The sequence below is a fragment of the Mytilus edulis genome, chromosome 11 (genome assembly GCF_963676685.1).
Source record: "Mytilus edulis chromosome 11, xbMytEdul2.2, whole genome shotgun sequence".
NCBI lineage: Eukaryota > Metazoa > Mollusca > Bivalvia > Mytilida > Mytilidae > Mytilus > Mytilus edulis.
This window is the reverse complement of record NC_092354.1, coordinates 62,433,731-62,505,819: the sequence shown is the minus strand read 5'-3', so window position 1 is coordinate 62,505,819 and position 72,089 is coordinate 62,433,731. Positions and strand designations below refer to the sequence as shown.

The window sequence follows — 72,089 nt, the reverse complement described above, 5'->3', positions numbered from 1 at the left end:
GGGTGTTAACAAACAAAATAAATAATGGTTTTGATAAACCAACAAAAATAATAGTCTTGGCTTTTTATTGTAGGGATACCCGTTTCTGAGAAATGAAATTGTACAAATCTCGGGCTATTTAATAACATTTTTACCTACCTAATAAAATGAAAAAATATTAGGGGGAAATGGCCCTACCTCTTTAGGAAGTACAAAACACTACTTGTATACGTCATATCACAAATATTGCCGACTCTGTATGATTTCAGAGGAGTTGCGACTCAATGATATCGATTATTTACTTTAGAAGTAAAGGGGCTCTTACTTTGTGCATTTGAATTCATATAAACGTTGTTCGTTGGTATGGGTGTTTGTAAATATATTAGCCTAGTAAAAGAGTGGCTTACAAATGAATGCGGGCATAAGTCAAAACAGCGGTTGCTGTAATGAATTTAAACCGAAGGTGTTTTCATTTTGAGACACTTTTTTGATGTACCATATCATTCTGAAAATGTTGATTGTTCCGGTTTTTTTTATATGAAACAGGAGAAAGTCTCTTATTAAAAAAAATGAATGTTTGACCTAATTGCTCTGTACCCTTTGTTTTTAAGTCATTTGCAACTGATTATTACAATTTGGTCTAAAGTTGTGATGTTGTTATACCACTGTCGAATCGTCGGACGGTTCAGTGTTCGTTAACAAGTATATTCCCGTTTATGTGTATGTGTTTGGTCAATTTCAGAAACCTGTAATTCAGTAATTTGAGTTTTTTCATGCCTGTCATTTTCTGTTTCGTTCATTTAAATGGTCAAATTAAACCAACAGTTTTATCGTATGAACTGTTCCCCATTTTTCAAGTCTGGCCTTTCTATAGTTTACTGTGAACGGACTGATCTAACATTCAAGTAAAAGTGACGTTTTCCGGATACCTTTTTACTTAATGCTAGCGCAGCAACGAAATACCAAATAAACCCAGGTTCTTTACATAAACAATGAAGACCAGTTCTGCCCTGGACACCTTGTCACACTAGGGGACAAGTGTCTACAACAACCGACATAACGGACAATTCTCTGGGAGGACAAAGCTAATACTTGACCGGATAATGATTTGGGCAAGTATAAGCCAGCATTCTAGGAAAAGAAGTCTTAAAGAAATAATACCTCAATAATCATATTTATTTCATACCAAAATACACAATAGATATTCTAATATTATGGCAGTTAGTTGTACAACAATACAGACGTTAAATAAAGTGGGGAAATGTCTTACTTTAAGTAGGGATTTTAAACTGTATCATTTAAACCATTTTTTACCCAAGTCCTAAAGTTTAAACCCAAAATGAAACCAAAACATTTAAGAGACGAATTGGTCCAGAACAGTAATAGTAAACAGCATGGCTGTAATGACTACTGATAGTTACCTTCGAGGAAAGTATGAATTCTGGACAATGTATTAAATGTGAATTCAGTATATAATTAATAACAAAATGACTTAACAAATGGTACTTTCTTGAAATAAGATTTGCAATTTAACCAACACAATCTTACCTTTAACTATTAATAACCGGTTTAGAAAAGGAGTAAAGTTATTGTGTACATAAACACAGGTGAAAGTTTTCATGTAAACAATAGTAATTATATAAAATGTAAATATGCTTAAACTTAAAAGGGAGCTAATAAATAACTCTTAATTCCAATATTGCCACATTCCTCCCCACTTAAAGATCAAATGTCATCATTTTATCTAACAAAAATAATGAAGAAATATGTAAACGTAATGTAACATGTATATAAAAAAATATATCAAAATGTTCAAGAAATATGTATACAAAAGTTCAATAAATATGTATCAAAATATTAAAAAAATATGTATCAAAATATTCCATAAAGATATATACGGAATGTAAACAAAAATTGTTCACCTAATGTCAATGTTTTTTCGCTTTTATTATTGTCCTTGTCAGAGTATTCTTCGCAAAATTAAACTTCAAATGTTCGTCCCTCGAATTATAGTATTTGTCCTCTAATTTTGGTTTTTTCCCCTTCTCAACATATTGTTTACGGGTTTCTTGAGCCTCTTCCTTGGCTTTTCGCTTCCTTTCCTCAACTTTCTCCCTCAATTGTTTTGCTTCTTCCCTTTCCTTTACGTCTCCCACTCGATAAGGCAAAACATCCTTCGGGTCAATGAAATTTTTATTGGCAACCTCTATACATCTATATCTATCTTCAGAGCATTTATGGTCCTTAACGAGATGTTTCTTCAGTACCTGTAATTTCCTTCTTGACAAATCACATATCTGGCAGGTATATAAGGTCAACTTTTCTTTATGTACACCTCCAAAGTGTGACTTGTACTCGTTAAATGAGCGGAAGAATTGTTTTTTTCCACATTCTTCTATGTTACAATATGCTCCCACAGCTGGCCATAAATCTCTCAAGTGATCATTTTGAAAACTTTTATACTCATTATCACATACATGTAATTGTAACTCCATTCTGAAAATACATAATTAATAAACATATAAATTTGTCTATTATCAATAAATCTTTTCACAGTAATATATATATCAATCTGCAAAAATCTACAGTAAAGAAAAAATATTCATTATTCCTGTATATATTATATACAAACACAAAAATTATGTATATATGCATACCTTCTAACAATACCATTTATGATGCCGTGTGGGCCCTTTCACAACATCACAAACAGTAATGTAGACAAGTACTAAAAGTAAATGAGCGAAACAATAAAACAAAATTATAGAGTAAATATTTGTCTTGGTTTAATAACACGACCAAAGCGAGTTGTCACTGGTGGAGTTAACGTTTGTACATTTTCGTGTGGTGTAACGATATGCTCTTGTATAGTTGGAGTATGTGCAGCTTGGTATGGTTTCAAATGATCTACATGTACGACTAATTGTTTAGTACTTGTGTCTTTTTGTATTCTGTATGTCAAATCAGTGATTTTCTTAATAACTTTGTATGGACCGGTCCAGCCTAATCCAAGTTTCTTATTTGCTTCTGGAGGATACCATCTCCAAACAAATGAGTTTTCCTCAAAACTTCTTATTTTCAAGTTTTTATCATAATTTTCTTTTTGTCTATTTGCACTTAAACCAGATTGTGTATGTGCTAACTGAAATGCATTTCTAAGAGCTTCTTGAACCCACTCAACATATGCAATTGGACAAGGTATACTTTTATATCCTTGAGGTAAGCCAAACATAACATCAATTGGACATCTTAATTCATGTCCAAACATCAAGAGATTTGGAGAACATTTTGTGCTTGCATGTTGAGTGGCTCTGTATGCCATATTAATGAATGGAATGTGATCGTCCCAATCATTTCTATGTTCATTAACAAATAAACGTAGAATAGATTGTAAAGTTTGATTGAAACGTTCAACCATTCCGTCAGACTGGGGTCTGTATGGACATGTTCGAGTTTTGTCAATTCCTAATTTGTCACATATGGCGGCAAATAGGCCAGATTCAAATTCTCGGCCTTGATCTGTATGAATTTGGAATGGACAGCCAAATCTGCAAATGAATTCTGTAACAAGTTTATCAGCTACTGTAAGAGCTTGGTGATTTGGTATTGCATAAGATTCTGTCCATTTAGTGAAATAATCTTCCACTACCATAATGTATTCATTTCCACCCGTAGTAATGGGCAAAGGACCTATGATGTCAATTGCTATTCTGTCTAAAGGATATGTAGAAACACTGGATTTCAAATGTGATTTACCTTTCCCTTGTCCAGGTTTCCCTTTAGCACAAATATCACAACTATTTATCCATAACTTTATAGAATCTGACATATTTGGCCAATAAAATCTTTTCTTTATGAGATCTAAAGTTTTGTCTCTTCCAAAATGAGCTGAATATTTTGTACAATGTAACTGTTGAAAAATGAAATTTCGTATCTGTTCCGGAGCTACAAATTGATAAACCAGCCCCTGATTTTCTCTTTCAAAAAATTTACATAACAGGTTATTCTGAATGGTCAAGGATTCCCATAACCCATAAAGAATTTTTGTTTCTTTTGATTTGTTTTGAATTTCGGACTTTTTGGGTTTTTCATCAGATTGTAACAAATTGTTCAATATAAAACTGATATTTTGGTCATTCTCTTGCATTTCTCTTAATTGCGAATTCGACCAATAACTGAGCCAGTTTGATTTTATGTCAAAACTAAGTTCTTCTGTATTGACATTGACCGGTCTGATAGCTAAATGGGTCGCAAGACAACCTCTGACGCTATCAGTGTCGCCGTCAGTATCCGTGTCATTGATAACTGATTGAACACTTAAGCAGGAGGCATGGCCGTCCTTGACGGTATTCAGGTCATCAATACAATCCGTAGTTTTGACATTTTCAAAATATTCTATATCTGTTTTCATTTCGGTACATTCTGGACAATTGATTCGTTTACATTTCCGTTTTGGTGTGCGCGATAAACCATCTGCGTTTGTATGCAATGAACCCTTGCGGTGTTGAATTTCCATGTCGTATGTGTCTATGATAGAAATCCATCTCGCGATCATACCTTCCGGGTTTTTGAAATTTTTTAGCCACTTGAGCGACGCATGATCTGTACGTTAAGTAAATTTTTGGCCATATAAATAATGTCTGAATTGGCACAAGAAAATAATGACCGCTAGCAGTTCACGTTTTGTGGTACAATACTGTTTTTGCGCTCTGTTTAAAGTTCGACTGGAATATGCAATGACATGTTCCTCACCATTCTGGATTTGCGAAAGAACAGCTCCGACTCCTGTTTGACTAGCATCTGTATCTAGTATGTAAGCGCCATCTTCACTTGGAAATGATAATGTCGGTGCAGTTGTTAAGCATTCTTTTAACGTCTCAAACGCGATTTTACATTTATCATCCCAAATAAATGATTTATTCTTTTGAGTTAACTGTGTCAGAGGATGAGCGATAGTTGCAAAATCTGGTATGAAACGGCGGTAATAACCCGCGAAGCCTAAAAAACTTCGTAACTCTTTGACATTTGATGGTGTATGCCAATTCTGAACCGATTGAATTTTTTCTGAATCGCATTTAATGCCTTCTGCAGAGACAATGTGTCCCAAAAATTTGACTTCTGTTTGAAAAAACGAGCATTTACTTGGTTCCAGTTTAAGATTTGCTTCTCTAAAACACTGAAATACGGTTTTCAAATTATCAAAAGCTGTTTCAAAGTCTTTTCCATAAATTATGACGTCATCCAGATAGCAAAGACAACGATGCCATTGCAAACCACCCAAAACCTGATTCATGAGCCGGCTAAATGTCGCGGGAGAGTTGCATAAACCCATCGGCAATACAAGAAACTGATATAAGCCTTTATGTGTCGAAAAGGCAGTTTTGTATTTGTCTTCTTCGGCAACCTCTACCTGAAAATAACCACTGGCTAAATCAACGCATGAAAACCACTTTCCGCCGCTCAAGGTATCAAGAGTGTCATCAATACGCGGTAAAGGGTAGGCGTCTTTTACTGTTCTTTCATTTAATTTTCTAAAGTCCACACAGAATCGAATAGACCCATCCCTTTTCTTTACAAGGCACACTGGTGCTGCCCATGGACTACAACTGGGTTCAATTAAATTTTTGTCAATCATTTTTTTCAATTCTTCTTCAAGAACATCCCTCTGTTTCAAAGCTACTCTTCGTGGAGATATCTTTACAGGTTTTGCATCACCAGTATCTATGTAGTGTTTTACTCTATCAGTTCGCCCAAGAGAACCATCAGGACCAACGAATATATCTTTATACTCGTGTATAAGTGAAGATAGTTTTTGCTTCTCTTCATCTTTTAAGTCTGATGATACTTTATATAACATAGATTTTAAATGCTCGGGCATGTCAACATCTTTCACAGTATTAACTTGTTCTGATATGTCATTATATTTTGAATCTGTTTGTGACTCAACATTATCCTCATCAAAAACTTGTTCAATTGTCATCAAGTGTGCAATCTGTTCACCTTGTGTAAGTTTAACTGATTTTGAATTCAAGTTCATGATAGCTAGGTAAATTGTATTTTCTGTATCAACTAGGCTTTTTGCCACTAAAAGACCTTTACTTTTCACCCATTCTAATGGTTCAATAATGCCAATACCATCTACAAATGAATCTCTTTTAGAAGCTTCAATAATCATTTCACTATTTGCAGGAATTGAAACTTGCCTAGCTATCTGAATTCTTGAACACTGGGAACTATTTTCTTTAAAAAGAGGAATACTCTGACCATTGATACTTAAGCATTGGCTTTTAATTTGAATATCAATTTCATTTTGTTCAAAAAAATTCATACCTAAGATCCCAGATGACCCTTTTATATCAGCTACAATAACTTCTTGTTTAACTAATAAAGGACCTATTGCTATATTCAAAATACATTTGCCTTTAACACTTAAAGCATTGCCATTGGCAGTTGTTAAAATACTATCTAGGCTAATCAACTGGGAACTCAGTTTTAATTTCTCAAAAGTATCAAAAGAAATCAGAGAAACTGGTGATCCAGTATCAACAAGAAATTTAACATCAATTTCATCAATTTTACAAAAAGCAAAAAGACAATTTTGATCCACTAAATTTATTTGAACTCTCTTAATTGGATCTGATATCAAACTTTCAATTTTGGTTTGTGGCCTTTCTAAATTTTTAACAGCTGAAGTATTGGCCTCTAAATCAGCTTTTAATCGTTTCCCTGATTGTTCAATGGACAATAGTACTGAATGTGTCCTATCTCATTACATTTATAGCAGACTCTGTCAGTCGTGCTGTTTTGATTCCTATAATACCTTCCTCTGCCCCTATTATTAAACCTAGGAGGCCTATTTTGATAATATCCGTTCCTATTTTCGGTTTCTGTATTAACATGTTTAAGTTGACTTAATTTTTCATCAATTAGTTTAGCAACTTGATCAAGAGTTAATAACTCTGTACTTTCCTTTTTATTATCCTTAATTGCTTGAATGGGGACTTCATTGCTAGTTAGCATTGGCTTTCTCATATTATTTTGAGGATTGATAAATGCTTCATATTCAATTGCGTATGAAATTGCAGAATCCAACGTGTTTGCACGTTGAAACTGGACATGCTTTTGTAAATCCAAGTTATTTAATCCTCTAATGAATTTATTTATAAGAACTTTTTCCATCATTTCAGAATCTTGTTTTTCATTTGGAAAAGCCAAGTAACCTAACCTTCTTAAAGCTTGACCATACTCAGAAACAGTTTCGTCTTTAGAATGTCTTCTTGCTTCAAATTCGCAAACATATGCGGCTTCTCTTTCTCTAGGATTAAATCTATTATTTAAACTTTCTTTAATTTTATTATAATTTCCAAGGTCTTGTTTACTTAAAGTACTCAAAATTTTCTGAGCAGGACCTCTTAGACTCATAACAATTTGTTTAGCTCTTTCTAAATCATTCCATTCATTCCATTCTGCAACTTGTTCAAAATGAACCAAATAGTCTTGCCAGTCAATAGTTTTGCCATCAAATGATTGAGGCTCTTTTTCTCTTCTTACTATACGTTTTTCATGTAAGGTAACAGGTTTTGGCCAGTTATCAAGAGAAGATGTGTGCTTAACCCCTTCATGCCTATTTAAATCATAACTGGGGTATTTTTCAGTTGAATACCTATTTAAGGATTGATAGTCCTTTGAAAATGTATCCTTATCAACATATCTCTTGTTTGGGGGATAATCTGATCCTTGGTTCTTATTTAATCTATCCCTATCATCATACAATTCATAACTTGGTCTCCTACTAAAATGTGGTTCTTGGTATCTTTTTGGAGTAAATTTTCTATCTACTTTATAATCTGGATGTTTCAATATAGATTTATCCCTTACAGAATCATCATAGGTTTCAGATAAAGTAACAAATGATTTTAATGGAGTACTAAAATTGAAATCTTTATGTCTATACTTAACTTCATCTTTATCAGAAAATCTATCAGAATGCTCCATTTTTGCTTTATCATGCTGGCTTATACCGCTTGCATAATCCATTGAATATGCCATCTTACAAAATAACAGAAATGTTAAGGGCAATTTGTATGGTCACGGCACCAAAATGTGAACGGACTGATCTAACATTCAAGTAAAAGTGACGTTTTCCGGATACCTTTTTACTTAATGCTAGCGCAGCAACGAAATACCAAATAAACCCAGGTTCTTTACATAAACAATGAAGACCAGTTCTGCCCTGGACACCTTGTCACACTAGGGGACAAGTGTCTACAACAACCGACATAACGGACAATTCTCTGGGAGGACAAAGCTAATACTTGACCGGATAATGATTTGGGCAAGTATAAGCCAGCATTCTAGGAAAAGAAGTCTTAAAGAAATAATACCTCAATAATCATATTTATTTCATACCAAAATACACAATAGATATTCTAATATTATGGCAGTTAGTTGTACAACAATACAGACGTTAAATAAAGTGGGGAAATGTCTTACTTTAAGTAGGGATTTTAAACTGTATCATTTAAACCATTTTTTACCCAAGTCCTAAAGTTTAAACCCAAAATGAAACCAAAACATTTAAGAGACGAATTGGTCCAGAACAGTAATAGTAAACAGCATGGCTGTAATGACTACTGATAGTTACCTTCGAGGAAAGTATGAATTCTGGACAATGTATTAAATGTGAATTCAGTATATAATTAATAACAAAATGACTTAACAAATGGTACTTTCTTGAAATAAGATTTGCAATTTAACCAACACAATCTTACCTTTAACTATTAATAACCGGTTTAGAAAAGGAGTAAAGTTATTGTGTACATAAACACAGGTGAAAGTTTTCATGTAAACAATAGTAATTATATAAAATGTAAATATGCTTAAACTTAAAAGGGAGCTAATAAATAACTCTTAATTCCAATATTGCCACAGTTTACTATATACATGTATATGGTATGAGGTTCCTCATTGTCGAAGGTTGTATGATCATACGATTGTTTATATCCACGTTTTAGAACTCTGGTGGATAGTTGTGTCAATTGACCATTGAATTTTATCGTTACCGTGCAAAAAAAAAATGATAAGACCTGATGTAATAGGCAATACTAGGAAAAAGTTGCTAAAATAAAAGTATACTCTAGAATCACTATAGTCTGCGCGTGCATGAGCGCAAGGTACATTAATCGATTGTTTGTTTGAGTTATGATTATTTTATTAGACAAACATATGTCGTTTTAATATGGGACCACAACAAGTACCACTTTAAAAAAAAAAAAAAACAATTGTCTGTTGAAATATCATTTAACCAAATTGAACCAATATTTTATCAGCTTCAACACTGAAGGTGAACATCATCGCTTACCCTCAGATTATATGCATGTACGAGTCAGGAACCTCTAGCCTGTATAAGTCTGGTGTATTTTAGGTTCATTTTTATTGTTTGAAGTTAAGTCCATCGTCTACTTATTCATAACTCTTTCTAAATAATATCAAATAATATCGGAATAATTATGGCAAACAGGCAAGCAACAGTTACCATTTGGAAACATCTAACAAGTTATTATTATTGTTTTGGGTCCAGCTGTTGATCTCTTCAGAGCGACTTACTTGCTGCGTTGAAGACCTATTGGTGACCTTATACGATTTTTGTTCCGGTTGTTGTCTCTTTAACAAATGCATTGCTGCATTTCTCTATTCAATGCTCTTAGGCAAAGTTGACCTTAGACAAAAGTTTAAGTTAGTGTTAGTTTTTTTCTTCTTCTTCATTTGTTTCCTTTTTCCAGAAAATATATTTATTCATTTATTCACTGAGTATGCTGAGTATCTTTTGCAAGCCTTATTTTCATATATTTTTAGTGACTTATAAGCTTCAAGGATATTTACATGCCTCATTTTATATGAAGAATTTGATGATTAATTGCCTACACACTTGAATATTCTATACTTTTAGTGATGCTCACTGCGGGTATATATTTGTGTGTAGTCTTAAAGACCGTATTTTCCACTATATTATATGATTTTAGACGCAGTTGCAATACTTTATTTTTACTTTGTACAAGCAATATATAGAAATATTTATAGTCTGTTCCTGTAGCTCGATCTTTTTCATATCTTTTAAATGAACAAAATATGTTTAGAAACAAACTTTTTTATATTGTATAAGGTGGCCTTTGGTAATATAACTTTTTATGAGGTAGTCTTGTTCATTCTTGTATTTCGAATTTTTGGTTTGAGTGGTCGTCATCAAGATTAATATATATAAGTCAAAGTTATATTTAATTTATTTATTTTTTAATTCATGATTGTATATTTCTGTAAAAGTCAAAGTAACAGTTATTTTTAATTATTATTTTTTTTTTAATTCATTTCAATCATATTCTTTTATTGACTATTTTACTGAGAGGGTTTTAATAAAACAAGATTACTTCGTTTTATTCTTCGCAATCTGTTTGTATAACCTCTTTAAAATATATTCTTTTATCACATATCATTTATTTATTTTTTACGTCATACTTAATTTTGTCATATCTATTTTTAAAAGATATGTTTTTTGGTTTGTTTTTTTGGGTTTTTCTTTTTACTACTTATGTTAATATTTTTTTTATGATGTGTAATATCCGGATAATTTTAAACATTTTTAACATTTTATTATGTTTTTATTTTGTATTTGTTAAATAGATATATATTTGTATATATAGTGTCTCATAAGCCTTTCTAGGCTGGGTATTTGTCTTATTTTATTATTGTGCAATGTATATTATATAAACTGTATAAACAATCTGTAGACAAGTATGTGACACTTTAATAAAATAAATTATTATTATTATATATATATATAAACGCTCTGGACATGAAAATTAAATTTTTTAATTTCATTTCCTGGCACACAGTTAAGTCAACAAGGGTGACATTATTTCAGGGAGAAGCGTATATCTACTGGCATTATTTATAACAGACTTAACTATTCCGTTAATTTAAATCACAGATTAATAAGAAACTATGGTTCAGATTTGATGAGACAATGTTTACCTAAGTTGCATGAATATGGTTTTTGTTGCCCGTTCGTGGTCATATAGATATTCATGAGTAAAGGTGTTATGGATCCTTATTTTTCATTGCTGATGAAAACAAACTCAAACAGTCTCACCAAATATACACAATTCTTAAGGTTATTTTAATTTAATACATTATTCGTTAAATATGACTTTTTATTTTTATTTAATTTAGACCAATATGATTCCAATAACTTGAACACTAGTGTATGTTGTAACACACATGCTTTGAATATAAATACATATAGACAGCGTATCTACACTTTATGACATGGACAACTAATCTAATGGAATATCAACATGATAAGATGATGGAACTTTTATATCAACAACATATTTTGCGCCGTATCTTTTAAGTAGATTAAACATATCGATGTCATTGTTTAATGATGCTAAATTTAGTAAAAGAGATCCGGGAGCCATGCCTCTAATCACTGGTCGAAAAAACTCAGGGACAGTTTCTATATTTACGATATCAATATGAGTTGGCAAACATGCACCATTTTTAAGCAACAGTTCTACAATAGACTTGTGCTTAAATATACATGCAATCAGTAGTGGCGAAATTTCTGCTTTTTCGGAAAAGTCTATAATTTGTTTTGCTTTTGAAGGTGGTTGATATTGGATATATCTATCAAGTGCATATATGAAGTGTCCCCAGTTAGCTGTTTTATTGACATCTGCTTTGTTGTCAATTAACACTTTAACCGTATGGATATCCCCATGTACACAGGCAGCATGGAGGGCGGAAAAACCAACTACACCATAGAAATTAACATCGACGTATGCTGCTAGCATCTGAACCATATCAGCCCAAGCTCTATTACTGGCAATTTGAATAGGTAACAAAGGTAAAGTGCCGTCGGTCTTAGCAGCATATTTTGTGTTCAAAATTTGCGCTATTCGCGTGTTGTCCCCTGAATTTTCACTTTTGATAAATTGTATAAATTTCTGTCTGAATTGCCAGTTATTCATGCCGTGGTAATTAAAAGCTTTGAATATCTGTCGTTCTTTCATTACATCTAGCATTCTTTGAAAGAATAGATTTTCATTCACATGACTAACCGGAATAAGTATGTCAGAAACACACAAATCAATGGAAGTAAAATGTGCATGACTAAATAACAAATCACTATTCAAATGTTGAATAATAGTTTGTTGTGAAACACGTGCAGAAAATTTCAATAGCATATAAAAGATACGGTTGTTTATAGGCAAGAACATAGCCCCGCCCTTTCTTATATATGTACCTGTGAGATTCTCAAGACACCTGTAAAAGGTATCTTTCTTTATGTCAAGGTATTCTGTCAAAAAATTTAATTTAACTTCCTGCCTGCCAATGATTTCTTTTTTAAAATTATCAATCTGGCTTACTTTTCCATTCAGTAAAACAAATATTAGAATGGTTTTGTAGGAATGCTCGTCATGTTTATTTAAAGAGTCGAGAAATTCTTCATGAATGCGCCTTCTGTTACAGAAAAAGTAATAAACGCCTAACTTCAAACTCAGTGTGCTTCTATAAGTATTATACATAGCACACAACAGAGGGAAGTGTTCAGCTATGTCTTCATCAGAAAGGGCTAATATTGAGTCTATCTCTGATTGTTCTAAAGATTGAATATGCATATTTAGCAGATCCCGCTTTTGTACTTTTGTTAACGGAAATTTGTTCATGTATATGGGGTCCTTAAATATGTTATTTTGACATTTTGAATTAGCATCATTAAAGATATGGAGTGCACTAGAGGCAATAACTTTAGTTCGACCAAGACTTAAAATACTTTTTAGAAATTTTGCATAGTCCTGCCAGGATTCCAACTTGGTTGTCATCAAATATCTTTCACCAAATACGTCATCTACAATAAAGATTTGTTTTTTCTCTTTCTCGTACCACAATTTGATTTCCATTGGGTTTCGACATGGAATTATGACATATCCTTCTTCATCTCGCAACCTCAATGCTACGTGTTGAATAAGGGATGATTTTCCTTGTCCAAAAGAACCTATGACGGGTACACAATTGCAATTTCCAATCTGAAGAGCATGCACTATTGCATCGACAGCGTCTGTTTTCACAAATGTGTGGTTATCCTCCTCCCATATTCCTATTTCTAATATATGCGAATCTGTAAAAAAAAACATTTCTTTTCTAATAATATCTTTTGAAAGTTAACACGAGTAATTTGCAAGTTTTGACACATGATTTTCTTAATCTTTAATAAACTCTTACCCAACGAAAATGTCGATATAATGGGATGTATCATTTTAAATTCATAAAATGAGTTTGATATCAGGTAAACATTGTTTAGCGTGTAGAACTACACAATTATATGTAGTGATTTAAGACAATGAATTCAACTGTTGAGAAAAATCGTATCACATTAATAGAAAAAGCGTACAAACATATTTCAAATATGGAAATTTAAAGACTAAGCATGTTGAGTGTGGTCCATAATTTAGTTTGACAACTTCGGAAATACTACGGAATGACCTTTCAAACTGAACCAAATTACTCCTTTATATAGAATTCATCTTTGTGTAACATTGATTTCAGCCCCCTCTAAATATTTCATGCATAATGTATAAAAAATCAATCCGGAAAGTGTATTAAAATTTATTTCAAGTTATACGAAAGATATTTAATACTGTCTCAGTTCCTGCACTGTTATACACTAAGTACCATATAGTTATACATCCCATCATTGTGTTATTGTGATAAGGTAAACGTGTCTATTTGTTTGTTTGTGTGCTGTGTTTTTTATGCTTAATTGTGTTTCTTTGTCACTTCTTTGTTCTTTTTTTAATAATAACTATGATTACAACATAATGTCGACGGCTGTACCCCTATTTTGACGTTTTTGCCTTTTATGTCTGCTTGTTTTGCGTAAACATTGTTTTATATAATGGAATTTTATGCGATTGTTAATACGTTAAAGGCTTAGCTAGCTCTAACAACAGGTTTAATCTATCATTTTCTACATTTTTTTATTTCACTTTTTGTAAACAAGGAAAAAAACCAGGACAATACTTGTTTCATCTGGTCTAATAGGATAGAAAGACTTGACCAATTCTAATGAAACTTGGCATGACCTACGCCGAGGAAATTATATCACAGTTCGCTACCTTTTAAGGCTGTGCAATATATATCTTAGACATTATGACCATTATAATACTTAACTTTAGATATTAATTTTGTACGTTTAAATCTAACTTTTTTCATTATCAAGAGTTGAACATTGAATGCCTTAATACAATAATAATTCTGTATCAAAAGCAAGTTGAAGGTTCATGACAACGTGTCAAAGTCAGAATTATGATAGCCTGTGCCTGTTAATAGAGATTTTGGGTCAATACATAACCACGTATATATATTGATATTCTTTCGTTTGGTGTGTTTGACTTTTTTTAATTGCTATTTGATTACGAATTTGTCGTTTGAATTTTCAATCAAAGTTGGTTTTTTTTTTCGAGTTGTTATGTTATTTATTACACATGAGATTGGCTCAAGTTTATACTAATATGTCATTATACAAGAAGTCTGAATATTGTGTTGCACTTCTCAAAGGACAACTTGCATTGAATCTTATTCGAATTGCTCAAAGTGTATATAATATTGCAAAGTTTTAGTGGAACACTTATAATCGACGTCAACTTTTATGCTGTTATCTTTGTACATGCATCACACAGGCCTTTCATTAAATGTTTTACTATAAAGATATGTACAAATTCCATATATCGCTTTGTTTCTGTCACTCACGAGGTTTTAAGTCATGAAATTTCAAATTTGAACTTGAATTTCTAGGTTATACTATAAAACAAGACAACTCTTCATTTTATCTAAATCTTCAAAATAAATTACATATACTGCTATTGCATGCGTGTGTTCCCGTACAATAATGTGCTGATATTTTTACGTAATCAGTTACGTTACCTACGAGACCTTTCGTAAAAATTTGCGTGATGAATAAAATTAACAAACATTACAGGTCAATTGAACAGTATGTGGGTTATTCAAAGTTTCCTTTTCTATAGAAGACTTTTTGTCTGTACTCTTTTAATACTTTGTTCGATATGCGAATGTACTGATGATATGGAAGTCTTTTAGCTTGTATTAATGTGTTTTCGTAGGTTGTATAAATTGTCTTTTTAGTTACCCACCCGAGCTGTCTTCTCGATATGTTTTGTTGAAACAATCACGATTGTCTCTTTTAAGAGAATAAACAAAAATGATATAGTTCGCGTTAAAATGATTTAAGTTTTCATGTTTTGACCGTTGATTATCTTGCGGATACGTCTTTGCCCGTTTGAAATAAGTTTGAAAATCAACTTTGATGTGTTTGATATCGATGTGCACAATTAATTTTAGTTTAGTATTTGATGAATATTATTTAGCATTTTGACTTGTTGTTCAAAGTCCATTTATATATTTATATATTCAAATATACATGTATTTGTAATTTTGATTATTGGCCTTCTCTTGGTGTTCCTTGATCATGACAATTTTCCTTCATACTGATTTTGTATCAGTACTTTTACTTATTTAAAAAAAAAGATATAACAAGCAATTGTAATATGACGTGCTTCTTTCGCTTTGTGAATAAAACCTGCTCTAAATTCAATAAAATGTGTTTGCACATGCGTATATTGACTACTGCAGAATAATGAATTTTATCAAAGTGGCATGCATTTAATATATTTCGTTAACTTAAAACATTTAAATAATGCACATGTTGTTACTAATTCATTTATCATGACTATAATGTGTTGCAATTCGAAATTGAATTATTTGACCTAGATACGACAACCGTTCACGCTGGCTGTTCAAAACTCCTCCCTCTGAAAATCACGCTGCCAGTTGTTTGCATTGCTGGCCCGAGAACACAGTTATTTCGTAGTGTATTTCGTTTAGACAATAAATTCAAATTAAAAAAATCGCACCTGCTTTTTCACAAAAAGATTTTTACAGTGTAATGTACTACCAGTGAGACAAATAACATCAAAATTATAGAATCTTTTACCAGCTCTAACACAAAGTATTGACAATTCTGTGTTAAGAGGGTGTAAAAAATCAGTTTGACAGCTTCAGACGTTATAAAATTTGACCTTTTTTAACTGGAGCAAATCACTATTTATCATAAAGATTCAGCTTTCAATTTTTTTTAACATGTAATTACATCCCCCTACTTAATATTTCATGCATTTAATATCAAGAAATAAATTGGGAAAGTGTATTAAATAAAACATACAAGTTATACACTGTTTACGCTAGGGACTATATTCGTAGACAACATGTTATTTTAGACCTCATTATCTGTCGGGCAAACATAATCACGAATGTAATGCCTGCCCATGTTAAAACTACAATTAAGTATCGCTTGCATCAGTTATTTCTTGAGTAAAAGAAGCAGAATGAATAAGTGTTATTCTTAAAAAAAAAAAAAAAAAAAAAAAAAAAAGCTCTACATTAATCAGCAACCAAATGTTTTAGTGTATTTGTGTATATGAATTAAATGTCAGTGTGGATATATTATTTCACTGATTAAGTAGCTAATTTTGTCCTCTTTGTGTAGGAGGGGATAAGAGATTTTGGAACAATAGTTTAAATTTCCAAAAACAATTACTGTTGATTTATCTATTTTCGTGGGTACCAATTCCGTGGATTGAGGAAAACTGAAATATTCGTGGATATTCAAATTCGTGGTTTTGGAAAGTTTGTTTACATTCATTTAGATTTTATTTCATTGAACATTAAAATTCGTGGTTCCCCTGTTCCCATTAAACCACAAAAATTGGTGTAAAACGAATATTAATGAATCCAAAGTATGGTCATTATATAAAAAAAGAGTGCTGTCAACTTCTGAGTATTTAATGGCTCTCTACATACATTTATAACATTTTTTTTCTTTATACAAAATTAACTCGCTGTGTAAATGTACTGACTTTACCGAACAGTGATATTGCACATATCTTAAGAAATTAAAAAAAAATCTGTACATAATTGATAATTAAATGCATATACCCAAGACAATACAACTAATGAAAGATGAAAAGAGGTAGAGATGTATCATTGCAAATTAAAATTTAATTCCTCGCCTCTTCAATAATCCATAACAGGAGAACATAATGCAGAATAATCATTTGATAATAGAAAAAAGTGTAATTTGAAAATGCATAATGAACAAACAACTGTTACAACACCTTGCGTATTCTTTTATCTATTTTCTATGCATACCTCTTCCAGGAATTTGCAGCTCGTTAAAATATTCAATCATATCAGCCTTTAAACTTTTAATTTCTTCCCGCACTTCACTGATGTTATCTAATCTCATTGTTTCAAGTTGAATGCATCTTTGATCAAGACGTGCTCCACTTAGTCTAGATATTGCCTTGAAAAAAAAAATATTACATTTACAATCAACATTTTATTTATAATGTCATCCCAAACGAAAGACAGGTAACATATTGCTCTCATATTTTTCTATATTTGATTTGATTTTCTATTGTGTTATCATGTCACCCGTAAGACAATTTCGGGAGACGTTTATTTCATTGTTTTTGTCGATACTACAATTTTAATTAATGTTATTATTATCATGTCACTCTCAGCAAAGTCGGATGACATATTCTTATTGTTCGATCCATTTTTGATTATTATTTTACTTCACATTTTTGTGTCCAATAGCAGACATTTTTCATTCTGCGAAATCTTTAAAACGAATGACATCACCCTGAAAACGAGTTGATGAGGGTGTCACCCGTTATTTTCAGCAATAAAAGATCTAAATATGTCACCCTAACGGAGGTCGGATGACATATTGTTATTGTTCCTTTCTTTTTTTAATATTTTTCATAATTATCATTCTTCTATACTTTCTGTCCAAACTATTTCTCGGAATAGATTCTACCCCAATATAAAAAAGAAAATTAGAAATTCATAAACCAATGAATTCATGTACAATCGTTGAGCACATTGTTCTGTCCACACAAGGCAATTGATATAATCTATTTAAAGATGGAAAAATTCATTGGTACAGCATATATATCTTCAAATAAACTAAATTAACTTAAATATAACGTTCATTTTTTGTTCAAAGTAGAGAGAGACATGAATAGTATGCAATACTTATATTCCACTGAGACAATTTTATCTTACCTCTTTAATGTTTTTCCAGTGAGACTTGAAGGAAGCAGTATCTAACACATCATCCCCAGAATGTGCCATTTCATTCCTAAGAAATTTAATCCTTACCAAATCGTCCCCTTTTTTTATGTCTTTAGGGTCTGGTAGGCTCTCCCAATCTTTGTTTGTTGGATAAACTACATGTCCAATTGTTCTAACAAAATTTCGTATCAAACCAATCAATAAAGTAATGTCAAACTCCTTAGATGTTACTTTACCTACAAATACCACGTACGATCTCATTAAAATACCTTAAGATACATAGGACATGATATAAATTATGAACACTATAAAAAATCTGAATAATAAAGCTTCGCATCGAAATCGTAACTTGGTATAAACTTTATTTGGTTACGTAAATGAATGCGTATAATTTCGTGTTCTTTATCTAAGTGTAAAAAGAAATACAAACAATTGTGAAGAGATCTTTCGAAATTAGCCGATTTTTATACATGTTAATGAAACATCTAATATGTTGTGAAATAAAAGACACAAGTTTGAGCTTTCTAAAAAGCTATGGACTGCTTCTCTCTGTCCTAATTTTAGGTAATATGTGTGCGTGTGTTTGCTGAATTAGTATTGAACATGTGTTTTTTTAGATATAAAATTAATATACTTTAAGAGTGTGCTTTATAAACGCATGTTTTTCAGTAAAAAAAATAAATAGATTGAAGTGTGCCTAGATTGTCAGAAGTTATAAAATACAGATAATGCATATTTGTAAACATTGTATAAGAACATTGTTAAGCAAAGCAAATCGTGAAAATTACAGAGTGACAAAGCAAAAAAACTCGTATTAATAAACAAAAAGCTCTGCGCCGTGATGCAAAGCAATACCTCTTTGTTGATATATTCGATAATGAATTAACCAGTGAATCACAGCAATCTCTGTTGCTTAGTAAACTATTAAAAATTAATTTGTTAGTTCCTTACCAACTGCCGGAAACATCAAGTCAAGCTGCTTCCCTGTAAGTCTCCAGCTTTTAGCATTTCGTCTGATATTACTCTCTTCCCTGCGCAATATAATATCTAATGTATTGTTAGGAAAAAAACTGTCAAAAAATATTCTAACTGCTTCCGTACCGGGACCATTCACCAGCTTAAAAAATCTGAGGAAATTATCCTCTTCCTCATTAATTGACGATGTCATGCTGGTATCAAAGATTCAATCTGCAATAACAGAACATGTGTAAAGAAGTAATAGTAATGTTAGCACATGAAACAAAAGAATCGTTTACTTGTACTATTTAGTTTTCGTGCTTTCTGAATATCTAAAAATCTAACAAATTTGCAGGGAAATCACGTTGCATTTTGGTTGCTTTTTCACCATATGTCCTGTTTCACCATATGTTCTGTTAGGATATTGGTCCTTAATGCTTTGCAACTTCGTACTTTATTTGGCCTTTTGAACTTTTTTGGATTCGAGCGTCACTGATGAGTCTTTTGTAGACGACACGCGCGTCTGGCGTATATACAAAATATGGTCCTGGTATCTATGATGAGTTTATTTACAACCACTGGGTCGATGCCACTGGTGGTGGTGATTTATTTTCCCGAGGGTAATACCAGCCTATTAGTCAGCAGTTTTTGTGCTGACACGAATTATCATTGATATGGTTATATTTATAAATTCACTGCCCTTCAACTTCGTACTTTATTTGACCTTTTGAACTCTTTTGGATTCGAGCGTCACTGATGAGTCTTTTGAAGACGAAACGCGCGTCTGGCGTATATACAAAATTTGGTCCTGGTATCTATGATGAGTTTATTGGTTTATTGTCGTTGATTTATACGTGAATAACACACTTATTTGCGATTTGATGTTTCATAGTGTGAACCTACACGTGACAATTGTACTGCACCTTTTCGCATTTTATATACTTTAGCTCATTTAAAGAAATCAATTTACATCTTTAGAAGAAGTAACATGCATACAAGAGGGTAACCCAAGATAATAAATAAAACAAACACAAACAAGGCCATGACCTATTTAATCCGGTCATACAACTTTGTTTTAAAATTGAACGACTAAATCAATATGTTAATTATGATTTAAATAATGACACATGTGAAAATTAATAAAATTTGTATAAATCACATAAAAAAATGTGGAAAAAATGAAATGCATGTTATTAAATGAGTTATGTTGTTTACTCACTTAGTTTTTTCTTTATTTTTATTGCAAATAATTATAAGATTTTTGCCTCATGTATATACAGTTTTTTGTCCATGTTCTGGACCATAGAAACATTTGGACTGTATGCGTACCCTCAAACGGTCCGTTCATACGCGTATGGTCGGGCCATTTGAGTAATATACTTGTATAGTTAATTATTAACAGACCGGACCGTATTTGCTCTTTAACTTTGCACTTGTTTGGCGTTATTTATATTTGTGTTCTGATCGTAATTGATAAGTCGTATGGTGACAAAACGCGTGTCTAGTGCATTAAATTATAACCCCGGTACCTTTAATATTTAATTAGCCAAAATATGTACTTAATAAATAATTAAAATGTCTTTTGAAGGAACACTCAGGTCATTATCAAAACAAAAAATGAAACACAATTTACTTTCTGAATTATTCAACCTTTAACATATTATCTAAAACGTAAATAAAACCACATTTGTTAGATGCAAGGATTTCGTAGCACTAATGCATGATCCTTAATTTATTGTAACTAAATTAAAGTCAAAATCTCACTCAGTATCTTTGTTTCGTCGATGTTGTATTAATTGAGAAATATTTGTCATGATGTCGTTAAGTTGCTTTTTAACAAATGTCAACATGGTCAACATGTAATATCAAGATGAAATATTTAAAAAAAACGGTAATTGCATTTATGACTCATTGAAGTGTTAACACTTACATACAAAAAATATATTAAAAACTACAAAATAAAGTTTATTAGAAAGGTATTTATTAAAAATGTCATCTTCATACCAGTAAATTTACGCATATTAAACTCAACCCTTTAACTTTATACTGTAAGGCAAAGAGTGACATATATAAATATATCTAAAATGCGTTTTGTATTTCATGAAAACTGATTTCTTTCCCTTCGTTATAATACAGTATTTAATGAAATTCAAAATCACCTGATATGGGCCCATTATATCTTTAAATACACATATTTGTAAGGATCAAAGAAAACTAATGTATAGAGAAAACGGTCATAGCTTTAAACAACTTTTTGATCATACTTAATGCATGTCTAACAAAAAACAACAATGTTCAGACAAAGTGTACATATGCATTTTACATAAGATATATAGGTAGCTTGATTCGTACTTGTGACATCATATAAAGGGTACTATAATGAAAAATCCGGTATTATTTATATTAAATTTTACTTACTTATTTACAGTTTTTAGTACTTACTTGAAATCATAATGCTACAAACATGACAAACTACAAACGCATGTTAATTGTATTAGTACTAATCACGACCAGGTAGAAATTGCTCGCATTGATCTGCGATAATTCAGAATGGTAACTGCCTTATTTACATCATATAACATGAAAAGGTCTAACATACAAGATAAGATTTCATCACTGTTCTATCAAAATCGATCATTTACTTACATTATTTTTGTACTATGTATCCGTATTATTTTAAGCTAATATCGAATGACATATACTCCCAGATTTCCGTTTGAATAATATACCTGATGTTGTTGTCAAAAACGCAAAGGAAGATACTTTCTTCTTGAAATTTCCGTTTAGTTCACTTTGGATTACAAATGTGTCTAATTTTTTTTATTGGATAACAACACATAGATGTCAATATAAATAAACCAGGGTTTATAACCATCGGAACTTTAATTACTTAAATATAACAAACGTTTCTATGTGACGTAGTTAAAATTTATAAAGGACATTTAAAGAATGCCAAGGGCTCACAAAGGGTAACAAATATTGTTTTAGTATCCGTGACGAATATAGTTTTAATTCAAAAGTATGGGAATGACACCGCAAATATTCAATTAATGAAATAACAAAAGTTACACATGTTACAGCAATGCTACAGCAATGTATAGCAACACTACAAAATGTGCAGAGTCTGAAAAGACCATTCTTTCATTGTTGTGAGAAAATTGTTTTTAAAGATTTTTCTATTTTAAGAAATGTGTGTCTGTTTGCTGGCTATTACTAGTTGTTCCATTAATAAAACTTCCGCCTTCTTCTCTATTCACTTACATATTATCGTCCATTGTCGTCCATTGTCGTCCATTTGAATTATTTATTTATACGGATTTATTCATTTACACACGATAACACTTAATTTACACACAATTTGAAAGGTTGAAGCTAAAAACAAGTGGAATTACACTGTAATTAATATGTTTAGTAAGACATAATTTGTTCAGAATTTTATGTACTTTTGTTCGACAGTATGTTTTTTTTAATTTTTTAGACATGGCGTTTTTGACTTATGAGTTAGACTAAGCCTCTGGTACTTTCACGCCTCTTTCATCCTTTTTCGCATGCAACCGGATGTGAAGCCCTATGATTTGGTGGTATTATAAAAACCCCGTTCTAGTAGTATTTTGTTGAATTACGATTAGGACATAACAGGCAACAATCTTCGTCAATTTTTATGTCACAGAACATTATAAGTGAGCATGTGATTTAGAAGTAGTTTTTCTGACATTGCTGGGCCGTAAAATTCGAATTTCATTTTGAGCGTTAGCGAGGGATAAAATTTACGAAGATCACGGTCGAGGCCATGTGTAAATTTCCAACCATCTATGGCTTCCATGAATTATTTCGATTCTAATAGGACAAATACGGTCATTAAAATACTGAAGCGACGGTTGGTTTGGTGTGTGTGTGGCTGATCTTTTTTACTCCCTCTTAGATAAAGCTCAAATATCTTAATAAATCCTTAGTTTGCATGGGTTATTTCATGAATAACCGTTAGAAACAAAAGTTTAATTCTTTTAATTTTCAAACCCAACTTTTGCCATTTTCAAATTTCATGATTTTCTCGTAAGCTTCCGTCAAATCCAAAGTTGACATTTCGTAACTAAGGAGTCGCCATGTTGACTTGCTGAAATTAGTAAATATTCAAATAATGCAATAGAATAGAAAATAAAACAAAACCTTCCTCAAAAATCAGTTTTAAAACAATATCATACGAAATTCTATGGTTCACGTAACAGAAAACTTTCAACGTTAGCGGTTTCATGTGTATGATGCTTGTTGACGTCATGTTTTGAAATGATTTAAATGCGCCAAAAATTTAATAGACTTTTGCGGAATTTTATTTTATTTTTATTTTGTTGATTTCTCCGAGCTCTTGGCATTACTTCGTTTTATTATGCATCCGAATTGTCTTTTTTTAATTGCACTTTTTAAAAGAATAAAATCGGCAAAGGGTCTGCAAATAGGTTCCAATACATGTAGATTAACGAGGGAAGTATATTGTAACAGCCATTACTATGTATATCTCTGAGTCTACGCTAAGTATAGATATATCGAGAATTTTATCACAGTGTTGTTTACAAAGCGAAAGAGGCATGTTATATTAGAAAATTTATAATTTCATTCTTTTAAACGGGCAGTGCATTAGAATGAAATTAATTTCTCCTGGGTGTTTCATCATATGTAGCATAGAGGGCGTAATATTGTCCCGCTTCAAAATTATTTTCGCGGTATTTTATTGAGTAGTATGTAATCATTCAGCACGACATCGTCGATCTAAGCAGTCAAATTTTCTTGGTACGCTGCCTATCTTGATTTTGACAATGGACCCAGATTCTCCAACATTACTTGAGGAATCTCCTGCATGGTGTTTCATAACAGGACATTTTCAGCACTAGTAAACAACAATTAAAATTTCAACAGCAGCCCTTTCGAGAACCTCATCCCGGTTGGTATGCCGTTTCCCGTTATATTGCAACATGTCCAACACGAGCGGAAGTCAGTCTAAGTTTCAGGAAGGAGCCTGCCATGGTTGTGGATAACCAATATTTGAGGAATAGATGCCTTTTCAACCCGAAAGCAGTCGATAGGCCAAATACGGAATTATTTATATAAGATGAGTATTTAAATATTTCTATTGGTAGTCAATCGAGTACATACTTTTTCACACACGACTTTTTTGAATATGAACAAGGTCAGTCTAAAATTATCGTCAAAGGTAGATTAAAGAGACATATTGATATTTTGTATAACATTGGTTGTCATGATTTCATTACCAATACCATTTTACACGCTTATAAAAATACATTTTCTTTTACTACACGGCTGTCCGTTTGTTTACAAAACATTGTTCTGCTATTACATACAGTGATTTTGTTTTAGAAGTTATTTGGAGGGATTATTTTTGAATGTACTGATGATAAACCATTGGTTTGCTAATTCACTTGCTAATCTATCACTTGCTACTTCTGTTCTAAACAATGGTAATGAAAGTTTATTTTAGATTTTTACTGGACATATGACAAGGTATAAAAGTTGAGACTACAAATCCTTGGATGAAAGTTCATCATATTTTTATTCTCGTTCCCCCTTTTTTTGATAAAGTTCTGCGTATTATATATTTACTTAAGTTACTTGACCACTAATGAGGTAAATAAAAAGATATTTTCATGTATTAAGATTATGAATTTGGCACCGATTCTGATATTAGCGTGTGTACAGATATTGCCACATGAGTTAACAAGACCTTATTTATCAAAGGAGCTGTGTCCATATGCTCTCCAAGTTATACATTAATATATTTTGTTCTTTCATTGATACAGACAAAGCTATCCTAAGCATACCAGTTGAGAGACTTTCATAACTGTTTGATACCATAATACAAGTTACACTATCTTCAGAATATTTAGGTTAATTTTATGGGAGAACTGTAGCTTCCGTTGGTCAGATTATATCCATGTCGTATAGATGTCGATTTTTCGTGTCACACTATGTTTATAGTGATACCAGTGCACCTTGATATGGTGAATGTTCAGTAGAAAATCATAAGAATATTGCTCATGGTATGAGTCATGAATACGATGTACACCATAGGTCTACTTGGAAAGAACTTACGGCTGTTAAATGTATATTGCGTCTTCGACAGATTTTATGAGAGATAAACGCACTAATGGTTTACGGATAACCAAAACGTCGTTTCCATTGTTCATATAAATGCAGTGGGAAGCCTTATTTGCAAGATATTTCATATGCTATTTTGTGTCTTGTTTGAAGCATACTTGTTCTTAGAGGTTGAATGGATACCTAGGGCAAAGAATGAAATTGCAGACTATATAAGTCGTATCATAAATACTGATGACTGCCGTTATGCAGTACATATTTTTGAATATTTGGATTCCCTGTTTGGGTCCTCATGAAATTAATTGGTTTGTTAGTGATTATAACCATCGATTACCTGTATTTTACTCCAGGTATTGGAATGTACATTCAATGTGTATTGATGCGTTCACTGTCAATTGGCAAGGTTTAAATGGGTGGTAGGTTCCCCCAGTTTGTCTAATATTTTTAAGTCCTTATGTATACATGCAGCAATGTAAGGCATATTTTACTATTATTTTACCTTTGTGGAGATCAGCGTATTATTAGCCGTTTTTATATACCAAAGGAGACAGAAGGTATAAATGGGTGGTATGTTAGTTTGCCTATTATTGAAAGTCCTTGTGTATACATGGACAAGGCATATGGCACTATTATTTTACCTTTGTGGAGATCGGCGTTTTACTGGCCGTTTTTGTGTCCCAAAGGAGATATATTTATTGATCAGGTGTTGGGTTTACATTACCTACCTACTAACAAAGCTAACTTTTTACCTGGTAGAGGGAAAACATCGGCTTTTGGTATATATTGATTTACCATTTATGGTGTTGGCTATTAGAATGGAGTTTAGGGTGACATTAAATTAACTAGTATTAACTTGGTGATAATTTTCATGTATCGGGGACATTTTTATTGCATGTACTATACTATAGAATTTTTATATATTTTTTTCTCATTTAATTGGTATATTATGTATTTTATTAATGAACTATGTAAAAACTTGGAAGGAACCACATATTAATTTAAAATTATGTAAAATATGTTTTTTTCCAGGTGTTCAGAAACGATATTGCTTTGTTCTAGTCCTGTATGTGATGCATACTATAGTATAAAGGGGCGCACTCGATTATTGTTGAAGATTCTCCAACAGATTCTCAATTAGTGAAATATGTTTTTGAGGATGTTAAAAAGAAATTAGGCTCAAAAATCTGGCAGGAAGAGCCGATGAGTTATTACAGGATGCGTGTAATAAGTTATTTTGTGCATATAATCGTTTTACACAACGTACCATTTGTGCGTATATATTGGGATATCTAGGTTTTATGCGTGTATCAAAATTGCTGAATTTGCGTTATTATGATTTTAATTGCAAGTCAACACGCATTTCAGTTTTTATAAAAACACGGATATTTACAGAGATGGAAACTGGTTTATTATTGTGAAGAACGTCACAACTTTGCGTCCAGTCCTAATTTGGAATTATATATGCATGGAGTGGCATTTAATCTGATTCAAATTTGTATTTATTCAGGAGTTTGTCACAAGTGAAAGAAAATTTTGTTTTTCGTTTAACAAATAAGCCTTTAAGCTATATAAGGATGAGGGAACTTTCTTTGATGCCATTTCTCCATTTGTTCCCGATATGAAAGCATACGGATTATATAGTTTACAATCTTGTAGTGCTATTACCGCTGCAAGGTTTGGTTTTTCAGATAGACTTTTTAAACGTCATGGACGTTGGAAGTCGGGCACTTCAAAGGATGGCTATGTGAAAGACGATTTATCAGAACGTAGGATTGTTTTTCAGAATTTGGGAAATGAATATCTTTTTTGTTTTATTTACATTTTGGACTATATAATTTTCCATATATAGTAATAAATAGCTTCCCGTTCTTTGGGTTCAGCATCGGCGTTGTCGTGCGACTATCCACTTTACAAAGTCTTTGGTATTTATTATAGCCTTTTATGGCGTGTATATTCAGAGTGTTTATGTATACTTGGATATTTGGTACAAGTATTGGTTATACTTGGATATTTGGTACAAGTATTGATTATACTTGGTTGTTTGGTGCAAGTATTGGTTTTATGTCTACATTGATGGGTGGTTTATATGGGGACGGAGTCCCCTATTACAGTAGAAAATTCAATGAAAAAAAATTCGGAAAAATTTCCCGAATTTTTCATTGTACTAATGAACTCAAAATCGTTCAATTTGTTTTTGTTGCGTTTTTGAATTTCCGGATCGGCACAGAAATCTACTTCCGTTTCCGGTCTTGTTTACATGAGACTTTGAATAAAATGTATATTTATCAGTCTAAGAAAGGAACTAATATTAATTCATTTAAAAAAAAATGTTTGTTATTAAAAAAACGTTACCTGAGACAGCGTTTCTTTGTTTACATTGAATATGACGTCATAACTTAAATAACGTCACACCTAAAATCCCTAACAACAGAACCAAAATCGGAAACGTTACGGTATTTCCGTTTCTCTTTTTAACATTGTTGATCATTGTTGATCAACAAAAAATCATAGACTTCGTCCCCATTCACAGGTAATGCCTGCCTCATATTACCAGGAGAATCTTTGACAGTCACGTATAACTAACCATTGACGAGGAATTAATGATAATTTTTTTTGACAGACTTGTGTTTTATTGGAGACCATGGACGGGGAATAATATACAATTATGGCCTGTTGCGGAAGTGTATATCCAAAATTGCCAACCCGAATAAGGGTTATTCCAAAAGGGCTGTAGGGGATGAACTACCAAGGCTTGTTTGGTTTTTTTCTGTGTAACTTGAAAGACTTCTAACATGTAGCCGTAGTCATATTTGTTTTTTTTTTATTATCTGACGTTGAATGAAGTCATTCTGTCAAGGGAGTTAACTTGTAATAATTGAGATACGATCAGGGGTTATTCACATGGGGAATTATAAGGTTGTTCGATGGACATGATGGAGGCATCAATTTGTTAGGGTTATTCATCGGTCTGTCAATTTTTGAAAAAAAAACCATCGAAATAAACTATGACACGTCATAGACAATCAAATTATTACTTTATAATTTAAGGTATAATACCAATAGTTGTTCTCTGACAGTCGAGAGTCTTATTGGCTACCATGTACGGGAATTTAACGATATGTGTTCTGGGACAGTCACGGGATGTTTTCTAAGACTATGAACGGCCAGATTTAACGACATGTGTTCTATGACAGTTAAGTGCTTGTTTTTGTTAGACAAAGGATGGGAAATTTTCCTCTAACAGATTAAAGTTTTACTGGTTACCATTGACGGGGAATATACGAATTACGTTCTCAGACAGACTCAATTTTTACTGGAAACCATGGATGGGGCACCATTTGTTTGGCATGTCAGGCAATCAAAGCAAAATGTTCTGATCTTCATTTGTCATCATGTTCGTTTGACCATTCAATTTTAATGGAGTACTAGTATTGAAAATTTAAACAAATTTACACCTTTGGGATACAACACATCTTTTACAATTTACAAAAAAGGAAAACCACGATAAAAACACTCTGCAAGGAAAATATAAAACAGAAAGTCCCTACTCCAATGACAAAATAAAAAGCTCAATTACAGCAAACGAATGGATAACAGCTGCCATATTTCTGACTTGTTACATACATTTCTCATGTAGAAAATGCTGAATTGAACTTGATTTTATAGCTATCTTAACCTCTTGCTTGTAAGAGAATATAAACAGAACAATCGTTCATTCTGTGTAAAAGTGTGTGTTATGAAGTATAGATAACAATATTATACCGCCATTCCGATTTACCACTGACTGATAAAATAGATGGTATCACAAGCCAAGTTGGCAGTTATTCGGTAATGACATGAATGAATGATTTTGTGGTATTTAATATTTTTTGCTGTTAGAAAATTTTGGAAATTATTCGAAATTAAGGAATGTGTCTCATACAAAACTCTGATTGCTTTCCCGGCTTTTGCTATACTGTTTTGGTCCTTTTTGTTTAACCTCTAAAAATAGGTATTCTTTGATATATGATTGCCTCGAGCAAAACTGTAGATACATTGATTGTCGGAAAACTCATTTGATGAAGAAGCATTTGTACCTTTAATTTATTGGTTTATAGATACAGTTTATTTGTCATGTGTTGAGAGATTTATTTTTTATATTTTATTAAAGGAAATTAATGGCAGTAAGACAAATCTAAATTGTGGAGTTGTCCAATTTCTTTTAATATCCATTGTCTCATTTATGATATATTATTTTACTGCATCCCGGATTAGGAGTATTAGTAATTCTCCACATACATGTACGGCTATTGCATTGATCGTTGTCACATTTATCACATACACCATAGTTCTGGAGACAGGATATGTTGTCGGTCTGATAATTTACTTTACATCCAATTTCCTCATCGCCAGCGTAAGGACTCAATACCTGCAAGACAAGTTTAAACAGAATAATTTTCTCTTTGGTTTTATTTGACTCGTGCATGTTCCTTACATGTGTACGGTACATGATAGTTTATATTTATAAAAATACTTTTATTTAAAAGAATATTAAAAATCGATAGTATAAACATTACAAAAAACAAGGAGAACAACAAATACATGTATCTATTGAGAGTTTTTTTTTGAATAAAAAGAAAAGGGATTTGATTACAATTCAAAATTAGCCTTTGTAAACAATACGTATTCAAATTATTAAAAGAAAAAAATAATGTGTTAGTGGGTTCTTATTTACATTATAAAAATAAAACAGTATGATTCCAAATATCTTACAAAAAAAAAAAAAAAACAAAGCGTAGTAAACATCCTTAAATGCATCACATATCAAAGATACCTTTTTTTTTACATTTATTTATCTGCTTTTGCACTTACCTTGCAGTTATATTTGCAACCCTCTTCGTAACCGCTCAAAAGTCCACTCAACTGAACATCAGTCATTGCCCTACATCTCCTTTGAAAACCACAGGTATTGATACGATATCGTAATGGAGAACCTTTTTCAAATGTACCTACAAAGATATACACATAAGCTGAATGATGTATATATCATATCGATAACTATCTCTTATAGATTTAGTTGGATATGATTGGTTAAATGACTTCACGTGGTGACTTTATTTATTTTATATAGGGTGTCCTAAAAATAGGGGATTAGTTATCATATTAGGTTAATTACCATATGGTGTTAGAAAGGAGTTACTTTTAATGGAATATCACATTCTAATGTTACAGGGCGTGTTGTTTACTGAACCCGGATATAAAGTAGAAACGAGCCATGTAAATATTAATTTGTCGTTTTTTTTTAATAAAGTTAGCACATGTTGCTCAAGATCATGCTTTTCTCTGACTGTTAATAACGTTTACTAATAAATCCAATGGATATAAATTAGAATGAAATTCGAAATTGTTTTAAAAAGACAACAACCCTATCAAATAGGGAAAACAGCAGAATGTTACCAATTGGTCTTCAAGGTAGAGAGACGGGTTTCAGCTGGTCTCCAAAAGACAGAAATGTGTCTTGATAAAAACAAAATGGATGTCATGATAGACTTCAAAAATATAAAGAACTTAAATTATTAAAAAAATAAACTAATAAAGAACATAAGCTCCTTACTTGAGACCGTACAACGTGTAAACTGATTGACATTTTAGTCTTCGATGTATTATACATTTTATAAGTTGTATTTGGCTTTGAACTAGCTGTTAGTTCTGTAACATAAGCCTCCATTGGCTCATATTGTTTGCCATTTATAAATGTAATCTGATATTCTTTTTTATATATATCATAAATGTGGTTCGTCATTGATAGTAACAAACAAATGATCCATTATAAACGTCGAAAGCAAACTATTGGTGTCTACCTATAATTGTTTACTTTTATCATTTGTTTATAAATTTAAATCTGAATGAAGAGCATCTATAACACATCTTCTTATATATATAGTTTGACTCACATGAGGCATGCGCATGACAAGAACTTATTATTAACCCGAATCAAAGAGACGGTTGATATTTATTTTACCTGACACAACGTAACATGAGTCATCTGGAAGGGAAACACCGCAAAATGTGCTGTACTCTGCTGTTGTCAAAACTATCCGGTCTCCTTCGACGTTATTCTGTTAAAAACATAAATGTATTATTACCTTTGCTATCATTGAAAAAAAGTAACACCAAAGTAGTTACTAATACAAAAAGAAGATGTGGTATGATTGCCAATGAGACAACTGTCCACAAGAGACCAACTTGACAAAGAAATTATTACCTATAGGTCACCATACGCCTTTCAACAATGAGCAAAACCCATACCGCATAGTCAGCTATAAAGGCCCCGAAATGACAAAGTAAAACAATTCAAACGAGAAAACTAACGGCCTCATTTATGAAAAAAAAAATGAACGAAAAACAAATATGTAACACATAAACAAACACAGTGCTAGTGACCTAATACGATATACATGGGGTCAGTAAATATCATATAGGGTGAGAGCTTAATATCTTTGCATGATTTGAAACAAGAGCAAGATTGTGTATCGTCGACGCTGTGTCTTTGGCATTTGCTTATTTTAGATAGAATATTATATGGATCGTTGTTTATTTGGAAACAAAGTATACTTCAAGCAAGGGAAATGTATGTTATACCACAGTGGAATGGTTAAGAACGAAAATAAACTACACTAATCATACCTTCGTAAATCTAAATCGTTATCTATGGAACGCCATGACTGCCTTATGTTAATGATCAGCATTATATGCAGTGCTCACAACATTTTATGCAGTGCTCACACCATTATATGCAGTGCTCACATCATTATATGCAGTGCTCACAACATTATATTAAGTGCTAACAACATTATACGCAGTGGTCCAAACATTATATGCAGTGGTCACAACATTATATGAAGTAGTCACAACATTATATGAAGTGGTTACAACATTATATGACACATAATAGGTTTCTGACACAGAATAACTGTAGTCCAAGAACTTAAAATTGGTTACATAATTTGAATTCATACATAATTTTTTGCTTTTGCACTATGCTGTTGCGAATTGCCCCACCCCCTCCAAAAATTAAAAAAATATCCTCCTTTTTTTGTTGATTTAGTGATTTTAGGTCTTGAAAGGGTAAATTTTTCTTATGAAAATTTATGTCTCTATATAAGACTGCTGATCATATTTAGAAGACAAACTACTTGGCGTGCTAAAAAGCTTGTAAAAAAAGGGATGTAAAGTTATGTTAAACACCTACAATGAAATGCTTTAAACTGCATTTTCCATATCTGTTCGATACTAATTCATGTAAAAATGCCAAATTCTGAAAATCGATGGCAAAAATGACTCTATCATGACATATATAAGCTAGCGTAATATGGCACTTAGGTATTATAGAAATCTGACTATTTTATTTAAACGGTAATTAAGCTTTTTAAAACTGAGTACGGACTATAAAGTGGCACCTTGCTAAAGTTCTTCAGTAGGAAATGAACTCGAGGAATATATCATACAAATTTTCCTTCGATATTTCATAAAATAAACTTTTTAATATGTAACTAACATTTTGCCATTCGCATTTCTTACGACGAACAGAACTAGTTCATTCATTCACCTCTTAGTTTCATCTTTTCCTTACTTATTTCAATTACTTTTAAAAATTGTATACTGCCTTAATGATAACATGACTTTAATTGTTAGCTGTGCATTACCAATTATGGATTCGGTAATTTCCGCTAAAAAACGAAGTTTACCGAATGATCTCATCATACATCAATCTCACCATACATCAAACATCATCATCACCATCACCGATCATCACCTTCATCAACAAAAAACGTATAATGTTGTGACCACTTTATATAATGTGTTGACCACTTCATATAATGTTGTGACCACTGCATATAATGTTTGGACCACTGCGTATAATGTTGTGAGCACTTAATATAATGTTGTGAACACTTAATGTAATGTTGTCAGCATTGCATATAATGGTGTGAACACTGCATATAATAGTGTGAGCACTGCATATAATGTTGTGAGCACTGCATATAATGCTGATCATTAACATAAGGCAGTCATGGCGTTCCATAGTTATCTGTGTGAAAGCACTCGAACACACGTGCACACAAGTACACGAAAACAAAACAAAAACCTAAATACAATGTAGTTCACGTACCTTGAAATCTTGTAGTACATCAACAGTTATCTCCTTTACGTTATAGTTTCCTGTTTTAGCTGGAACAACAGCTGAACTCACAACATGAGCTTTGATTACTACAAAATACGTGTAGTCAGATTGATTGATTTGCAAAACTTTTTATTTAAGATTGTTCCTATCAAATGATTGGATTTGAAAACTTTGCTTATAATTTACTATTATTGTAATTGTAAACAATACTAGTATACTGTTTCCTTACCAAGCGATGTCTTGTTTTTTAATGTTACATCGGTCTGACTCATTCACATTTAAGTATGATTTTTTTTCCAAATTAATCTTTTGTGTTTATGCTACTTTTATTTCAAGTTTAGTTTTCTTTTTTATAAATAAAACAACTTTGCAATATTTTGTAATCTTCAATGTAAAAACAGCACATTAAAAGGACTATTTAATATACATGTAACGAAACGATATGCTTATTTTTATCGGTTTCTACTTTAATTGTCCGTAACAAATGTAGATAATTTAATTTCAAGACAAACACCACAGTTTGTATACCCCAATCCACGTTGACTAATGTATGCAGAATGTAGTGTAGTATTCTGGCACTTCGACTTCAGGATAAACGTAAAAATCATTATGGTACATGCTTAGCTGAATTCTGTTTGAAAACATTCAATATAATAAGGTATTTTAGTGTTCAAATGCTATATCAGACTATTCACATATAGAAAAGACAAAATACCTATACTCACCGAAAGATTTTGGATCACAAACAAAGTTTTGTAAATGACCTCTCATACAAAAGCATGCTTGTGTATAGGTTATATAACAGGTCACGAAGAGTACAACGAAAGCAGTATAGTTCGTCATCCCTTTTTAATCTAAAATGAAAACAAAATTAATGTATATTATTTTAGCTATTTGAATTCATTGCTATTAGTCACTAGTGTTGCAGATGAAAAATATTTTCTCTTCTGACAAGCCCCCACTTTTACGGATTATCTACATGTACCTACTTTAAAGAACTACTACCAGTATTTGTATAAAATTCTAACTGTTGTGATTATCAATATGCATGAAATATTTGCAAATAATATCAAATTAGAAACAACTAATTAATAAAAGTATGGACTCTTTGACACTTTTTCTATTTAAATTTTGTTATAGAAAGATATCGTCTGACATAAAACTGAATCATTTTGTTTTGTTTTGTAGTTGATATATGTCTCATCGTCATTAAAACACTGTTTCTTGATATTTTAAAGACAACTGACAATCTACAATTAAAGAAAATTAACTTGCAGAGGGTCAAATTAAATTCGGTTACTTTTTTTATTTGATATAGTCAAAAATAGACGAAAATAAAAAAAACAACATTTAAACTCATCAACAATTAAAATCATTCCTTGTTTTTCAAAATTCAAAGAGAAGACAGAGAAGAAAAATAGGGGTAAACCGAAAAACGACAAAAAAACTTAACTAAAAAAACCCAGCTATATTTATTATTTAAATTAATGTAATTTTATTAATTGGTTGATGTATATCTCATCAATTCACATGCTTTATAATATGTTTGTGGTATCGGCTAGTATATTGTTAAGATGGAGATAGACCTTCAACTAGATTTAAACGCTAAGGTAGTTCAAAACTAGTATATAAAATATATCAATATTTGAGGTTTTTAAAATCCATTTGATCTACTCAATCGATAAGCAGAAACAACATGTATTTTTTCTTATTTGAATGTGTTAAATTGTAAGTATTAGTTAAAATAAACTTTTTAAGAAAGCTTGATTTTCACGATCAAATCTTCAACTTCCCAGTCCTACTCTAATTTGCATTTCAATTTATTAGGGTGTAAATAGGGTTAACAAAAGCAAATTATACCCCAAAAATTGAAAATTAGAGAAAAACGATACATAAAATACAGAAGAGAGAATATTGGGGAATACACGAATATAGAAGCATTGTGGACTAGCTGTTACAGTAATATAACTGATTACAGAGACGAATTATGTACAAAGTAAAGACATCATATAAATACAGATAATACATCAATGATGGGTCTTTTACTTGATAATTATACAAAATAAGCGTTACTGTTAAAGTTTTAGGACAAATGCCCCAAAAGTCTTAGAAAAACAGTAACGAAGACCAGAAAGAATTAAAAAGTCCTCATAAACTGCGTTTTCTTACAATTTCGTACATCAGGAGCACAAGAAAGAGGAATAAATTAATGCCAGGTGATTATAGAAACAGTTAGAGAGCTAAGAGACTAAATCGAACAAATTATGCTCCAACTCTTGATACTTTCAAATTTTAATTCTGCTTTCGCTAAATCTATTTACGATAAAAAAAAAAAAAAAAAAAAAAAAAGACTATTGGTAGACCCTCTTCTTTCTTTATTGTGTTTAATTTTTATAACTCACCTATTTTTTTACAGAAGCCAAAGATGGAATATAATTAACCCTTACAAAATCTTGATGCGAGATCTTGACTCAAGAAAGGGATAAAAGATTTGAAACGTTATACAGTTTGGTATAATGATTTCTAGCGTTACTGAGTCATCAAAATATTAAATAGTCCAGTCGAAATGACAATGACTATATTATAAACTTGATATGATAAATGCAGTGTGTGTAGCTCAAATCAACAGAAAGTATTAAAAGATTTAATACTAATTCAAATACAAAAAAAAAAGGAAAATAGAAGTAAATAAAAACAAATACATTTACCTTTTTGCTAATTTCTTCTGTGTTGTTGTCTTTCAGAAACAGTAACTGATAGTTGTGTTTTGTAACGACACATATGACATATTTATATATAATTCATTTATTAAATGATATCATCTCAACTTAGATTAACCCACAAAAACACCGCAAACACCACGTCATTATTTTATGTTGAAACAACATATGTTTTCATAAAAAAAGTCTACTAGGAAAAAAAGGAAATGTTCTTGAACATTTGAACTCGTGTGTGAATAAATGTTTACATCTTTTAATACAAAACTTTATACACCAAGTTGCAGTTGCTTTTACGAATATGTTACACCGGTTAACCTGAGCTATATTGAGGTAAACGACGCCATTGAACAACCCGTTTTTAATGTTACGTATATGTTATAACATAAACATTCTGACATGGGAAATTTAATAGAAAGGTCTAGAAAGTGCAAGCATTTGAAAGTCTGATATATGTTAAACACGATACAAATGGGTCTATTTCTGTAAGGATCAGCTTGTGCCCGTTCACAGTTACTATTTTTGACTTTATCTTGAGAGATTTATTTTACTAGTAAGTACGTGGTCTTTCGATTATTCTTACAGCTACTGTTGTATAAAATAAAATTGAGAAAGGAAATGGTGAATATGTCAAAGCGACAACCACCCGACCATAGAGCAAACAACAGCCAAAGGCAACCAATGGGTCTTCAATGTAGCGAGAATTCCCGCACCCGTAGGTGTCCTTCAGCTGGCCCCTAAAATATGCATAATAGTACAGTGATAATGGACGTCATACTAAACTCCGAATTATACACATGAAACTAAAATTTAAAATCATACAAGACTAACAAAGGCCAGAGGCTCCTGACTTGGGACAGGCGCAAAATTGCGGCGGGGTTAAACATGTTTATGAGATCTCAACCCTCCCCTATACCTCTAGCCAATGTAGAAAAGTAAAAGAATAACAATACGCACATTAAAATTCAGTTCAAGAGAAGTCCAAGTCCGATGTCAAAAGATGTAACAAAAGAAAATAAATAAAATGACAATAATACATAAATAACAACAGACTACTAGCAGTTAACTGACATGCCAGCTCCAGACCTCAATTAAACTGATTGAAAGATTATGTCTTCATCATATGAATATCAGGTACAATCCCTCCCGTTAGGGGTTTAGTATCATACTATCATAAAATATATGAGAAGAACATAACCCGTGTCATGTCAACAACTGTTTTTTTAGAAATAAATGTGTTTAGTTCCGATGCAAAGACCCTATCAGTGAATCAATGTTAAAGCCAAAATATGCAATCTTTAATGACCTGACAACAGTATCGTAACTATATCCCCTTTTAATAAGTCTATTTAAAGGTTTTGTTAGTTTCTGAGGAGAATACTGACATTTTTGTGCTTTATAAAGAATATTTCCATAAAATTTTGGATGTGAAATACCTGAACGTATAAGATGTCTGCATGTTGAGTTATATTTACGAATTATTTCCTTATACCGGTGATAAAATTTAGTAAATGTTTTGACCAGTTTGTGATATCGAAAACCCTGGTGTAATAATTTTTCAGTAATACATAAATTTCTCTCGCTAAAATCTAATACATTGTTACATACACGAGCGAATCGTACAAGTTGAGATATATAAACACCATAAGATGGTGACAAGGGAACGTCACCATCTAAAAATGGATAATTAACGATAGGAAATGAAAAATCATCTCTTTTATCATAAATTTTTGTATTAAGCTTCCCGTTTATGATATAGATATCAAGATCGAGGAAAGGGCAGTGGTCATTGTTATCATTAGCTGTATTTAAAGTAAGTTCTACAGGATAAATTTCTTTAGTATACATACTGAAGTCGTCATTATTTAGAGCCAATATATCATCCAAATATCTAAAAGTATTGTTAAATTTTTGTATCAAATGTTGTTTTGATGGGTCTTTGCTAATTTTAGTCATAAATTGTAACTCATAACAATACAAAAACAGGTCCGCAATAAGTGGTGCACAGTTAGTCCCCATTGGAATTCCAATAACTTGACGATATACGGAATCTCCAAAGCGAACAAAAATGTTATCAAGTAAAAATTCAAGTGCATAAATAGTATCAAAGCATATCTTTTGTTGTATGCTGTGGGCGTGTTAAATATATAATTCAGATGACTTTTAACATTCAAAGAATAAAGGCAACCATAGTATACTGCTGTTTGCAAGTCATAATTTGACTTGAGAAAAAAACAAATTCGGGTAACATAATTAAACCGAGTGAAACAAATAAACTTGTAGAAAAAAGAACGAAACAAAAGACACCCTAAAGGGCAACAAATAAAACAAACGACAATGCAACACACACAAAAACGAACTATAAGATAACAATTCAAAACGATTTATTAACATATAGTTTGTGGTTTAAAATAACATATGCGTGACTGCATCTTTTTACAATTTTTTTTTTAAATATCAAATATAAATAAAAATGTATCACTAAAAATAGTATGCAATTACAATTTTATATTTTGCAGTTGAAGTTCTCAAAAACAGAAAAAAAAAACAGTTAGTACCAAGTTTGAGAAAATAATTAAATTTTAAATCTTATAAGTTACTTTTCTATCCTTTGCATTTAGACAGAAATTTTTTCCAGGTTTTACGAACATACAAATCAAGTACGAATATCGATGCAAAATGGAAGTAACGATTTCTACATTAAAAATTAAAAAATCCATAAAAACTCCACATAGAAAATTGATTATTGAACAACCCAAAGCTTCTTTTTATTTTTAGCCATGTTGTTGTCAGTTTATTTCAATATGAGTTTGACTGACCCTCTGGTATCTTTTGTTACTCTTTTGAAACATACGAGTGTGTTATCACGTTCTTTTTGAACTTATATATGTTTTTGCAGTCTTTGGTAGAATAAAAACTGTGTTAAAAATTGAAATTTTAAACTCATTATTAACATGTACAATATTTAGAATATTTTTATTTGCTTTCTTTAGAGCTCAAATCAACAACAACTATTCCCGATATCTTTGAATAGTACCTTTCCAACAGTTATTTATTAAAATTCACATAGATGTAAGAGAAAGAAAAAAGCTAGAAGTGAATAAAAAACAACGTCAATTTGCCCTTCAACTATTGTTTTCTTACCTTTTTTTATTGTTTTAGCACCACAACTCTTTATCAATAATCGACTGTAATGACACATCGATTAATTAAGCATTACGTTTTTTACATAAATATACATTTTCATCTTAATTTGACATAAAATTTTATAATGAAAAAAACACGTACAAAAGGTGTTGTAACATTTCATCTGATTGGAATTTTCTTACTCAAGCAAACAAATTACTGACACTTTCGTTTTCGTAGGTGTGTTCTAAAAATGCTAAGTTACAAAGTTTGATATGATAAACTCTACGCTGACCGAAAATGGCTCAGAACTAATTGTTTTGAACTTTGGTGAATAGTTTCTAATTCGGAAGCATACCACACTTTTCAAATAAAACATATAAAAAGCATTGATTATTTATTACATATTCAATTTCTTTGTCCTTCATTTTAATGTTCGTTTCACTGTTAGTTGTATACACATATGCAATATTAAATGTATTCGACATTATAATGCTTGCGAATACTTGAATGATTTTCAAAGACCATATATAATTGTTTGTACAAAACACGTGTTTAAAAAGATTTCTGTTCATACTTTTGGGTTGGACTTTTGAGGCTTAGTTTTTAGTTTTCTGTTATATGTATGTCTTGTATACTATTACTTGTTTGTTTGTCGTTTTCTTTTTTAGTCGTGGTATCGTCAGTTTATTTTAGATCTATGTGTTTGAATGTCCCTATTGTATCCTTCGGCCCTCTGTTGTTATATATTGTTTAATACGTTTGCATCTATGATTTTGCAATTCGAATAGAGACTTTTCGTCAAAAAACTTTAAAGATTTTATTATTTTGTTTTATCTTACTTGTTGGTCGAATAAAGGCAATAGTTGTATACTGCTGTTGGAAAGTCATAAATCGATTGAGAGAAAACAAATCCGGGCTACAAACTAAAACTGAGGTAAACTAATCAACTATAAGAGGAAAAACTGTGTTTTGTGGTATAATATTTTGAAAGAAAGGATGGTTCAAAAGGTACCAACTGTACACCACTAATAGCTGAATAGTAGTTATTTTTACGATACGAAGAATCCATTCAAAATCTTTCCAGACATAATGCAAAAACATCTAGCATAATTGTTCTTTTTTACTTTTTATACGCCCGTAAAAATTTTGACGGGACGAATTATGGTATACAAATGTCCAGTGTCCGTCCGTCTGTCTGTCCGTCTGTCCGTCCGACGTAAACATGTCGCACTGTAACTTGAGAACGACTTAACCAAATTTTATGAAACAGTATATATCTCCCAATTGATACGATATTCCCCTATCATGATTTTCTTGATAGAGGGTTGCTGCTCACAAGGAAGCTATTAAACCAAGAGTTCCAAATGGTGAAGTTGAAATCATCCCTTCGTAAATTTTACGAACGCCATCACGAGTTGGTTGACCGTTATGGAATAACCGTATCACAAATGATATCGGATATGTTCCTTACGTCGTAACTACAATCCTCTTCCCTTTCCTGAATGTTACCTACCGAATTAGACTAGTTACCGGATTTGTTATCACATAAGCAACACGACGGGTGCCGCATGTGGAGCAGGATCTGCTTACTCTTCCGGAGCACCTGAGATCACCCCTAGTTTTTTGGTGGGGTTCGTGTTGTTTATTCTGTAGTTTTCTATGTTGTGTCCTGTGTGCTGTTATTTGTTTGTCTTTTTCATTTTTAGCCATGGCGTTGTCAGTTTGTTTTAGATTTATGAGTTTGACTGTCCCTTTGGTATCTTTCGTCCCTCTTCTTTAATATAGTTGTTTCTTATGATGGTCAAATGATCTGTATACTTTTTGGTGAAAGTAAAATTAAAACTTTTTGAGTTACAGCACTTTGTAACTAAAACAGTTTTTTTTTTCACATGTCGCACTGTATCTCCAAAACGATTTTTGATTATTGCTTAAGACTTTACACACTTCTTAGTTATATTAATCTTAAGATCTGTTTACTTTTTGGTGATGATTCAAAATTTAACTTTTTGAGTTATTGAGTATTTTTTTAAAAAGGGGGAGTTTTTTTTTACATGTCGCGCCGTATCTCAAAAACAATTTATGATGATTGCTTTAAACTTTACACACTTTTTTGTTCTATTAATCTTAAGATCTGTATAATTTTTAGTTTTGATTCAAAATTTTATTTAAGTGATATTTAGTTTTTTGTAAAAAAAAAAAAGAGGGGGGGTTCACATGTCACGCCGTATCTCAAAAACAATATATTCTTATTGCTTAAAACTTCATCAGAAACTATTAATGATTATTGCATTAAACTTTCACACCAGACGTAGGGCGTATCATGTGCTCATGGCGCAGCTGTTTATTGATATAATAATGATGTTCTGAAAAATAACAATTAAGAGTCTTTGTTTTTTCCGGTAAACAGAATGCTTTTCTAAATCGAATTTATCTTTCAAAAATAAGCATATCGAAAGTAATACACGCTTTTAATATAAGAAAACAAAGAAAAATAGAGTCCAATACACTTACGTCCGATACGTTATTTACGTAAACCACGAGTACACACATTTTCGTGGGAATAGTTTAAGCACGAGTTTCACGATTAAAATTTAAATGGCATTATTGAAGTACATAAGTTTCAATTTAACGGCAAGATTCACATTTGTTTTTATTTTTTATAGTACACTACATGTATCAGTAAATTGTCAACGTGGAATTTCGAGATTTGCAAAACAATGATGCTACAATGTTTTGAAAAAGGTATGTGAAATAAATCTAGAAAAAAAGATTTTGTGATATCTTAAATGTTAAAAAAGGTAATGTTATTTTGAATATTGGGGGAAGGGGGGTTGAAACACATTTTTTTTTTAGTTTTGAGGGGTATGTTTTTCTTCTGACTACCCTGTATTTAGGATATTTTAAAGAGTTATCTCTTTCCACCTGGTGGTATTGTACTGTAGCCTGTAGCCGCCTTTCATACGTCCCGAAATCCTATATATCTCAAGAAAAAAATCTTATTTAATAAGTGTCGATGCATGTAGGGTAATGGTTCCATGGCTTTAATTTAAACGTGTCAAAATAAAGGATCCCTAAAACGAGTCTTACGTATGATTCGTCAAGCGTACGTACCTTTCGTCAATTTGTAAGAAAGCTCTATAACCACGATAAGAATGTTCCCGACCGATTAGTGACATATACATTTCGAAAAACGTTTTTCGCCTAAATAAAGTTTGATCAACAAAAATAATCAATTCATACATAGTTTAAAAGCGTAATATTAAAATCATAACTGATAGTGATATTTTATGATTTATTTACACACAATTTATTTACACATACGTTGAACCACAAACGTAAAAATTCGTCGGTGTTAACATGGATATCAATAATGTGGAATTTTGGATCCTCAATGCTCTACAACTTTGTACTCGTTTGGCTTTATAAATATTTTGATATGAGCGTCACTGATGAGTCTTATGTAGACGAAACGCGCGGCTTGCGTAAAATCCTGGTACCATTGATAACTATTATTTAATCGCGTAGTGGGATGAACTATTTGTGGATTAATATAAATTCTATATAACTTTTGGACTATTTAAAATCTCGGTTTATTTCTTGAATTAATTCTTACATACTTTTGATTTTTTAACCCTGTATGCTAACATTGCCTATGTGAAATTTTTCAATAGTTTTAATACATTGAACGACAAATATATGTGACGTATAAAGTTTTCTGACGTCAGACACGCGAATCAATGAATGTGTTTGTAGATAGATGTTTTTGTGTTCTGTTCAATTGTTCCTTTTTAAATTATTACACGATGATGACTGCTGTACCCATATTTTGACTATTTTATTTATTATGTCTGTTTAGTTCATGCATCATTGTAAATATAACGGAATTTGATGAGACTGTCGTCACAGTGAGAAGGTGAGCGCTTTAAAACCAGATTTAATCCACTATTTTCTACATTTGAAAATGCCTGTACCAAGTCAGGAATATGACAGTTCTTGTTCATTTATTTTTTATGTGTTTTGTTATTTGATTTTGCCATGTGATTATGGACTTTCCGATTAGATTTTCCTCTAAGTTCAGTATTTTGTGATTTTACTTTTTAATTCACCTTGATCATTGTTTTGTTCATTAATGATAGTTTAAGTGAATCAATTTAAAGAAAAAAAAACACAAATGTTCAGGTGTTTTTTTCATTAATCAGCTTCCCTTTTTTATAATCAGGTTATAATATGTGTTCAAATATTTTTTTCAGTGGTGTAACAATTGACATTCCATTCGAAAAAGCAATAGCCATCCCGAGGCAACCAGAATGAGGACACTTGCCGTTCTTGTCCGAAAGTTTGCACTTTTCATTTGCGTTTGAATATGGACAGTTTCTGATATAGATACATGTACCAGAATCACCAGGAACTAGTGGAATATTTAAGCATAATTGATTGTACATTCGGAATGTTGTAGTGGCAGGAAGTGAACCCTGGGACATCTGGAAATGAGCTGGTTGCGCAATCATTACCGGAAAAGTTGGATTACCATTTGCAACAGCGACAGCCTGGCCCAAACTTTTCAACTCAACTTCAATCATTCTTTCTGGTTCAAATTCTGTTTTACAGTTTTCAACTGTCGTCACCTGTCCAAATGCCATAGTCTGTACCTCAGAATGTGTTAATGTCAGAAGTTCATAATCTATGCAATTGTCATTCAAGTATTCGTTTGACATACCTACAGCGACAAATGAAATTCATATTTGGTAATTTAGTTGCGATACGACAAGTGTATATTATCAATATACATATCATGTTAATTGGTAGTATGTCGACGATTATGTTGTACTTTATATTGTTATAGTGGAAGTGTTTTAACAATTGGATACCTATTTCCGTAGTATCAAGTCAAATTGAAAGCGGATATGTTATGGGTCTGTGCGTTTTCCTATCTAGATATGTTGTCCAAAATGACAATTTGCTCTTAAACTTTGTACTTGTTTGGCTTTATAAAGATTTTGAGATGAGCGTCACTGATGAGTCTTATGTAGACGAAACGAGCGTCTGGCGTACTTAAATAAAATTGATAACTATTTAATGCGATACATAAATTCAGACTTATTTATGACTTCTGATTGAATCGTTTACATTTCACCCCGGGTCCTGATTGAATTTCGTTCTTTTTTCCCAGGAAACCTATAATTTGACAGTACGTTGTTTGTTATTATTTAATGAGCAAAGAAAAATATTATTTTCATACCTTCTAGTCCATGAGTAAACTAAGTAAGACGTACAATACATAATTCAGTTTGACATTGTCAGCACATCGTTTTTTAAACTTGCAAACATTCAAAGAAAAAGCCAAAAAGAAAAGTTATGTTAGGCATCATTGCTATCATTAATTGCTATACAATCTATTAAGCGTTTTCTCACCATGTTTAGCGTCCGTTTAAATCAAACATACAAATCATACATGATTCCTAAGAGAATATAAACAAGATTTGAAGATATGGCTAATATTATTATCCTGTTACAATTAACTATTCATACAATAAAATAATACACACCTAGGTAAATATGAGAATGTGGATTTTTTGCTTTATCTAAAACCATGGAATTTGGATTCACTGTACACTGAGCATTCATTTCAATAATTGCAACATCAATGCCCGGTTTTGTGTCGGAACCTGCTTCAAAATCACATCGCAAGGCATTCCCACATTCAATTCTCTGTCCGTGTTCATCTTTTACAAATACACGAAGATCTTTCTTATGAATTGGATTGGTTTTTCTTGAAATCATGCTTTGTTCATCTAACAAAACGTGGGCGCAAGTAATGAAACAACTTCTGTTATAGTAAATCAAAACTCCGCCAAGAGTACCACTCATTGTAGAACTCTCAATGGGATTCCCAACCATTAAATTGGAAAAGTTAATGTTTCCTTCAATTATGTCTGTTGGAATAGTTCCCTCGTCCAACGATTCCACTGCAAATGGAAAATGTCTTTCCCCTATAGGAATAAAACCTTTCAATCTACAGGTAAACGTGACGCATCTTTCTGTTGTAACTTGATGCATGTTTGTTTTAAAATGCTTTGACCTAACAAAAGAAGGAACAATCGAAACAAGATTTGAATGGTTATTGAAACACTGATGGGCAAATTGAGACGAAACCCCATGTGATAAGGACACGGAACACGACTGAGCTTGTAATGAATTTTCTTGCCGAAGCTTGATACATTCTCCTTCAGTACAAATATCATCAGTATATTTTTGATAGATTTGAATGCCTTTGTAGTTGATTGGTAAACTTGGAATATACTTGGCTACCTCCACCACTATACATAAAACGTCAGAACAGAAATAATCTGTAGCAGCTTTGGTCCCACAAACACATTTAAAAGTCGGATATATATATTTGAATCTACGTTGATCATCTTGATTCTTATAAAACGCTCGAGTTATTTGCCACGCTATTGCTTTAGCTGTGTCTACGTGTCCAGCTTTTAAAGTTTCAACTTCAGTTTTCATAGACAAAGTAATTGATTTCTTAACGGCCCTAACCAAACCATGTTTTGAACGAATAAATGGATTGCACATCATAAGAAACCTACAACACAGGCCATATCCATTACGCACACAATGTTTAAAGATTTTTTCGGCGTTTTCATAAAACCTTTTGTTATGCATTTGTTTAATTAGTTCTGCGAGTTTTCCTCGTTCATTCATAATTTTTCGGCTATCTTTGTCTTCTGAAAAAAACAATCTATTGATTTGAAGAAAATGCATCATTTATGTCATTATTTTTATTCTATAAATATAAGTAAGAAAGGTTGACAGGGATATTTGAATTTGTATTTACAATTCAATTTCTTTCTTTCAACATGATATTTTCATTTGACATGTAAACTGTAAGGTTAAAAAAACACTTTGAATTAGAGGAATATCAAAATACAATAAGAAGTTTGGTAACGTGATATTCCTTCCGATCTTACAAGTATTGAATACAAAAATTGGAAACCTAAGACTAGAGTTATTTTCATGAATTTTATATGTTATTGGTCATTGGCTTGTAATAAAGCCGAGTTCTTTGCGTAGCCCTCATTGTGCAATCATATGTTGGTTTGGTGAATGATTAAGCTATTGGTTTCTTAAATGCACATATTTTTAACAGTTGACTAGCTCGACAGTTAATCAAAAGCCGAGGGGTATTCTTTTATTTCGACTTTTTCAAATAACGGAAATATTGATGTAAAGAGCACATGTTGTCATTAGCACGTACATGTATGTACCCCGTGCTGTTGTATCCCAAGTTTTAATGAACCTCTCCTTTTTGTATTGACCTTAATTGAAGTACAGTACTATTGTTGTAATTCTTTTCAAGCTGCTTTTAAAAGAGTGTTCGTTTTTATCATTTCATTGTTTAATTAGGACATTCAATCTAGACAGTAAGAATTGCATGTGTAAACTCAGATTATAAGTATGTGTATCGTGTGTTATTCATTGTTGGTTGTCATTGCTAGCATGAGTGGTATTTCTTGAAGGAGTAAATACTCAAATGGTGTTGTTTGAAAATATATTATGATGTACTGTGTGATTTCTGTATTAAGTTTCAATTAAACTATTTTAAAACTTGATTTACAAAATTACCAACCGTCTATTATAAAAGACTGCATGTTATAAAAAAAAAGAAGATGTGATATGATTGCCAATGAGACAACTCTCAACAAGAGACCAAAATGACGCAGAAAGTAACAACTACAGATCACCGTACGGCCTTCAACAATGAACAAATCGTTACCATATATTTGTTTTGCGGTTGAATGTTGTTTGATAATAACACATGGACTTATTGACTCTTCGACTTTTAAATCATCGGACCCTTTTTTACGTCTTTGTAAAAGTGTTAACACTGGTTTAACATTGATCCTCCTGGCACTTATTTTATCATGTCGAAGTCAGTTGCAGACTGTTTGTAAAATGATTCGTCGCAATTATTGTAGTTCAACTCCATTTATCTTGTACCATCGTAAAAGTTTGCTCTGGTGAACATGCCTTCCAACTAACTTCTTTGTGAAGCAATCCTTACTAGCTAGGTGACGATTTTTTCGTTAAGCAGGGTCAAACCTTGGCATGACAACATTTAACAGTTATGTTAAATTAAATCATCAATCTCGGTCTTTTATACGCTACAGTTTCACAATTGAGTTGCCGAAGTATTCATGAGATTTGGGGAAAATTTTGAAGCGACTGATAAAGATTATATACACATACGACGAGTAGCCGAGCATATGCGACAACGAGACTTTTTAAATTTAAAACTTATTTGTACAAATATAAAAATGCAATAGGCCGTTTATTAAACCGCAGCTATTAGGTACACATTTTGCAACATAATTATGCTTTTTTGTTTATCGATCAGTATAAAATAAGAGTATTTTAAAATCCTACCAGCTACATCTTCCCTGATGGTTGTTGTAAAGAGTCTTCTGTCATTCTTACAATGTAGAGTGTAACCGTCGCATTTGATGAGCACATCATCCCTTCCTATGTATTCTAATATAATGATAATCAGTTGTGTTTAACAATAGGTATTTAAACATTGCAAACGAAGTAGATACAGTTTAAGTCTGTTTCATATCTTGACTTAACTTGACTATATCTAGAAAAACAACAATGAGGGTCGGTTGAAAACAAAACATTACGACAAAAAGGTTGATTTTAGCTTCCCAATTGTGACCGTCCTATTTCTATGTAGCAACATTTCAGCAGCACCTGCACACGAAGCATACATCTGCCAATTGATACGATATTCCCGGGCATGCATTTCCGATCATGATTAACAAGATATAGTGTTGCTACTCACAAGAAAGCTATACAACAAAGAGTTCCAAATTATGAAGTTAAAAAAATCATCCCTTCGTAAACTGTACGGACGCCATCATAATTTGGTTGACAATTGTGAAATAATCGTTTCACAGATGAAATCGGATATGTTCTGTATGTGGTAACTACAATTCCATTCCTTTTTCACGAATATGCTCTACCGAATTAGACTATTACCGGGTTTGTAATAACATGAGCAAAACAACGGGTGACACATGTGGAGCAAGATCTGCTTACGCTTTCGAAGCACCTCAAATCACGCCAGTTTTTGGTTGGGTTAGTTCTGCTAAGTCTTTAGTTTTCTATATTGTGTATAGTGTATTTTTATTTGTCTGTTTGTCTGTTTCTTTGTTAGCCATGCATGCTGTTGTCAGTTTATTTTTGATCTGTTGATTTGACTGTCCATTCGGTATCGCTCGCACCTCTCTTAACTTCAATTATCACTTATCATAATGTTTATTTTTTAATTGATTAATATTATTTCCATCCGCCGTTTACACATATTGCCTTATATTCGACTCGTTTCAATTAGATACATCATGTTCTCCAAATCATGGGTTTAAATCATTCTATCGTTTTTTCTTGCTAACTATATCGTAGACCGTAGAGGGATTATGATAAAAAGTTGTTTAATGGTAATTGTCAAACAAATATAATTGTACAATTTTCTATACAAGCAGATCAGTTTTATGAATAGTATTTTTATGTCATTTCAGATAAACGGTCGTGGATAATGTTTAAGAAATGCACACTGTGGTCTGTTTTGTAACAAGAAATGTGAAATAATAATAAGAATTAAAATCATTTCAGCTTTCTCTGTATCATAGAGTCCTTTTGAAAGTCTTGTATCATTTAAACAATGGATGATGTGGCCGACGCAAGGAACCAACACATCAGCACTTCCTCCTTGAACTTTTTTTAATTAATAACTTTATATTGTATACAAACAAGTACAATGTGTGTGTATTGTTTAAAGATATACACAGTCTATGGAAGAAGCGAGACGATATAAACTTTTCTTATATCAACGAGCGATATTGTCTCATATCCACGAGTTGCATTGTAGGAAATTTCAGACGAATGTTAATATTTGTATTAATAACGAAGAAAGACAGATTTCTGGGTAAAATGTATTGACTCTTTTTTTAAAACAGAGTGACATTTAACACGACATACGTCTGTTGTATAATTTCAATGAATTATTTTATGCACTAACAAGCAAGATGAATTTAAACGAGAAAATTGAATTGTTGAATAAATGAAACATAAATGCACGATTTGTCATTTGTAGATGTACACATTCAATAAATGTTATGTAGCAAATTCAGTGGAATGCAATTGAGATGAATTCAATTGTTTTCTAAGCCAAAATCACCTATAAGTCAAAGATACTGCTATATTTTATTATATCAATGCGATTTTTGTCTAATATTATAGCGATGTTGTTTTAATATCACACATTTATGAATGCGATACTTTTCTAATATAACTGCTATAGTTATCTTATATGAAATGAATACGATGACACGTCACAATAAAAGTCAATAAAACCGCAAACATACATGTAATTCACAAACTTAGCTCATGACCGGCTTAATGTTTGAGGATCAATATCACTAAAATTTCGTATCTGTAACAAAATTAACGCTTACATGAACTTATCATTTCGAAAATGTTGCTTGACCCTATTGGTAGTTGAAAGTGTTACCAACCTGTCCAGTCTATTGTTTTCAATCACATGGTTTAAGCGACTAATTCTATTTGAAGTGATGATGCAATGGCGGAATTTAAATGCGGTTGTAAATAGTCTACAAACCTATTAGATTCTAATATAGGTCCCGTGGCCGATCAATCTATTTGAACGGGGACTAATAATTGGAATCCCACCTTTATCATGTTTATCCTGGGTTTGGAACCCCCTTTTGAAAACGTCTGGATTCGCCCTTGAGGTCACACTGCTATAGCCTATCCACATGGGTAATGTCGAAATTGAACCAGTTCATCATCTACTGATTATTGTAATTTATAGAAATAGAATTGCATCCGGAAACATTTAAATTTTATATTATTCTTAACATTTTCGAGTAAGCGTATATGCATTTTTTTCCTATTTGTTTGTACACTAGTTTGAACATTAAAATCATCAGTGTTCTGTGATGAATTTTTGATTTTACCAGGTAGAATGGACCCTTTTGAATGGATCCTGGAGTATATTGTTTTGTAATACTATTTTCAAGTGAATATATAAAGAATATAAATATTTTCTATCGATACCGTAGACGTGAATAAAGGAGGCTGAAAGTTTAGTAAAAAATATAAGTACCACGGAATATGATTAAAAAAATATTGCATATAATAACACATTAAAAACTTAATAAAACATTTAGTAAAAAGAATGACTTAGGCTACTTGATAATGTTTATATAAAAAGGTGTACTATTTTGATGTGTTTTGTTTGTAAGACTATTTATTGACATTCGGATAAACGTTTTTTTTAATTCTAAAATCAAAAGTAGAGTCATAAATCGTACCTATTTTCCCTGCCTCACAAACTGTTTTAGAGAGTCTTCGATCAGTCAAACAATGGATAATGTAACCAGCACTGTGTACTAATTCACTGTCATCTCCTGGTAAATGAAATTTTATTTAGTAAGATATTCATTCCAAATAAAGGCAACAGTAGTATACCGCTGTTCAAAACTCATAAATTCATGGAAAAAAAACAAACTCGAGGTAACAAACTAAAACTGAGGGAAAAGCATCAAATATAAGAGGAGAACAACGAAACAACATTAAAATGTAACACACAAAGAAACGGAACATTAAAATGTAAAAAGTCAAAAAATTCCAAAAATCGTTGAAAACATATATAGATCATTAAAAAAAGAAGTGGAGATTTAACTTGCAATGAACCAATGAACATCTTATAAAACAATACAAACAGTTGCGTAACAATAATAACTAGGTGTTCAAATACATTTAAGAAGTAAAAAGAACAACAAAAAAAACTCCAACAACACCAAAACCTTAGGTTCTATTTGATGTGTTGTTTTGCAATACTATTGATTGATATCAATATTATATTTACGTTTGATAGTTCTGTGCCGTTTTCTTCAACGCAAAATTAAGCAAACAATAGCACAAATAGATTCACCTTTAGTAGAACTTTAAAGATACAAAAAAAAAAGACATGGTATGATTGCCAATGTGGCAATAGAGCGCATTTAAAATAATAAAATGGCAACTGCAGTTAATTCAGTACTGTTCAGAAAACTAGCTTGCAGTCACTTATGATCCTTACAGTCTATGTTTGAACTATTCAGAAGTTGTTATTAACCCTTTTCCCTAATAACACCACTGAATAGTCTTAAACGCTACTGAACAGCGCATATGTTAGAACAGTAATGAGTTTATGACAATGGATAAGGAAGACAAATAACTTCAAATCAGATTTATAGAATAACTAATCAAAAAATCAAAATATAGAAAAATATTCAACTCGTGACCGAACAACACATTAATTCACGAATGCGCGTAGTGCATGAATTAATTATCAGTGTTGTTCGGTCACGAGTTGAATATTTTTCAATACTTTATTTTTTTAATTAGTTATTCTTTTGATAATATTGTCAAAATGCTTTTTTTAAAGAAATTAATGTAAAACACTTAAGAACTATATCTTTTTTCTACGGATTCACAATTTGTTTTGATCCGCCGTTATCGACGTCTTGACAACGCCTATTGTTGTATGATGTCGGAGAGTGAAATAACCACGTTTATTTAACGTGAAATTATCGGTTTTTATTTAACTGGGAAATCAATGTAATTCATTGCAACCATGTGATAAAATGAATAATCGTTCAGTCTCAACATATTTTGTTAAGATCAACATAAGTGTTTAAGACTGAATCCATGAACGATTAACGATATGTAGAGATTAGTTTTATTACTGCTAATTAACTTGTATTTGACGATTTGAAAGATAAAGTCATTACGTTTTTCATATATTCTAGCTCGAAATCGTTCATCGTTGTTCTTATCAATGAGAATGTCATCGGATAAAGTAGACCTTGTATTGAAAATATCTTAAATCTCAAGTTTATTGGGATATATGGAAATCAAACAATAACTCAAATATTTGTCGTGTTATGAAATCATCAACATCTCTAAAAAGTAAAATCACAAAAATACTGAACTCAGAGGAAAATCAATTCGGAAAGTCCATAATCACATAATCCATAAAAGGCACACTGAACATGAGAAAAAGGAGTTTGTCATTTCTTCTTGTTTTGTATGAATTTCGATTCATATGAGTACAAATATATGTCGGACAGTAAGGTTCCACAGTGAGGTTCCTTTCGAATATCGAATGCCAGTTGAAATAGAAACTCGTTATACTTAAACAGTTATGTTGTGGATCTGTACACATATTTCATTTTCTGTGTTTTGTGCGTAAACAATTGTACAGTGTAGTGTAAAGCGTATAAAACTCTGAAGTATTTATAGTACTGTAAACTTGTAAATTATGTAGATTTTATAATTGATATTAAGAATGTTTCATATCCACATTTCAGTAAGACCCTAGGAGGAATAAGTTTCATTAAAATATTTCCTAATGCAAATTACTTTAAATTCGCAGTAAGACACTACAACAACCATGATGCATGTCGTTTTCTTTTACAGTTACGTTGTATGTCCAACTGTAACCTACCGAAAAAGACTTAACACAAGGTTTGTACTGACATAATCACTCAGATGGTGCATTCTCTAGAGCAGGATCTGCTTATCCTTCTGTAGTTTGTGGTGCGGTTCTTTTTGCCCAGTGTTTTACGTTGTGTTTTATGTACTGTTGCTCGTTATTGCAATGGCGTAGTCATTTTTTTTTCGACTGATGAATTTAAATGTCCCTTTGATATATTCCGTATCTCTCTAATTTTAGATATCCAGTAAAACACTAAACAATTTCAGTATAACTTATAATTGATCTTATTTTGTACATTGTATGTGTATCTTGTGCTTTTATACAACTGTCTTACAGTAAGATACAGTTGAGTGTCGCAAATGTGTTTAACCCATTCACGTTCAGTATACATGAATATTTGAAGAGAACTCACCAATGACCGTGGCTTTCCGCGAGTTGAGAGAAGTCTTGAAACTGAAATAATCACAATAAAACAATCCAGTATTAGCATCGAATACTTAATGCAAATAGTAGTCTGTATTTGATATACATATACATGTCGCAAACGTCGGCAGTTTATGGCCTCCTCCACTGAATCAACACTTGCATTGCTAAGATACATTAATTCTAATAAATAAATATATGATGTGCGTTTGCCGCGCTTTATTTTCTTTGTTTCTATTTGTTTACTATCGTTCATTTATAAAGTTTAGAAAGTCAGGGTCTTAAGTTTTTGTTTTAAATCCTTAAGGAATAATTTATATTTCGGTAAATGTCTGTGTCAAATACTTGTTCTATTACAATGACTGATAAATTCTGTATCGAATGCATATGTGGAGTGTAGTGGCTTTCTATTAGATCGTTTGTTAGGTTGATACAGTCTATTGCATGTTCGTCCTATAAATAGTAAATAGAAAAAGTCGGAGCTACATCAGTGCACTACTCACAGGACAAACTTAAAATTGCCTGATATACATTTTGTTACCACAATAAGCATGATAAGCCAACATATTATTAAAATACATTGGATTCTAGTAAATTGTACATCATTTATGATAATCCTCAAAATATGAACACAAAAAAATGTAATAAAAATTTACTCTAATGTCGACACAAAGACAATTTTGCATAACCGTTTTTTTTTATTTTTACAATTTTACTCGTTAAGATGCATGTGTTTGTTCCTTAGCAATATATGACATAGCTATAAATGGACTATGGTGCTAAATTGATACTTCAAGATATCATTCTTTATTTAAGCGTCCGTACCCTTCCGGTTTGCGTTTTTTCCTTTTCCTCTTCTTATTCTTTACCTCTGTAATAATTATCGTGGATTAGTAAAAATATAAGCTATGGCATAGTTCAATGTTTGGTTAAATATTTTGTATATTAATATTATAGAAACTACTGTGTTTAGCATAACTAACTAACTAATGTGTAATGCAGTGTCTGATTGCCTTTTTAACTAATGTAGAAATGGCATGTATTTTCTGATATTGTTTATTCGAATCCCACACGTGGCAGGTATATTCCATTTTAGTCGTCATACCACATCGTCTTTACCATGTATTAACTGTTTGTCATTGGACGTTCATTACAAAAAAATCAATAGAATTATCCTTTAAATTTCTTTATTCGTTAACCAAATTGATCCAAATAGGATTGATGATTTCCACTTTCCATTTTGTATGATACCTGTATGTATTAAAGTAGACCAACGAATTACAATTTATTAAGTCATTATCTTTTTATTCAAGAGGAAACACATATCCAGTATAAAGCAGACTTGTATGTCTGTAGCTGTCATCCAAGGCAAACTATGTATGTAGCCAAGGCTCCGTGTTGAAGGCCGTACTTTAACCTATAATGGTTTACTTTTTAAATTGTTATTTGTATGGAGAGTTGTCTCATTGGCACTCACACCACATCTTCCTATATCTATGATCTACAATCGACTACGAAATTAACCTTTGTACACGTTATAACAATATATGACTATACGATAAAAAAGAGATATACTGACCGACTTTAGAAACGCAACACTAGATTTGTCTTTGTATTTCCCTTTTTCAAATATTCATTTGTTAACAAAATTATGAACAGAAAGTTCTGTCATTGCTTCAATGTTTAAAAAAAAATGCCAGGTCGAAAATTGAATTGATCAAGTCATTTTCAACGTTTAAATATTGTGCTATACACTGAAACCCTTGTTTTATTCTTACCAGTGAAGGTGTAACCGTCAGAAGCAATGACCGCCTGTAACAAACGCCAAATGATTATCAGAAAGGTCAACCGATTCTGTTCGGCACGTTTTGGGTTCTATTTTTCACTTTCTGATTTTACCATTGTTCCACCCATTACAATGTGCTTTTGGCAATAATGAGGTTGAAACTTTAAGGCTTTAAATAATTTTCTGCAGTCGATTCTTTGGCAGTTCAGTTAATAGGAAACATTTATGGCATAAATCTGTGCAAAATGGCATTCAGCAATTTAATAAGCAGTTGACGTTCGGGTCGTACGTCTGTCTCGCAAATGACGTTGCGTAATCAAATTCTATTGACGTTGCATTGTCATAACATGTTAATTTGGCCAGTGATGGTCTTCAAGAAAACCCTTCTACCGGTATCATTGTCGAAAGGACAGTAAAACGAGTTTCTGACGTCAAAATGTCTGGTTGCAGCACGTTCACGTTTTACTGTTCGCAGTATTCTAATGGGTTACATTCAGTTTTTTGTTCCTTAGTATTTGCAATATGGTGGTGCAACATTTTTAAACTGATTAAAGTGTGGCCAAGGATTGACATAACTGTTTCACAAAGAAAACAAAAGAAAAAAGTTTTTTATTGGCTCGAGATTTCGATTCATGAAATTCTTGAAATCTCAATAGTTCGGTATGTTTAATAACCAAAGGTAAGTCAGATATTGATTTTTTTCAAAAAAGAAAGAATTATCATAAGCATAAAAAGTAGTTGTGTGTATGAGGATCAAACATGATTTGGTGAAAAAAAATCTACAAAAAGAGTGTTGCGTTTCTAAAGCCGGTCAGTATATATCAAGTGTCTGATAACAGGTCATGATTGAAATTGGCATTTGTATTTGTATCAAGAACACTCACCGACTTTGTCTTTATTTTCTTTTCGAAACGAAGTCTCTAAACTGGAAAGAAAACACAGAGAAGATATTATATCATGCAAGCAATTTATCGATTACATACTTTTTTTTTAACATAAACCATAACTCTTTTTTGAGCACTAAAACATATTCACGTTCTGTAAATAATCCATTCCATAGAAAAGTGATTTTAACCTAAAAAGAGTACGACACATGTAATCCAGTAAACTAAAGAAACGATGCATGCATTTTGTTATTTATCAAAGGCAAAATACATAAATGGTAATCGAATTGACAATTATATTGCATAAATAAAAACCCGAAATACGACAAACACCAATATAGAAAACAGAACACCATAAACTAAGTATACACCAAAACGAACCCACCAAGAAATTCACATTGGAAATATCGGGTGTTTTGGATGCTTAAACAGATCATATTTTTCATGTTGCAAAACGTCGCGTTGCTCACGAAAAAAACCACTGGACCCTCCCACGATAAATATTTTTGAACTGATTTTTTTAGTTCGTTCTCATGTTGTTATGTTACAACATTGTCCCAGGTTATGGGTAGGGTTAGGATCCAGTTAACATGTTTAACCCCACCACATTCTGTATGTATGTGCCTGTCCAAAGTCAGGAGCCTTAGGTCATTGTTCAAGGTCGTACAGTGACCTATATTTGGTAATGTCTGTTTCATTTGGGCTCTAGTGGATAGTTGTATGATTGGCAATTATAACAAGTGTTCTTTTTTCTTTCTTTATCTTGTTGTCATCTATAAAACAGATATTTAGTAACGATCAACCATTATTTGATAACGTTAGTTAAGTTCCAAAGACATACAGTCAACCTCATCATGTGAACTCTTTTTTTGTAAATAGGAGCCCTCTATCAAGGAGATCTAGATAGAAACTGCAAGATCACGCAAAATATATCGACTTGGAGATAAGCATGATATATAGATGTAACTGTTTAGAAATGGAAAATTAACAATATAACAGTTGACATTGTTGCATACGTCTAAATAGTGTGTTATCAACCGATACTTATTGTCATTGTATAAATGTCAGTCATATTATTATTAAACGTAACTGTATCTGTCTTATCTTGTCTTATTGTCAGGTCGATTGTATAGATGTGTTCAACATAGTCACCGAACATTGTATTATTCATCTATAACATAACCTGAGGTTGAGGGAAAATGCTGGTGTGTTTCAATTCTTTTTAAGAAGCTCCTACCTGAAGTCTGCCTCATAATGATCACGATACAAGTCGATAAGACGCGGAACCCATTTGTGGTATATATTACATTAGTAAGTAATTGTAAAGTCTTGATTTAAATGTTCAACAATCAAATGTGCTTTCTAAAAAATGCTGTAAATTCATGCTTTAAACCACTTATAATAAGTTTTTGTCATTTTATATAAAAAGAAAAGATTAACTGATTTTTAGTGAATCCCAATACCAAGACCATGCAACTGATTATTTCCCGTTTCTCCTTAAATAATGAAAAAGAGATCAGTTTTAATTATTGCAAAGACGGAAATCGACCGTATTAACATTCAAGAACAATCCATAACAAGTACAAAAAAGCTTTTGCTTTGTCTAGGTTTTCGATTTGTTTCTGGAAACGGACTCTATCATGGCAATGTAAAATACTTAGCGAGTTTTGAATAGTTAGCGGGATACAGTTAAGTCGGCTTCATATCTTGACTTACATCTAGAAATTGACAATGAGGGTCGGTTGAAAACAAAACTTTACGACAAAAGAGATGATTTCAGCTTTCCAATTGTGAACTTTCCATTTCTAAGTAGTAACATTCCAGCAGCACCTGCATATGGGGTATATATCTCCTAATTGATACGATTTTCCCGTGCTTGCATTTCCTATAATTATTTTCTTGATAGAGAGTTGCTGCTCACAAGGAAGCTATTAAACCAAGAGTTCCAAATGGTGAAGTTGAAATCATCCCTTCGTAAATTTTACGGACGCCATCACGAGTTGGTTGACCGTTATGAAATAACCGTTTCACAAATGATATCGGGTATGTTCCTTACGTCGTAACAACAATTCCCTTCCCTTTCATGAATGTGACCTACCGAATTAGACTATTTAACGGATTAAAATTTTGTAATTACATAAGCAACACGACGGGTGCCACATGTGGAGCAGGATCTGCTTACCCTTCTTGAGCACCTGAGATCACCCCTATTTTTTGGTGGGGTTCGTCTTGTTTGTTCTTTAGTTTTCTATGTTGTGTCATGTTTACTATTGTTTTTCTGTTTGTCTTTTTCATTTTTAGCCATCGCGTTGTCGGTTTGTTTTAGATTTGTGAGTTAGACTGTCCCTCTTTGATTTGACAAGCTCACGCTTAGCGTTTACGAAAAAACAAGTACTGCCAATCTATACCTACTCATGACGGATTTTTGAGAACACCAATCATGAATATCACCTTTTTGCTAAGTTGTCTTTCTTGTGTTTAGATACAAAATATCGATAACTTATGAACACCATCAATGTAATAGATATATTTTTGTTATTATAACCAGAACATTTCTCCCTACTTCCGATCTTGCCAATCATATTTTGCAAAGCGTGAACAATTACGATCAATTGAAATGCAGATTATAATACAATTCCAATTTAACCTACCTGCATTGTTGCAATGTGTGTGCCTCTTTCTTTTTATGACTCACAATTGTATCGGCTGGCGCGTTATGCGTATTATGAATCGTTTCTGAAGTTGATGGATTAATTAGAAGATTCGTTGATAACAGCTGAGGTAACGGCCGAGATAACGACCGACTATGGATCAACACTGAAATGTTAATAGTTATAACAATAACGATCATTCAGGATGAATGATCCCAAACTTATAAAATAGTATTGTTAGTTGGTGGAGTTTGAACCGTACAATGTAAGCTACAAGTATGTAATCATTACATTTACACCCTATATAAACTTTACCAGAAGCAAAATTCCAAATACTGTAATAATATATATTTTGATTTTTCGATTAAAACACGGACTTTTATTGTAATCATCATCGAATTCGCATGTGAATTAATATTTAAGGTTGACGTTTACTATTATGAACATTTACAAGAAACAATATCTACACAATAAATAACCCGAAATTGATGGTTCATAAAACATATAAAATAGGTGTTTCCATGATTTATAAACATGATAAATGAACAATGATTGACAAAGACGTTGAATTAATGATACCGCCAAACGATCTAGCCAACTTAGTGCGTATTAATACATTTTGATATTTGACAAGAAAATCTTTTTTTATTTTTTGCAAATATGACGGTCTGTGTAAATAAGATCCAGTTCCTGTGATGCTGTTTATTTTTTGTGTATACGAGGGAACATTTTATGTAATATATCTGTATAATAATTTATTCTTTCATTCCTTCAATCTAACATTTACTTCAGGACAAACTTCAAGAGTTTATTTTTTTTGTGCAAGGTAAATTTATCAGAAATGAGTGAAAGGAGATACGCTAATGACACGATCTTTTGCATACACGTAACCAAGAACACGTAAAAAAACATAATCAGATTGTCATTAAAACACGCATTTCTTGCAATTATAATGTTATAGAACCAATGATTGCATGAAAAATGTATAGACAAAACTAAATGGTGTATAGAAATAAGAAGATTTGGTATGAGCGCAGATTGGACAACTTTCCACCACAATCACATTGTTTAAAAAAAAGAACAAGTATAAGTCAAAGTACGACCAACACGAAGCTTTGGTTAACAAAAAACAGCAAGCTATAAAGGGATTACAAATTACACGTCTTAAACAATAACACCAATGGTGTATTACAAACAAACAAAAAAACCCGATAAACCTTGCAATGAACAGGTGCAAACAAATCCAGGGATAAACGCTTAACAAAACCAATCATCACCCTATCCTGAGTAAGTTTTGTCACGTAACAACACAGTAAGGCACACTTTCAAATGTCGATTCAATTGGCTTGAATGAATCAACAAGACATATTAACAAAATCAAGTAGACAATACACTCGATATATGATTTTTTTATATTTATCATAAATCTGTGACGTAATATCGATAATTAATATGATGTCTGTTGATCGCAAACTTCTTAACTTTTGATTTTGTTTCTTCATAGAAATTTCGTGACTGTTTCATATCTCTTGCAAATAACCAACTCTTTGTAGTTTCAATGGGCGAGCTTTAATTACAATAAACGGCATCTTCGTTTGCATTGACAATTTTATGTATCTAATCTAGTTTTGTATTTCATATACAAACGTAGAAAAAGCTTTAAAATGTGTTATGATAAACAGAATAAACATTCACCAGGTTAAGATGCATTTACAGGGTTCAAATATATATTTTACTCCCTATAATAAGAACGATTACTCAAATTTAACGACTGTCAACAATAGTATAGTTGGTGGGATCGATGAAATAACACAATATAAAAGTCAGAAATAAATGCGATGTTTTTATAATTACGACAAATGCGAAAGGGTTATAATCGCAATAATTCAAACTCGCATTTTGCAATGTTTTGAATTATTTATATGAATTAAGCAGGATTTTTTCAATATAGAAAATCTACGAAATTATTTCTGAATTTACGGAGCACAGTATTTACTCGTGTGCACCATATGCGCATACACAGACAACGTTGTCATTTTACTGTTCGCTTGATAAGTTGTAAACACTTCAAACTTGAGATTTAATTATGTTCTTTGCCATGTCTTGAAATAGAAAAACTGAGATCAATATAACGGTATGTTTGCATAGTGTTGCGAATCGAACTGGAAATAGAATATCTAAAAAGAGTCCTTAAAGAAATGCAAACTTTGCTAAATACGCTTTGTCTACGCATTAAGTTTGACACTTGTATTATCTACCTTGCCCTTGACTCAATACTCTTAGTACATCATAGTATTCGACTATCACCTTACTGTGGTCAGACAAAAAATCGTGTGTGTGGTCTAAACAATATGTTTGCACGTCTATAAATTGTGTTGTGCGTGTATCATCTAAATACCATAAATTATTTTCATACATTTTAAGTAATAATGCGCCTGAGCTATACTTTGTGCACATTTTCATTGTCTCTTTTTTCATCGATGGGATACTATGATATTCAATTTGTTACGTGGAAAATATATCCGAATAAAATTCACCAACATATTCATAAATATTTTGATCGCTGTACGAGTCGTTTAATTTCCTATGTCAATTTATAAAAGTAGATATAGCCTTCTGACTGAGTATTTCCATTATAACATCTAATACACAGATTGTGCATTGAACTATTCATTTCGACCTTTACAAAAAACGATTATTTCTTAAAAAATACTACCATCATGGAGTTTTGGTTCTATCGGATCAAGGTCTTTTTTACGAGATGGTATAATAGTGTTAACCTCTGTATCAAAACAACTGCAATTGTTGAATATTCCCATGTTCAGACTTTTTTGTTGAACGTCTAAATCGTTGTTACTGTAATCCGACTTCATTCTAGCATGAAACCTTTTGAAAAGAAAAAAAATGAAATTCAAAAAAATGGAATTGTTGTTATACATTATTTTTCAAACTCTTTATAACTAAGGTCTTACGAATGAATCCAAATTACACTTGCTTATTGAGGTAATTCAAGTAAAAAAACACACTTAAATTGAAACCATTAGTCTAAACTCATTCACAATATCGCGACGCTCTTCTGCTATAACATTTTATTATAAGGCATGAAAGAATGCCTGATTTTTTCGTTTTAAAAGGTTATGTTATACATGGACTGTGTAACATGTTTTATAATTTATTTTTATTTTATAATACATTAATAATAAGGGGTGCGTAAACACCGTTACAATGATCTGATCTCCAAAAAAGATTTGAATAGTTAATTCCGCGATTATTTTATGATCTTATTATATGTCAGGTTAACAAGCAGTTATCGTTTGTTATAATCTATAGTGTGTGTATTTCGTGTCGTTCAAACTAGACTTGATTTGTTTAATTATGATTGTCCCCTTTCAATGGTCTTTGATACCAGCCTATATACTATGATTTTTACTAAATGGTGAATGACGTAGGTGAATAGTAATTTGGTTTAGTCTTAGACAACATATCTTGTTTTTTTGTTATTAGTTTACTGGTATTTATGACGTATAAATGTGCATTCATGTCTATCTTAGGTCAATTCGAGGGTTAGACGGGGAATTATTTCGTAGGTTTAAATGTATTTATCCATTAAATTGTAAGTTATAACATTCATATTTCATGGACAAAAGCATGGCATCCTAGTACAGATTTTAAACCCTGATTCGTGTCTATTCAGTTGGACTTCTTTAAAATCAAGTGATATTTTAATATATTTCTCGCATATTCTCTGAAGAATTCTTCTTAATTTACGTAGTTCAAATTTAATTGTCTTAATTCTACATGAAAAACAATTATTCATATATGCAAATTTAGCAAATTTATTAATTTTTGTCTGTCTGCAATTTTGTAAGCTAACACGTTCACATGTCAACTATATATTTTATGGAGATATATTGTATATGAACTAAGCGGAAGTTTAACGTATTCATTAATGTTGCATATTTTAATTTTCCGTTTTATCTGACGTAAAGCGCGCGATTCTACGATACATGCTATAGAGCCAAGGTTAATCTAACCATTTGGTTACAGTACTTAAAATCATTCAATCGTTTATGGGTGGATTTACATTCAAAAAGAAGATAGCAATGAGGTTGTTAAATTTGATGTATGCATTTGTGCTTCTTTGTTAAATGTCTGTTTGTTGTTTTGTGATTAAGATACTTGTTGTACTTGTACACACTGTCATATTTGTGTATACGTATGCTATTTTCGTATTTTTGTCTTTCATTTTTGCTAATGTGCTTTGTCTATATGCCTTTATATGTTTATTTGTTACATATATGACGTGGCTCTGTACCTATACATTCAGTCATTAGGATATTGTACTAGGTTATTTTTGCGTATTCTTGTCTTTAAAACTGTTTAATGTTTGCTAATATGTTTGGTCTTTATGCCATTTGGTGTTTCATTGTTACATAATGGTTTGTGTTTTAGTGATTAAGATTATAACGGTATGTTGACTACTGTATTTTTGACATTTTCAACTATTATGTCTGTTTGTTTTGTTCACAAATCGTTGTCAATATAAAGGAATTTGATGCCAATGTAATACAAGTGAGAGGTTCAGCTAACTACTTAATCAGGTTCAATCCACCATTTTCTACATAAGACAATCCCTGTTCCAAGTCAGGAATATGACAGTTATTATCCATTCGTTTGATGAGTTAGAGTTTTTGATTTTGCCATTTGATTAGGGACTTTCTGTTTTGAATTTAACAAGTGAGAGGTTCAGCTAGCTACTTAATCAGGTTCAATCCACCATTTTCTACATAAGACAATCCCTGTTCCAAGTCAGGAATATGACAGTTATTATCCATTCGTTTGATGAGTTAGAGTTTTTGATTTTGCCATTTGATTAGGGACTTTCTGTTTTGAATTTAACTCAGAGTTCATTTTTTTTTTGCATTTTACTTCTTTCTTATATAAAACCAAGCTAGTTATAAGACAAATGCGTTCAGTATCTATGATTCGATAGAGCTGAATAATGTAGTTGTCCACATCGTGTACATTTATTTCTCCTGCTTGTATTCATTCTGGGATATATCAAAATTAATTATTGTTCTTATTTTAATCATTTATCTTATGAGTCTTTATATTGGTTACATGTACCTTAATATACTCTACTCCAAACACTACATTGTGGTACACAAACTTTGTCATCTTTCACTAGTAACATCGGCCTCACAATTGCTTTTTAAGAAGCACATTTAAATCGGTATTACGCGCAATGAACAATTATCAGAATAAAAAGAAAATCAATCTGTGTCGTTAACATGTAAATGTTAACTCGAAAATATCAATACGAAATTGTATTTCTATTTGCTTTGTTCTAGAAAAAATCCTATTCAAGTTATTTCTTTCAAACAAGTGTCGTGCCTCCTTTATACCGAAATATAGGTTGGTATCAACTGCATCCGGTCCAACAGTATTGCTATTGTATATAATACTTACTCTTTGCTACCTGGAACTCCCATGTCTTCGTTTTACGACTTTTACTACAGTGGTACAATAAAGAGTGAATTGTTTAGTCCAATGATCACACTCCGTCTAGTTTCTTAGATGGCATAACATTGATGTTGGATTATTCAGACATCCTTAACTGATCATTGTTCCGTGTGAATAAAATGAGCAATATTAATAGTTCAATACGACAGGAACTCAACAACAACACAATAATACAAATAAAATATATATTGATAACAATATTGCAATTAGTTTTGAACTATGTTTTGACTTATACCTTTGAACATCTCTTGTGGTAATATACCTAAAACTAATACTACAAGACATAATGTCTTAAACACCTTTAAATCTTCTTTGGATGTTTGATCAGACACACATGTTAATCCAATGATTTATATATATACATGAATCGTTACTTGGATGGAGAGTTGATGCGTTGACACTCACGTCACATTTTCGTATGTCTATATGTGTTTTATGAGTACAGAGATGCCTAGTATGCTTTCAATATACCTTTCAAGTCTTAATTGTATACATCCTATTAAGGATGTTCGCCTCTCGTTTTCAAAATAATTTTTTTTTTTAAAAGACTAATAAGATAATTAAAGATGACATTTAAAACCATATTTTTCAGTTTGAATGGTTTAACCTTAATCATTGTGGGTGGCCGTGTATAGTGTGCTGTTAGGTGTGAGCAAAATATCCGTGTTGAAGGCCGTACTTTGGCCTTTAATGGTGTACTTTTACAAATTGTGACTTGGATGGAGAGTTGTCTCTTTGGCACTCGCTTCACATCTTATTATATCTATATACCTAATAAAACTATGCAACGAAAAGAAGTGGTAAGTAGCACAACATGGATAAAATTAGAGGATTCCGAATATCTAGAAACAAATGAAAAACAAGAAGAGCGATCATCCTTACAAGATGAAAAAAACACTAAAGATACCAGAGGGACATTCAAACTCATAGATCGTGAATAAAATGACAACACTTTGGCTAAGACAGAAAAAGACAAACAGAAAAATAATTGTGCACAAGAAACAACATAGAATACTTAAGACTAAATAAAGGTAACAGTAGTATACCGCTGTTCGAAGGCATAAATCGATTGAGACAAGAACAAATCTGGGTAGCAAACTTAAACCGAAGGAAGCTATAACATATATAACATGCAAACAACGAAACAACAGAAACACTGAAGTTAACAAAAAAACAAACGACAATGCATCATTCACAGAAACGAACTATGAGATGATAACTGCCATTTTCCTGAATTGGAACAGGACATTTTAAGAAACACGATCCCATCTAAAATTCAGGTGCTCCGGAAGGGTAATCAAACATGCTTCACATGCGGCATCCGTCATAGTTTTTCATGATTTCACAAACACGGTAAATAGTCTTATTCGGTAAGTCAAATTGAAGTTCAGTTGAACAACTTAAATTCCCTAACAACAGAAACTACAAAAGAATGTCGATTAGCTTGACAAGTTTTCGTTAACATTAACTGCGGCTAAACTGTTTCTGGTGACACTCAACCATCTGTGATCAATCGCAAAGAATTACAAAGTATTGATAGAACTTATAAAGACAGCCCTACATAGCATCGTTCTATATAACTATCATTAAACAAATTGATAGAACATGTAAACAACTTTCTTAAACACTTAACTCTTCTCGTCTTGAGTTTCATATGATTTACTTGAGATAAGTAAAGTAAAGTAAGAGTATGGAAACAGTAAATTCAATATTTAATCCAGTTTACAAGCAAACATGTTAAAGAGAAGTAACTCATGAGATGTGGTTGTCACCAACCAACTTCACACTTGATCTAATTTTGCGGTGATAAATATTGTGTATCAGTTTCATATCATGAAGTACAGACAAACCAAAGTAGGAGTTTAAAAATAAATTACGGACTCCTGACGTTCGTTCTTACATTAGCATGGATAATGGATTACATTAACGCCTCCTCCGTTTACAATAGAGTCATAAAAACAAGAACTTTTCAAAGATCAGTGATACACTAACATGTTCGTAAGAAGCCTTTCAAATTGTTCCCATGTGTTTCGGAGAAAATAAGAGTCAAAAATAAGTGAACATAACAAATGCATTAGATGCATGTGTAGTAAGTCAGGTTCTTAAAGAAGTATTTGTCATTAATTAAGTGTCAAGCAATTGATTTATCATGAATAAAGTACCGACATCTTCAATATAACGCTCTTCATAAACTTACCTTTGAAAAAAATAACTGTGTTGTAGAAGTATATCCCCTCGCTTTATTTCAATTGACAGAATTCAACAAATCAATAAAAATGTCTAACTCGTATCGATCACTTTTAAAAAGGTATTCAAAAACCTCAGTTGGTACCTGTAGTTAACATTTTATAACATGTAGTCATTTATATTAAATTGTAAAACAAAATGCATTTATGGCTGATTACCAAAAACAGTAGATGAGATACACAGTGTCCTTTTTAATTACTCCAACTTATATCTGATAAATTAATTTTAAAATGAATAAAAAGTATTCATGTGTTAAACATGGTAAATGATATTCATCAGTATTACTGTAGCAATAATCTTAAGATAATCCTTTAATACTACGTAAGCTAAATATTTGATATAATAAACGTTATGAGTTTCAAACATACATTTATATTGTTCATACTATTTTAAAATATATTACTACGTTTATCAGTTTAGTTTTATTTAAATTAACAATATTTGATCTATTTGATATATACAATATGAATATTCACTGTGTTCATTACTGTTATTCAATCACAGTTTGTCCTTATCTTGATCTTAAGGGCATCCGATACAGTTTCAAGGGAGTTAACTCTTGGCGCGACGTTAAGCGTTTAAATTCCCGCTAAACGTCATTTTTTGCGGGACGTAATGCGTGTAATTTTCCGTAATAAAAAACGTGATGTGGAATTTCGATGCTCCAATTTCTGTTTCTCCATCATGCTAACTTCTACGCCATTAATATTAGTGCATTTGATTCTAACAGGATAACAGTCTAATAGCATCATAAGAAATAAAACAAATTATTGTTTCTTTGAGATCTTCAACAAAATAATGTAAAGTGAGCAATCTCAAGACAACTAACCCTTCTGGTGTTACTAATATCATGCTTGCCAATTATCATTTTTATTATCATTCATCATCCATGACATTTTATTAAAGCACAGGAAACCAAAGATATTTTAAACTAATACCGAAAACGTAGCTACACGCCGCTAATATAAAAGAACAAAGTTCTTATTTCCTCAACGTTGCACGTATTTTATTTAACAAAAGGCAAAAGTCATCAATATGTTTATACACCCGTATTTTTTTTTTACGGGACGTATTATGGTATACAAATGTCCGTCGTAAACATGGAACAGCATATTATCCAAATTTCATTAAACTGAACATGGTTGTTTTTTTAGTCATGATGGTAAAATGATCTGTTTAATTTTTGGTGAAATTTTTTACGTTCAGGACTTTGTAACTAAAACATTTTTTTCACAGTTCTCGCTGTAACTCAAAAACGTTTTACGACTATTGCTTAAAAATTTACACACTTCTTAGTTAAAATAATCTAAAGATAGGTATATACTTTTTGAGGATGATTCAAAATTTGATTTTAGAGTTATTGAGTTTATGACAAAAAGAAGGGGTTTTCATATGTCGCGCCATATCTCAGAAGCTATTTATAATTATTGCATAAAACTTCACATACCTTTTAGTTAAGTTATTCTTAAGATGTGTATACTTTTTCGTGATGATTCTTTAATTCATTTTTGAGTTCTTGAATTTTTATTGAGCTTCAATTTGGGGATCATATAAAACATGTTGTGATATACAAACTTACTATTGAGCAAGATTAATAAATGAGTCAAGATATACTTAGCATGACTTTCTGTACAACCCCCGTGTTATTTTAAAAACATGTATAATGTTTTTTGATAACACGACGGGCGTATCATGCGCTCGTAGCGCAGCTGTTGTTTTTGTTCTTTATATTTTTTGTAAATATATTAGAGAAATGACGGGATGACAGCAAATACAATGCAATTTCCAATATAATCAATGTTTCCAAATGGCATAACTCTTTTAAAGAATAGTTGATATGCACTGATTTTCGAACGTGTCCATACGATATCAGTTTTATAAAAAATTAGCAAGAATTGTTAACTTGAAAAATGAAATTAACCAGAAGGACCGGAAGGACAGACAGAGGAATGGACGTGCGATATTTTATGTACGCGCTATGGTGAAAAAAATATAAAAGTTATTTACCAATAAAAATACGCTATGAGAGAAGGTTTTGCAAAATCAAAAATTTCAAAGTTGTAGTTTCATTGTTTGCACGGACAAGAACATTCTTTAGGAAATTGAAGATTTTCCTTTATAAGAGTTTGTTTTTGTTTTCTGACCACATAAAACAGAAGATGTAGTATAATTGCCAATGAGACAACTCTCAACAAGAGACATGCAAACATGACACAGAAATTAACAACTATAGGGCACCGAACGGTCTTCAACAATGAGCAAAGCCCATACTGCATAGTCAGCTCTAAAAGGTCACCAAATGACAATGTAAAACAATTCAAACGAAAAAAAGTAACGGCCTTATGTATGTGCTGTAATTTATGTACAGAGAAGTTCCGTTTGCAGGATAATGCTGAGTTCACAAGTAATTCGAATTCGATTCGCATTAACTAATTCGAATTAGTTTAACTCGCATTCGAAATGTTTCACGTCCTAACGTAAATTGTAATTCGAATTTCAATGCGCGTTAAATTTGATTTACTGTCCAAATGACGTGAACGTTTAATTCGTATCAACAAAAACGGATTTCTCAGTGATTAAAACGTGAATAAAAGGATTTTAAGGAATATTTGTAATGAAACAAAAATACCACTTTGAGCATCTGGTCCGCAATGTCAAGCAAGGCTTGAATAATTGTATAGTTATTCGTGTAGTGATTTGTTTTTTTTTTCCTTTTTGTCACTTATCACAGCTTCAGATTGAACCCGATCTTAATAATTTACGATGAAAAATATCTGCTCCAAAGATTTTATAACATTGCCTAATTGTTTTACAAAATTGCACAAATCCCCAATTTTCAGCCTCAATTTTCTCGAAAACAAGCACGATGACCTATGTTTTATTTTGTGTTTTATTTTATAACTCGCCAAGGCCTACACCATATTACAAAATTATAAAAATGATATTTTATCGAGAAACTGTATCGGATGCCCTTAAACAAAACTTTATTAACAATGGAGTACTTTTCACCGCATTTCAAACTATACTTTCAGTCATACATAAAAAAAGGATAACCATGAGATCCAGATAGATATTCTGTTATTTTATAGTCTTTTGTTAATTTTGTTTATTTTATTTTTAAATTTATTAATAAACATGATAAAGTTGAGATAAAATGATATTTACGAATTCCTAAAATTATTAAAAGAGTACATCAAATAAAAAACAAATCTTATACATTGTTATACGTATCCTTAACCCTTTCCCTTTCATGCATTTTAGACCTTTACTTATCGAAAATACATTATCGAAGTTTAAATGAATACAGAATTCGCATCATGGTCATACACATGCCATGTTGGGCTCAAATGAAAGATAATTGGTTAAATATTTCAAAAAATTAAGTTTGAAGATACTTTGTCATTTTTTGGTCACGTGGTATATTTCCAAAAGTCACGTGACTGTTTGAGAAAAAGTGAAAAAATACAAAATCCTTGGGCAAAAAGTCGTGCAGAGACATATTGGTGGGCTAATAGGGTCGGGTTTTGATAGAAACGCAATGCCTCGAGTCTGTTGAAGCCATATAAGTTATCATAGTGGTATAAATAGACGCATAACGTGCTATAGGCCTTGAAATATCGATGTCCGTAATATTCAAAATAATTGATTTTAGACGCTCTTTTTGTCCGATTTCAAACGTGGACCCTAGTTATTTGTCTAATTCGTTTTCAATCAATCAGCAACCTAAACTTTGTTTTTACAAGGGAAAATTCATTGAATTACCAATGCTAGCTCGATCTGGGACACCCTTGACCGAGCCCGATGGAGCAAAGGGGGTAAAAAGGGGGGCGGGGCAATTTTGCACACACATTCTTTAAAAAAATCGTAGGTTTCCTTTTTGAAATTAAAGTTAAGTTATTTTACATTTAATATAGGAAATTATTTATCCAACTCCGGCAGTGAGATTCGAACTCTCAATCTTAGCGCCTTGGGATAGATCAGCGTACCCTTGCGCCACTGGCATTGTAGTGAATTTATCGAAATTTAAGTACTTAAGTCTACTACTACGAAAGAAATGAAAAAACAAAAATAAAATAAAGATTCTCACCCAGTTTGTTTTCTTTTTGGAATTATGTGTTCAGATGATAATTTTTTGTTGCCAAATGCATGATTTTTACGCAAATCTAGGAGGAATCCACTTTTTAAACTGTCATTTTTTCATTGAAATATACATGTGTCTTCATTCAAACAAAAGTGTTTTCAACTTTAGTATACCGCAACACTTACGAAACCATGTTTTGTTACATCTTTTTCAACTTTGCCATAAAAATTCAGAATATTTTAGCGGTTTTTGTCTCTTTTCTCATAATATCTTTAAGAAATGACTTCAGATTTTTAGCGTAATTCAAGTTTGTGATTGCGCTGCTACACTAAAAATTACATTTGCAACTAGTGTACAAGTTAGAACTATCAGTGTAATACTATTCTTCAAAAATTCACTGCACAGTTATTGAAAAAAGACATAAATCCTCTTAAAAGAGCAGTTTTCTTTGCACTTCTTTTTGAGAATGTCCCTCAAAATTCGAAAAAAAATAAATGCTTTTTACAGAAAAATTATACATCAGTAAGGGTAAGGGGCGACTTGTTTATTAACTAATAATGATAGAGGTTTGATGCACATTAAATCGCTTAGATGGTTATCTGAGGATTAATTTGAGCCCTTAACCACATCTGTACGTCAGCAAATTGCGATTAAACATGTCTAAATGTCCCCAAAAAATCTTGAAATTGGTTTCATCGGTAAGCTGTACCGGTGTGAAAGGGAGAGGGTTAAATAAACAATATTCATTTGACAATTTTGGCTAGATTCGATTTTCTATTTGTAGAGATATTTTCTAGTTTGAAAAATGCAACTTATCAATTTCCATTTTATCATTTAGTTGTATTAAAAATGCATAAATTTAAACATGTTATTTATTAAACTGTTAATTATTTCAAGTTCATTTGTTTAGGCTAATTTTTGTTTGTATTTAAGCGATTGCATTGATGTATTGTGTTGCTGCTTTAATCATCAATTTCAGTATTTTCTTCATTTGTGTATATGAACGATCGGTTAAAATTTACATTTGATCTGATGGCTCCGTTCGTAGCTAACAAAAAAATTACCATTAAGTTGGTACTTTTTTTTTGACTATCGAAATTACTGATTATAAATAACATCAGTATTTTGTACTAACCTTTGAAAAATATAAAACCGTCATCACTATACAGCCACCCGCCATATTTCAATTGAAAGGTTTCGACAAATCAATAAAAATGTATCGATCACTTTCATAAAGGTATTTAATACCTCATTTGGTAATTTATATAGTTCACTGAGTAGTCATTTATATTAAATTTTAAAACATAATGCATTTCATGGCTTATTACCAAAATCAGTAGATGAGATACACTCTGTCATTTTGAAATACCCCAACTTTAATCTTATAGATTAATTTCAAAATTAACAAAGAGTGTTCATGTGTTACACATGTAAATGATGTTTATCGTTATACTGTACCAAAAATCTTAAGATACCCTCTTTATAATACGTCAGCTGAATATTTGAATATAATACACGTTCTGAATTTTAAACATACAGTTGTATTGTTCATACTGTTTAAAAATATAAAACTATGTTTATCAAGTTAGTTTTAATTTTAATCAACAATAATTGATTTATTTGTTGTATTTACTGTGTTCATTTTAGTTATTCAATCACA

General features: G+C 31.7%; 3 protein-coding genes across 3 annotated transcripts; all 3 read right to left on the bottom strand.

Moving 5' to 3' along the window:
* Nucleotides 1–11,165: 11,165 nt before the first annotated feature.
* Nucleotides 11,166–22,050, bottom strand: LOC139495974 (uncharacterized). The gene is made up of 5 exons (XM_071284401.1): nucleotides 21,796–22,050; nucleotides 19,144–19,380; nucleotides 18,184–18,428; nucleotides 17,263–17,416; nucleotides 11,166–13,156 (listed from the first exon to the last, which is right to left on the bottom strand). Exons 2-5 carry the CDS (start codon nucleotides 19,358–19,360, stop codon nucleotides 11,310–11,312), a joined length of 2,463 nt encoding a protein of 820 aa, XP_071140502.1. The 5' UTR covers nucleotides 19,361–19,380; nucleotides 21,796–22,050; the 3' UTR covers nucleotides 11,166–11,309.
* Nucleotides 22,051–43,439: 21,389 nt separating this feature from the next.
* On the bottom strand, nucleotides 43,440–47,799 carry LOC139494923 (uncharacterized). Its single transcript, XM_071283054.1, has 3 exons — nucleotides 47,698–47,799; nucleotides 44,814–45,998; nucleotides 43,440–43,984 (listed from the first exon to the last, which is right to left on the bottom strand). Exons 2-3 carry the CDS (start codon nucleotides 45,973–45,975, stop codon nucleotides 43,488–43,490), a joined length of 1,659 nt encoding a protein of 552 aa, XP_071139155.1. The 5' UTR covers nucleotides 45,976–45,998; nucleotides 47,698–47,799; the 3' UTR covers nucleotides 43,440–43,487.
* Nucleotides 47,800–50,541: 2,742 nt separating this feature from the next.
* On the bottom strand, nucleotides 50,542–66,553 carry LOC139494922 (uncharacterized). The gene is made up of 8 exons (XM_071283053.1): nucleotides 66,299–66,553; nucleotides 64,048–64,195; nucleotides 61,295–61,464; nucleotides 58,579–58,744; nucleotides 55,928–55,968; nucleotides 54,083–54,128; nucleotides 53,247–53,287; nucleotides 50,542–50,759 (listed from the first exon to the last, which is right to left on the bottom strand). The coding sequence occupies exons 2-8, from the start codon at nucleotides 64,068–64,070 to the stop codon at nucleotides 50,596–50,598; spliced, it is 651 nt and encodes a 216-aa protein (XP_071139154.1). The 5' UTR covers nucleotides 64,071–64,195; nucleotides 66,299–66,553; the 3' UTR covers nucleotides 50,542–50,595.
* Between the last annotated feature and the right edge of the window lie 5,536 nt (nucleotides 66,554–72,089).

What these genes read in the sequence shown, in the direction of transcription:
- LOC139495974 (XM_071284401.1), bottom strand. Translation starts at nt 19,360, where the DNA reads ATGACATCGTCAATTAATGAGGAAGAGGATAATTTCCTCAGATTTTTT. An exon ending in CTTGATGTTTCCGGCAGTTG is followed by an intron (nt 18,429 to 19,143) that starts GTAAGGAACTAA and finishes TGGTATTTGTAG; the next exon opens with GTAAAGTAACATCTAAGGAG. An exon ending in ACTGGAAAAACATTAAAGAG is followed by an intron (nt 17,417 to 18,183) that starts GTAAGATAAAAT and finishes TTTTTTTTCAAG; the next exon opens with GCAATATCTAGACTAAGTGG.
- LOC139494923 (XM_071283054.1), bottom strand. Translation starts at nt 45,975, where the DNA reads ATGAATGAACGAGGAAAACTCGCAGAACTAATTAAACAAATGCATAAC. An exon ending in ACATTCTCATATTTACCTAG is followed by an intron (nt 43,985 to 44,813) that starts GTGTGTATTATT and finishes TTGTCGCTGTAG; the next exon opens with GTATGTCAAACGAATACTTG.
- LOC139494922 (XM_071283053.1), bottom strand. Translation starts at nt 64,070, where the DNA reads ATGGGAGTTCCAGGTAGCAAAGA. An exon ending in AGAACCAAAACTCCATGATG is followed by an intron (nt 58,745 to 61,294) that starts GTAGTATTTTTT and finishes TTAACATTTCAG; the next exon opens with TGTTGATCCATAGTCGGTCG. An exon ending in GCGGAAAGCCACGGTCATTG is followed by an intron (nt 50,760 to 53,246) that starts GTGAGTTCTCTT and finishes TTCATTTACCAG; the next exon opens with GAGATGACAGTGAATTAGTA.